The sequence below is a fragment of the Staurois parvus genome, unplaced genomic scaffold (assembly GCF_062004578.1).
Source record: "Staurois parvus isolate SC_StPar_1 unplaced genomic scaffold, SC_StPar_1.0 ptg000576l, whole genome shotgun sequence".
NCBI classification, from domain to species: domain Eukaryota; kingdom Metazoa; phylum Chordata; class Amphibia; order Anura; family Ranidae; genus Staurois; species Staurois parvus.
Window position 1 is genome coordinate 610487 of NW_028318372.1, and position 72089 is coordinate 682575.

The 72089-nt window shown below is 46.2% G+C and overlaps 1 long non-coding RNA gene across 1 annotated transcript; it reads left to right on the top strand.

The window, feature by feature from the left end:
- Window positions 1-1796: 1796 nt before the first annotated feature.
- LOC149450262 (uncharacterized) lies at window positions 1797-30534 on the top strand. The gene is made up of 3 exons (XR_016315279.1): window positions 1797-1951; window positions 5293-5460; window positions 30027-30534. It is a non-coding gene; the product is annotated as an uncharacterized LOC149450262 (long non-coding RNA).
- The last annotated feature ends 41555 nt before the right edge of the window (window positions 30535-72089 follow it).

A 72089-nucleotide genomic window follows, 5' to 3' on the forward strand; every position in this document is an offset into this window, starting at 1 on the left:
GTTGGTTGACATTCTGGCCCTGATTTACAAATGTGCCTAGGCGCATTTCCATGGGCTAACGTCTACTTTTCAATAGCGACCGTCTACTTTTAGACAGCAAAGACATTTACTAAAGAAAGCGTCAACAAGTAGATGCGAAAGCAAATTTACTAACCAGGCACAATCCAGGAATCAGTCTAAGAAAGCAGACGTGCTAAGAAGCACATCTAACACAATGAAAAATCACTGCAGAAACATGTTCACATTGAAATTTGCTTTCACAACTATCTGGACTTCACTTTAAACAATATCTTATATTTCAAAAAAAAATGTTAAATGTGTAAAAAATAGTTTTTTAAAGGAATTCATGACAGTCAAGAACTAGAAGCTTTTTCATGCAAGGATATAAATTCGCATGTGCAGAACACATTTTAGCCCTCTGACGTGGGCGCTTTCTTTGTAGACGCTGTTTAATAGTAAATCTCAGTGTGGAGTCCTCTGACAGACGGCACTCGATCACGTCTACTGTGTTTAACAAACAGTACTATTTGTAGCTAGGCATATCTTTTATGTATTCTAATTTGATTTCCTTAGTTCTATTGATTCTGTTTTTGTTTCTTATCGTTTAAATTTAATTCTGTAATGATTTTACTTATTTTGAAGGTCTAGATAATATATATTTTGACAGCTGAATCTAAAAATAAAGGTTGGCAATTGAAAAATATTTAAACGGTGTGGGGTCCCTCCTCCCATCCATACTAAGCCCTTAAGGGCTGGTATGGATCTTAAGGGGTAACTCCATGCCATAATTAAAAAAACAAAAACGGCGTGGGGTTCCCCCCAAATCCATTCCAGACCCTTATCCGAGCACGCAGCCCAGCAGGTCAGGAAAGGGGAAGGGACAATTTCAATTTCTCCAATTACCGCTAGCATTTCTGGCATGCACAATCAGCCTCTCTCACTGTTTGCCAAGCGTTGTGACGTTAAAGCCCCTCCCCTACGTGTTACACCACCAGGTCATTTTCCCTGATGAAGCCACATGACCCATGAAATTGATTCTTGTACAAAGCACATATTATTAATACACATGTGAGTGGAATACAGCATATTTTAAATACATTTTTTGTAAGGATAAAACACTATGTTTTGGTTATTTTTCTTGGCATCTGATTTGATGGACTAAGATAACTAGAAGAGTGAGACCCACACCCATTGAACAGTAATCCCATCTCATCATAGCCCAATTAAGGGGCACATGCTTTATATGATCTCACTTAGCGGTTTGGTCATATACACAAGGTGAGAGTCAAGCTGGTGGAGGTGCACAAGTATTGGTTTGATTATATCAGAAGAGGTGAACTGAGGAGCACTCTCTCGCTACAGTACAGTGACTATAGTGAATCACGGATTTTGTGTGGACACTGGAATAATTTGTTGGTTGACTTTATTTCGTTTATTTGTTTATTTATTTGCTTGTTCATTTTTGCATAAAGTGGAGCGCAGCACTGTTTTGGTATTTATAAGTTTTTAACGTTCATGCACAGAAAAAAAAAACCTTCAGCCTTTACAACCACTTTAAGGTCATATACTATTTTTTATTTTTTTGATAATGTAGGTTTCACAACACGCATTCACACATCTCAAAAACCTTTTATGACAGAAACTTAACAAGAACATCAAATTATTTGCTACTGTGAGACATTCATTACTACAACCCCTAAAGCAAGTTCTGATATGATCTCACCAAACAAGAAAATTGACGTTCCTCAATATCGGACAGGTCCTTCTGGGGGGGTGGTTTCTAACCATTTTATGATATATAATAACCAGGATGCTGTACATTATATTCAGCAACACTAACTCTCCATCTGCTGGGTGACCAAGGCACAAGACTGCACCATGAAAGCCTCCTATTACGTAGCTCTGGTTGCCATCAACGTCTTGCTGTTCCAGTTCACCTCTGCAGCTCCGGGTAAGTCTTCCTCTCTGTTCCAGGTGCTGAAATGTTTTTACTGGACAGCTGCCATTAGGCACGATTCACAGAGATGGATGAGCTATTTTAACTTTCAAAATGAGCATTTAACTGTTAAAATACTTATTTTCTCATAAAGGGTTCTATGCCAGAATGTTTTTTTTTTATCTCCACCTCAAACCTTCCTTTCCTGCTCTTCTCAGTTGTCCCCCCAGTGAAATCCAGTTATCGCCAGCCTGAAACTAGGGGTGGTTTAAGGTGTAATAACCAATGTGATTACCTTTGTGAGTTTTAAAGTGATTCCATCACTAAAATGAAAATTGGCAGTTGAATGTGTAGGCAGATGTAGTCCGTTTTCTTCACTGTAGGTAGTACTGGACCGCAGTGGCAAGGCAGGGGGGAGAGGAAGTGAAGGGAAACAGGGCCACACAGGGCAGCAATCCAGTTAAATGCACTGGCCCCATATGACCTTGGTGGCCCTCTTGGGTAAGGAAGACTCTATTTAGAACTCTGATCCTGGGTTTTGGTGCGCTTTATGTGAGAGGCTAGTGTAGGATCAGGTCACCCATCTGTCACAGACAGTATTAGCAGCTGGGAACCGTTCTGGTGGAGTAGGAAAAGTGTAGGGACTATGTCTACCTTCTCAGGTAGACATAGTCCCTATGCAAAGCCACACCCTGCTCTATGTGACAGATACTCAATACCTACATCCCACTGTCTTCACACCGAACTGTTGTGAGTGCCCCGTCAGGTGAACCTGCCTGCTGGCCTTGTCTGTATACTAGTTTTGCAATGCACCATTTCTGGCAAATCGGGGTCTGTGTTCTTTCCGCTTGCCACACCACACTGCACCTACCTAACAAATGCATAGAAAAACAGAGGCTTGATTTACTAAAATTGGAGAGTGTAAAATCTGGTGCAGCTCTGCATGGAAAAAGATCAGCTTTCAGGGTTTTTTGTCAAAGATTAATTGAACAAGCTGAACTTAGAAGCTGATTGGCTACCATGGACAGCTGCGCCAGATTTTGCACTTTCCACTTTTAGTAAATCAGCCCCAAAGTATTTTAAACTCTTATTTGCAGCTATTTTATTTTTCAAATATTATTTTCTGATTGCTGCCATCATGACTTTAAAATTGTTTGGTAATTCAACCACTCAATCCTCTAGAAATGTTTAAGATCCCTTCCTTCCATTTCATGGCTCTCTGCAGCCCTGACAGTGGAAGAAAGCTGCTGCCTCAGGATATCAGGACCACTGACATGCAGAAGTGAAGCCATAACTGGATCCTCCCTCGCCCAACACTTATGCGTGCCGTGAGTGACTTTGGGAGAGGAAGGATGTAGCGTAAGGCTTCACATCTGGGTATGGGCTCTGTTGTCAGCAGTTCTGATATTCTGAGGCAGCAGCTTTCTTCCATTGGACTGTGCTACATCTTATTTCCATCCCCATGCCGGTGGCCAGGGCTGAGTACATGGTCTTCACTCTGCTGTTCCCCATCCTTAATAGACCCATGATTGCTCGTCCTCGCCAAGTCACTTTTGTGAGTGCATTTTTATGTTAATAAATGTTCATAACTATTTTTATATCCTGCCCATATGCTGTGCCTTGTTTTTATGTTTTTCATCAACAGAGTTTGTGCCTAATATGAAGGAGACAGAAGGGTTGATTAACTAAATCTGGAGAGTGCAAAATCTGGTGCAGCTGTGCATGGTGGCCAATCAACTTCTAACTTCACATTGTTCAGTTCAAGTGTTCCTAACCCCCGGCCCCTGCAGTCACTATATCTGATCTCCCACAGTACACAGAACATGGGAATGCAATTATGTTACTAAATATAAACTGCCAAATACCTTTTTGCTTCAGAAGTATATAGCAGTCTTGTGACTTCTATCAGTGTTCAGCACTGGTTAAAGCTTGTAACAGGAGTTTTCTTTCTGCTCTAAGAAGATGCAGAACCCCTGACCTCGGTCTCCACAGTGCTGATTGGCCGTGCACTGATCACATTCACTCTCCCAAGGAAAAAAAAAACCTCTCTATCAATACACATCAAACTGAGCATGTGCAGAGTGTCTCCACACAACATGTCTTATCAGGAGATAAGAGGGGGGCACTGGAAGAAGGGGAAGATCAGACGTCAGGATAAAACAGCATTTTTACACAGTGCAGAGGATTTACCCCTTAGGTTCCACATTGAGTATAACAAGCATGCTTTACTGCAGTGTTTGTCAACCTTTTTTCAGTCAAAGCACCCTTTGAAATTATGGAAAGTCCCGAGGCACCCCTTAAAAATATGGACAGTCTTGAGGCACCCCATTCTAAAATTATAATAGTTTTATATAACGAAGCACCATCCACACATGTAGGACACCCAACATTAGAGGTGATTTATTCTTCTGAAGCAAATACACTTTTGCACGCTGGTATTGACTAGTATTCCAATGTTTCTCTTCTTCGTCAATTTTTCTCCATCACTGAGCTAATGTGACCCCAGCACTGATGGGGAGGGGCAGGAGAGGGTCAAACAAGGATGCTGTTCATGCATCTGACCTCCTCCTTATCAACTGATGATGTCATTGGTTGTCAGGACGCCAGCGGCTAGAAGGTCATAATGGTGCACAATGAAACCCTGTGGCTTTGTCTTTTCCACCTGCTGGATTGCATACAAGTTTTGGGCAATTTTTAGACAATTTGCCAAGGCACCCCTGAAGAAACCTCAAGGCATCCCAGGGTGCCAGGGCACCCTGGTTGAGAAAGGCTGCTTTACTGCATATACAGACTGATTTTACTGTTGTGGGTTTAGTAACACTTTGAGCTTTGGCAATAAAACCTGGAAGCCGATTGGTTTCTATGCAGAGCTGCACCAGATTTTGCACTCTCCAGTTTTGGTAGTAAATCAATCCTATTGTTTCTTTTTTTCTCAGATCTGATGAGGGCAGTTCTCCTGTTTGTAGACTGAAAATGCTAAAAAATATGAATTGGTTTTATTCTGGATAAGAATAGACTGTAGCAGAGCAATAACAATAATGTGCAAGGTTGGTATTGTTGTTATATGCTATAATAGTAACATTGTTCCCATCCAAAGTAAAATAAATAAAATAGCAATACAATAACGATGTTAAAATATTGTAATTGTTTTTAACAGAGTAGGACAGTGGTGTAATTCCTTTTCAATCTCCATCTTTGCCTTTTCTATTATCTTTATTTTTCTCTAATTCATTCTTTCTTTTCCTCCTCTCACAAATTAATTTGTTGTTTTGCAGTGTTTAACTTTTATATATGTGTCAATGAATAAATCCATTGTATGTTATCACTAATATACTATACATATGTAATTTTTTTAGGTAATTTCTGCTCCTTATCACCAGATAAGGGTTCATGCACTAAACACGAAATATACTTTGCTTATGATGCCAAGACAAATCTTTGCGGCCCATTTGCTTACTCTGGATGTGGTGGAAATGCTAACAGATTCCCTAGTCTTGAAGATTGTGAGGCTGCATGCAAAACAGGTATTACTGAATGTGCTTTTTTTTTTAAAACAAAACAACTCACTTTGGCAAATGTTCACTCACTCACCACTTTTGGGTTTCCACCCATAACCCTTTGCAGCCATCAAAGCATGGCAACAGTCATGTGAAAAAGTAAGTACACCCCCATGGCAATTGTGGATATTTTCAACATGTTTGAACAAGCAAACAATAAATCTTGATTTAACCACTTGCTCTCCAGAGGATTTACCCCCTTCCTGACCAGGCCATCTGCGTTATGGCGCTGTGACAATTGCACTGTCATGCAACGCTGCACCCAAATGAAATTTACATCCTTTTTTCCACACAAATAGAGCTTTCTTTTGGTGGTATTTGATTGCCTGTGCATTTATTATTTTTTGTGCAGACATAATTTTGAGAAAAAAAACAATATTTTTGACTTTTTTCTATTAAACATATCCATTGTAAAAATTTAAAAAATCTAATTTCATCATAAATTTAGGCCAAAATGTATTCTGCTACATGTCTTTGCTAAAAAAAAATCCCAATATGTGTAAATTAATTGGTTTACGTGACAGTTATAGTGCTTACAAGTGGCTGTATATATACTGTTTTGTTTTTTTTTCATTTTTACTAGTAATGGCAGCAATCAGCGACTTATAGCGGGACTGTGGCAGGCATTCTGACACTGGGGGGAACTGACTTGGTGTCACTGACATCCCCAGTGACACCAATACAGTGATCATTGCTAATAAAAAGCACTGACACTGTACTAATGGCACTGGGCAGGAAGGGGTTAACATGTGGGGCAATCAAAGGGGTTAGCTGTGTGCTGTTTTACTATGTGCTGTGTGTGTGCTTTACTGTAAGCACACTGCTTTGCATGGCTCTGCTCACACGCACCCCCCAACCGGAAGTGAAAAATCACATAGTTATTATTATTATACAGGATTTATATAGTGCCAACAGTTTGCGCAGTGCTTTACAATATAAGGGAGACAGTGCAATTACAACACATTTCAGTAGAGAAGGAATAGGAGGGCCCGGCTCTTGGAGCTTACAATCTAAAGGAAGGGGGAGGTGATACAAAAGGTGATAGCTGCGGAGGACGATCTGGCAGAGGTGATTCAAGTACAGTTCTTAGGGGGAGGTGGGGTAGGCTTCCCTGAAGAAGTGAGTTTTCAAAGATCGCCTAAAGGCAGACAGGGTGGGTGCTGACCGGACATGCTGTGGTAGGGAGTTCCAGAGGATGGGAGAGGCTCTGGAGAAGTCCTGGGGGCGAGTGTGGGAGGAGGTGATGACGGAGCTAGAGAGGAGGATATCCTGGGAGGAGCAGAGTGGGCAATTTGTACGGTATCTGTGGATGAGGTTGGTGATGTAGCTAGGGGCAGTGTTGTGGATGGCTTTGTAATCTGTGGTTAGTATTTTGAATTTTGCACGTTGGGTTAGTGGATGCCAGTGGAGGGATTGGCAGAGAGGGCAGCAGTTGCTGATCGGTTGGTAAGGTGTATGAGTCTAGCAGCAGCATTCATAAAAGACTGAAGGGGGGATAGCCTGTGTAACAGTAGACTAGTGAGGAGGGAGTTGCAGTAATCGAGGCAGGTTATAACCAAGGCATGAATAAGTTGTTTTGTGGTGTCATTGATCAGGAAGGGGCGGATTTTGGAAATGTTCCAGAGGTTGAGGCGGCAGGATTTAGCCTTGAGTGGATGTGGGGTCCAAAGGAGATGTCAGAGTCTAGGATTACGCCTAGCACCCTGGCATGAGGGGAAGGACCAATGGTTGTGCTGTTGATCTTAATGGTAAAGTCATGAGTGGGGGATCGGGGGGGAGATAATATTACAAGCTCAGTTTTTGAAAGATTGAGTTTAAGGTAGTGATGTGACATTCATGCTGATATGTCGCTTAGTAGATTTGTGATATGTGAGGAGATTGAGGGGGTGAACTGAGGAGTGGAGAGATAGATCTCGGTGCCATCAGCATAGAGGTGGTATTGGAAGCCATGGGAGGTTATCAGTTGGCCCAGGGAGGAGGTGTAAAGAGAGAAAAGGAGGGGCCCAAGAACAGAACCTTGGGGTACCCCAACAGAAAGAGGAAGCATAGCGGTGGAGGAGAAGTTGTATGTGACACTGAAAGTGTGCTGAGAAAGGTAAAAGGATAACCAGGACAGAGCAGAGTCACAGAGGCCGATGGAGTGAAGTTTACTGAGGAGGAGCGGGTGGTCGACTGTGTCAAAGGCAGCGGAAAGGTCAAGGAGTATGAGTATGGAGTAATGGCCGTTGGTTTTAGTAGTTAGTAGGTCATTAGTGAGTTTTAGTAGAGTAGTTTCTGTGAAATAAAAATATATATCCACCTGCGCTCCACAGACTCCTTAAATATAGCTAGCTGCTATCATCTACACCCTATACCATGGGACACATAAAATAAATATCAAGATATTGGATGAAGCGCTCTGCTATAATAATGCTAAAAAAAGAAAATTTTATACACAAATGTAAAAGTGACTAATACTTAAATAATATATGTGCTAAAATTATATAAAAAATTCATATAAGACCAGTCTGCCCCCAAATGGCTAAAACTGGTTATACATGTGCACACACAGCAAAATTAGAAAGTGACCAGGTGCTTGGGTACATAAATAGTGTCTTAATAAATACAAAAGGTTTTAAAATCACAGCATGTATTTGAAACTGGCTCCGGGAAAATGGAGGAGTAAGTCACTCCCCCTTAGCAGTCATATAAATAGGAAGCCTTGTAGACCAATGAGCTATCCTGAAGAAGCCACGTGACAGTGGTGTAACGCGTGGAGCTCATTGACGTCATTTCCGGGTGGAGCTCGGTGATGCACTTCCGGTGACGTATTTCCGGTTTTCGGCAAACACGATTTCCTATTACACCCATAGGATATGGGGAAACTGCTTGTACACTTCTAAGAACATGTGAGTTTTCTATCTGCTTTTTTCTTTATAATAAAACTACATATTGCGCTATGGAGATCTCTCTTTGTGCTTAAATCTTCCATGGTCCACGGACATATGGCTGAGGCATCGTGTATATTGAGATTTTGAATCGTGGGGCAAGTTATATCCTGATGTCGGTTTTTGGAACATCATTTAAATAAATGATTTGTGACCTCTAGGGGTCGAATGTTGGAGGTGAGGAGTAGAGATGAGCGAATCGAAGTAGCCGAAGTGGAATTCGAGTCGAATATCGGAAAAATTTCGATTCGCGCCGAATCCGAAAAATAGCCTAATTCGGACGCGCGAATCAAAATTTTTCCGAAAATGGCGGCTGACATGTGCGGCGACGGAGCGGGGATGTCTGGGAAGGCGCGCTGACCCATAATGCATTCCTCAACGACATGTGATCGCATCAGCCAATCAGCAGCCAGCCAGCTAGCACTGTGTAATGGTCGAGCTATAAATAGCGGCCATTTTGGAATTCTTCATTTGCCTGCAGTCATTGAACAGAGGCAGACCGCTCTGTATTAGGGACAGGGACAGAGTTAGGGCCACAGAAACGATACTTGGGGACAGAGAAACGATACTTAGGGACAGAGAACTATTACTCAGGGACACAGAATTGTTAATTAGGGCCACAGAATCGTTACTTAGGGACAAAGAAACGCTAGTTAGGGCTACAGAATTCATACTCAGGGACAGACAGAATTGTTACTGAGTGCCAGAGAATTGTTACTTAGGGCCACAGAATCGTTACTTAGGGCCACAGAATTGTTACTCAGGGACAGACAGAATTGTTACTGAGTGCCAGAGAATTGTTACTTAGGGCCACAGAAACGTTATTAGGGCCACAGAATTGTTACTCAGGGACAGACAGAATTGTTACTGAGTGCCAGATAATTGTTACTTAGGGCCACAGAAACGTTATTAGGGCCACAGAATTGTTACTCAGGGACAGACAGAATTGTTACTGAGTGCCAGAGAATTGTTACTTAGGGCCACAGAAACTTTAGTTAGGGCCACAGAATTGTTACTCAGGGAAAGACACAGAATTGTTACTGAGGGCCACAGAACTGTTACTTAGGGCCACAGAATTGTTACTCGCACAGACACAGAATTGTTACTCGCACAGATACAGAATTGTTACTGAGGGCCACAGAACTGTTACTTAGGGCCACAGAATTGTTACTCGCACAGACACAGAATTGTTACACAGGGACACAGAACTGTTACTGAGGGCCACAGAACCGTTACTTAGGGCCACAGAATTGTTACTCGCACAGACACAGAATTGTTACTCGCACAGACACAGAACTGTTACTCGCACAGACACAGAATTGTTACTGAGGGCCACAGAACTGTTACTTGGGGCCACAGAAACGTTAATCAGGGACACAGAATTGTTACTGAGGGCTACAGAACTGTTACTTAGGGCCACAGAATTGTTACTCGCACAGACACAGAATTGTTACACAGGGACACAGAACTGTTACTGAGGGCCACAGAACCGTTACTTAGGGCCACAGAACCGTTACTTAGGGCCACAGAATTGTTACTCGCACAGACACAGAATTGTTACTCGCACAGACACAGAATTGTTACTCGCACAGACACAGAATTGTTACTAGCACAGACACAGAATTGTTACTCAGGGACACAGAACTGTTACTGAGGGCCACAGAACTGTTACTTAGGGCCACAGAATTGTTGCTCGCACAGACACAGAATTCTTACTCGCACAGACACAGAATTGTTACTCAGGGACACAGAACTGTTACTTAGGGCCACAGAACTGTTAGTTAGGGCCACAGAATTGTTACTCGCACAGACACAGAATTGTTACTCGCACAGACACAGAATTGTTACTGAGGGCCACAGAACTGTTACTTGGGGCCACAGAAACGTTAATCAGGGACACAGAATTGTTACTGAGGGCCACAGAACTGTTAGGGCCACAGAATTGTTACTCGCACAGACACAGAATTGTTACTCGCACAGACACAGAATTGTTACTGAGGGCCACAGAACTGTTACTTGGGGCCACAGAAACGTTAATCAGGGACACAGAATTGTTACTGAGGGCCACAGAACTGTTACTTAGGGCCACAGAATTGTTACTCGCACAGACACAGAATTGTTACTCGCACAGACACAGAATTGTTACTGAGGGCCACAGAACTGTTACTTAGGGCCACAGAATTGTTACTCGCACAGACACAGAATTGTTACACAGGGACACAGAACTGTTACTGAGGGCCACAGAACCGTTACTTAGGGCCACAGAATTGTTACTCGCACAGACACAGAATTGTTACTCGCACAGACACAGAATTGTTACTGAGGGCCACAGAACTGTTAGTTAGGGCCACAGAATTGTTACTCGCACAGACACAGAATTGTTACTCGCACAGACACAGAATTGTTACTGAGGGCCACAGAACTGTTACTTGGGGCCACAGAAACGTTAATCAGGGACACAGAATTGTTACTGAGGGCCACAGAACTGTTACTTAGGGCCACAGAATTGTTACTCGCACAGACACAGAATTGTTACACAGGGACACAGAACTGTTACTGAGGGCCACAGAACCGTTACTTAGGGCCACAGAATTGTTACTCGCACAGACACAGAATTGTTACTCGCACAGACACAGAATTGTTACTGAGGGCCACAGAACTGTTACTTGGGGCCACAGAAACGTTAATCAGGGACACAGAATTGTTACTGAGGGCCACAGAACTGTTACTTAGGGCCACAGAATTGTTACTCGCACAGACACAATTGTTACTCAGGGACACAGAACTGTTACTGAGGGCCACAGAACTGTTACTTAGGGCCACAGAATTGTTACTCGCACAGACACAGAATTCTTACTCGCACAGACACAGAATTGTTACTGAGGGCCACAGAACTGTTACTTGGGGCCACAGAAACGTTAATCAGGGACACAGAATTGTTACTGAGGGCCACAGAACTGTTACTTAGGGCCACAGAATTGTTACTCGCACAGACACAGAATTGTTACTGAGGGCCACAGAACTGTTACTTGGGGCCACAGAAACGTTAATCAGGGACACAGAATTGTTACTGAGGGCCACAGAACTGTTACTTGGGGCCACAGAAACGTTAATCAGGGACACAGAATTGTTACTGAGGGCCACAGAACTGTTACTTAGGGCCACAGAATTGTTACTCGCACAGACACAGAATTGTTACTGAGGGCCACAGAACTGTTACTTGGGGCCACAGAAACGTTAATCAGGGCCACAGAACTGTTACTTAGGGCCACAGAATTGTTACTCGCACAGACACAGAATTGTTACACAGGGACACAGAATTGTTACACAGGGACACAGAACTGTTACTGAGGGCCACAGAACTGTTACTTAGGGCCACAGAATTGTTACTCGCACAGACACAGAATTGTTACTCGCACAGACACAGAATTGTTACTGAGGGCCACAGAACTGTTACTTGGGGCCACAGAAACGTTAATCAGGGACACAGAATTGTTACTGAGGGCCACAGAACTGTTACTTAGGGCCACAGAATTGTTACTCGCACAGACACAATTGTTACTCAGGGACACAGAACTGTTACTGAGGGCCACAGAACTGTTACTTAGGGCCACAGAATTGTTACTCGCACAGACACAGAATTCTTACTCGCACAGACACAGAATTGTTACTGAGGGCCACAGAACTGTTACTTGGGGCCACAGAAACGTTAATCAGGGACACAGAATTGTTACTGAGGGCCACAGAACTGTTACTTAGGGCCACAGAATTGTTACTCGCACAGACACAGAATTGTTACTCGCACAGACACAGAATTGTTACTGAGGGCCACAGAACTGTTACTTGGGGCCACAGAAACGTTAATCAGGGACACAGAATTGTTACTGAGGGCCACAGAACTGTTAGGGCCACAGAATTGTTACTCGCACAGACACAGAATTGTTACTCGCACAGACACAGAATTGTTACTGAGGGCCACAGAACTGTTACTTGGGGCCACAGAATTGTTACTCGCACAGACACAGAATTGTTACTCAGGGCCACAGAACTGTTACTGAGGGCCACAGAACTGTTACTTAGAGCCACAGAATTGTTACTCAGGGACACAGAATCGTTTAATTAAAGAGTATGTCAGACAACATGCAGAGGAGTGGCAGAGGAGGCAATGTTTTAGAAGCGAGCAGACGTGGCAGCAGAGGAAGGGGTCGAGGCAGCACTATTCGCAGCCAGAGGCTAGTGCTCCCGGTGTCATCCAGTACAGTGAGGAAGAGCTAACAGAGGGCGGTCAGGAACAGGGGGAGACATCCGCCTCTTCAGCAGCCAGGCGAAGAAGTAGTGGCGAGGAGAGTGGCTCGGTAGCCGGTGTAGAGACAGGTCTGTCTCCTGACCCACACGCAGCCGAGGGGGCTAGTAGTGAGGCGGAGACCCTAATTGATGATGATGAGTCTGATCGCACTTGGCAGCCTCGTCGTCATCAGGCTATTGCTTCCGCATCATCAGGAGAAGAGGGTGGCAGCTTGGCAGCGAGCAAAACAGTCGGTGGGTTGTCTCCATCGCCACACTCTGCCATGTGCCACTTTCAGGTCTCCTCACACACTACTGGTGTGTTGAATTTTTTGACATAGGGTGCTGACAGATTACGGGCCTCCCATAGCTGCTGCCAGGCCCCTAATCTGCCATGGGCCCCTATACCGCCTCCTCATGCTGCTGCCAGGTCCACAGTCTCTCATGCCATGTGCCACTTTCAGGTCTCCTCACACTGCTGGTGTGTTGAATTTTTTGACATAGGGTGCTGGCAGATTACGGGCCTCCCATAGCTGCTGCCAGGCCCCTAATCTGCCATGGGCCCCTATATACCGCCTCCTCATGCTGCTGCCAAGTCCAAAGTTTCTCATGGGTCCCTGTACGGCCTCCCATTGCTGCTGTCTCCATCGCCACACTCTGCCATGTGCCACTTTCAGGTCTCCTCACACACTGCTGGTGTGAAGAATTTTTTGACATAGGGTGCTGGCAGATTACGGGCCTCCTATAGCTGCTGCCAGGCCCCTAATCTGCCATAGGCCCCTATATACCGCCTCCTCATGCTGCTGCCAGGTCCAGAGCCTCTCATGGGTCCCTGTACGGCCTCCCATTGCTGCTGTCTCCATCGCCACACTCTGCCATGTGCCACTTTCAGGTCTCCTCACACACTGCTGGTGTGTAGAATTTTTTGACATAGGGTGCTGGCAGATTACGGGCCTCCCATTGCTGCTGCCAGGCCCCTAATCTGCCATGGGCCCCTATACCGCCTCCTCATGCTGCTGCCAAGTCCAGAGTCTCTCATGGGTCCCTGTACGGCCTCCCATTGCTGCTGTCTCCATCGCCACACTCTGCCATGTGCCACTTTCAGGTCTCCTCACACACTGCTGGTGTGTAGAATTTTTTGACATAGGGTGCTGGCAGATTACGGGCCTCCCATAGCTGCTGCCAGGCCCCTAATCTGCCATGGGCCCCTATATACCGCCTCCTCATGCTGCTGCCAGGTCCACAGTGTCTCATGCCATGTGCCACTTTCAGGTCTCCTCACACTGCTGGTGTGTAGAATTTTTTGACATAGGGTGCTGGCAGATTACGGGCCTCCTATAGCTGCTGCCAGGCCCCTAATCTGCCATAGGCCCCTATATACCGCCTCCTCATGCTGCTGCCAGGTCCAGAGTCTCTCATGGGTCCCTGTACGGCCTCCCATTGCTGCTGTCTCCATCGCCACACTCTGCCATGTGCCACTTTCAGGTCTCCTCACACACTGCTGGTGTGTAGAATTTTTTGACATAGGGTGCTGGCAGATTACGGGCCTCCTATAGCTGCTGCCAGGCCCCTAATCTGCCATAGGCCCCTATATACCGCCTCCTCATGCTGCTGCCAGGTCCAGAGTCTGTCATGGGTCCCTGTACGGCCTCCCATTGCTGCTGTCTCCATCGCCACACTCTGCCATGTGCCACTTTCAGGTCTCCTCACACACTGCTGGTGTGTTGAATTTTTTGACATAGGGTGCTGGCAGATTACGGGCCTCCCATAGCTGCTGCCAGGCCCCTAATCTGCCATGGGCCCCTATACCGCCTCCTCATGCTGCTGCCAGGTCCACAGTCTCTCATGCCATGTGCCACTTTCAGGTCTCCTCACACTGCTGGTGTGTTGAATTTTTTGACATAGGGTGCTGGCAGATTACGGGCCTCCTATAGCTGCTGCCAGGCCCCTAATCTGCCATGGGCCCCTATACCGCCTCCTCATGCTGCTGCCAGGTCCAGGCGAACGTAGTCACACAGGGGAGGAACTTCTGAGTGTAATGAACAGAGAAATCGACAGATGGCTGTCTCCGCGCAAACTGAAAATCGGAACCATGTTGACCGACAACGGAAAGAACATGGTGTCTGCTCTGCGTCAAGGAAGGTTGTGCCATGCGCCATGCATGGCTCACGTGTTCAATCTGGTTGTCAAGCGGTTCCTAAAATCCACCATCCCACTGCAAGACATCCTTAAAATGTCACGTAAACTTTGCATGCATTTCAGCCATTCCTACACCGCAAAGCACACCCTCCTTGAGCTGCAGCGGCAGAACGGAATTCCACATCATCGCCTGATCTGCGACGTTGCAACAAGGTGGAATTCAACCCTACACATGTTAGACCGCCTTTACGAGCAGCGAAAGGCCATCACCGATTTCCTGATGTTACAAGCGGATAAAGGTACTCCCCTGTGTAACTTCGATGTCAGCCATTGGCAGCTCATGCGTGACACCTGCCGCTTGCTCAGGCCCTTTGAGGAGGCCACGCTATTCGTGAGTCGGCAGGACTATGGGATGAACGACGTCATTCCTCTGTTGCACGTCCTTGAACAAATGCTGTTAACAATGGCTGGTCAGGGTGCGGTAGACGTGGCGCACAGATCTCAACGCCACATGACCCCTGTGGGGGCAGGACAGGAAGAAGAGGAGGAGGTAGAGGAGGACATTTGTGCTCAGGAATTATTGAGTGAAATGGGTGGTTTTTCCACTCAGCGGACAGGAGTGGAGGAGCAGGAGCATCTGGTAGAGGAGGAGGAGACAGAGGACCCAGACGCACCGTGGCAGTATGCTGTGGAGATGGAGGCAGGGAGTCCATCGCATTCCTTGGCACAAATGGCCCATAGCATGCTCGGTTGCTTGCGTAGCGACAGCCGAATAATAACCATCAGACAGAGGGATGACTTTTGGCTGTCCACCTTGTTGGACCCTCGCTACCGTTCAAAAATGGTGGCCTTTTTCACACCTGCTGAGAGGGAGGCCAAAATAACGTACTATAAAAACCACCTATGTAGTCAGTTGGTCTCTGCCTTTGTGCGCCAACGTCCATCCTCAGACACTGTGGGCCCTGTGCACTCGCGTTCCGCTGCCATGGCAGCAGGGGAGGGGTGGGGTGGTAGGAGCAGTGGCAGCTCCACCAGCAGCAGCTGCCTCAGTCTGCAGTCGATGATGAGTAGCTTTCTTCACCAGCGCAGTGAGGAAACTACTAACCAGCCGCAGCAGCAGCAGCAGCAGCATCAGGTGGACCTGGAGCAGGACCTCAAACAACAGGCTTGGGCCTACTTGGACAGCACCCTGCCAACCGAGGTAGACAATCCCCTTGACTACTGGTCAACGAAACTTGACCTTTGGCCCCAACTAGCTGAATTTGCCCTTGAAAGGCTGTCATGCCCGGCCAGTAGCGTGGCATCGGAGCGCGTGTTTAGTGCGGCAGGAGGTATTGTAACTCCGCGGAGGACACGACTGTCCACCCAAAGTGTGGAGAGACTCACGTTTGTGAAAATGAATCAGGTGTGGATTAGTCTGGATTTCAAACCACCAGTTCCTGACACAACTGACTAAATCCGCCATGAATCATGCCTCAAACATGTGCCACTTTGAGGTCTCCTCACACACTGCTGGTGTGTTGAATTTTTTGACATAGGGTGCTGGCAGATTACGGGCCTCCTATAGCTGCTGCCAGGCCCCTAATCTGCCATGGGCCCCTATATACCGCCTCCTCATGCTGCTGCCAAGTCCAGAGTCTCTCATGGGTCCCTGTACGGCCTCCCATTGCTGCTGTCTCCATCGCCACACTCTGCCATGTGCCACTTTCAGGTCTCCTCACACACTGCTGGTGTGTAGAATTTTTTGACATAGGGTGCTGGCAGATTACGGGCCTCCTATAGCTGCTGCCAGGCCCCTAATCTGCCATAGGCCCCTATATACCGCCTCCTCATGCTGCTGCCAGGTCCAGAGTCTCTCATGGGTCCCTGTACGGCCTCCCATTGCTGCTGTCTCCATCGCCACACTCTGCCATGTGCCACTTTCAGGTCTCCTCACACACTGCTGGTGTGTAGAATTTTTTGACATAGGGTGCTGGCAGATTACGGGCCTCCCATAGCTGCTGCCAGGCCCCTAATCTGCCATGGGCCCCTATACCGCCGCCTCATGCTGCTGCCAAGTCCAGAGTCTCTCATGGGTCCCTGTACGGCCTCCCATTGCTGCTGTCTCCATCGCCACACTCTGCCATGTGCCACTTTCAGGTCTCCTCACACACTGCTGGTGTGTAGAATTTTTTGACATAGGGTGCTGGCAGATTACGGGCCTCCCATAGCTGCTGCCAGGCCCCTAATCTGCCATGGGCCCCTATATACCGCCTCCTCATGCTGCTGCCAGGTCCACAGTGTCTCATGCCATGTGCCACTTTCAGGTCTCCTCACACTGCTGGTGTGTTGAATTTTTTGACATAGGGTGCTGGCAGATTATGGGCCTCCTATAGCTGCTGCCAGGCCCCTAATCTGCCATAGGCCCCTATATACCGCCTCCTCATGCTGCTGCCAGGTCCAGAGTCTCTCATGGTTCCCTGTACGGCCTCCCATTGCTGCTGTCTCCATCGCCACACTCTGCCATGTGCCACTTTCAGGTCTCCTCACACTGCTGGTGTGTAGAATTTTTTGACATTGGGTGCTGGCAGATTACGGGCCTCCTATAGCTGCTGCCAGGCCCCTAATCTGCCATAGGCCCCTATATACCGCCTCCTCATGCTGCTGCCAGGTCCAGAGTCTCTCATGGGTCCCTGTACGGCCTCCCATTGCTGCTGTCTCCATCGCCACACTCTGCCATGTGCCACTTTCAGGTCTCCTCACACACTGCTGGTGTGTAGAATTTTTTGACATAGGGTGCTGGCAGATTACGGGCCTCCCATAGCTGCTGCCAGGCCCCTAATCTGCCATAGGCCCCTATATACCGCCTCCTCATGCTGCTGCCAGGTCCAGAGTCTCTCATGGGTCCCTGTACGGCCTCCCATTGCTGCTGTCTCCATCGCCACACTCTGCCATGTGCCACTTTCAGGTCTCCTCACACACTGCTGGTGTGTAGAATTTTTTGACATAGGGTGCTGGCAGATTACGGGCCTCCCATAGCTGCTGCCAGGCCCCTAATCTGCCATAGGCCCCTATATACCGCCTCCTCATGCTGCTGCCAGGTCCAGAGTCTCTCATGGGTCCCTGTACGGCCTCCCATTGCTGCTGTCTCCATCGCCACACTCTGCCATGTGCCACTTTAAGGTCTCCTCACACACTGCTGGTGTGTAGAATTTTTTGACATAGGGTGCTGGCAGATTACGGGCCTCCCATAGCTGCTGCCAGGCCCCTAATCTGCCATAGGCCCCTATATACCGCCTCCTCATGCTGCTGCCAGGTCCAGAGTCTCTCATGGGTCCCTGTACGGCCTCCCATTGCTGCTGTCTCCATCGCCACACTCTGCCATGTGCCACTTTCAGGTCTCCTCACACACTGCTGGTGTGTAGAATTTTTTGACATAGGGTGCTGGCAGATTACGGGCCTCCCATTGCTGCTGCCAGGCCCCTAATCTGCCATGGGCCCCTATACCGCCTCCTCATGCTGCTGCCAAGTCCAGGGTCTCTCATGGGTCCCTGTACGGCCTCCCATTGCTGCTGTCTCCATCGCCACACTCTGCCATGTGCCACTTTCAGGTCTCCTCACACACTGCTGGTGTGTAGAATTTTTTGACATAGGGTGCTGGCAGATTACGGGCCTCCCATAGCTGCTGCCAGGCCCCTAATCTGCCATAGGCCCCTATATACCGCCTCCTCATGCTGCTGCCAGGTCCAGAGTCTCTCATGGGTCCCTGTACGGCCTCCCATTGCTGCTGTCTCCATCGCCACACTCTGCCATGTGCCACTTTCAGGTCTCCTCACACACTGCTGGTGTGTAGAATTTTTTGACATAGGGTGCTGGCAGATTACGGGCCTCCCATAGCTGCTGCCAGGCCCCTAATCTGCCATAGGCCCCTATATACCGCCTCCTCATGCTGCTGCCAGGTCCAGAGTCTCTCATGGGTCCCTGTACGGCCTCCCATTGCTGCTGTCTCCATCGCCACACTCTGCCATGTGCCACTTTCAGGTCTCCTCACACACTGCTGGTGTGTAGAATTTTTTGACATAGGGTGCTGGCAGATTACGGGCCTCCCATAGCTGCTGCCAGGCCCCTAATCTGCCATAGGCCCCTATATACCGCCTCCTCATGCTGCTGCCAGGTCCAGAGTCTCTCATGGGTCCCTGTACGGCCTCCCATTGCTGCTGTCTCCATCGCCACACTCTGCCATGTGCCACTTTCAGGTCTCCTCACACACTGCTGGTGTGTAGAATTTTTTGACATAGGGTGCTGGCAGATTACGGGCCTCCCATTGCTGCTGCCAGGCCCCTAATCTGCCATGGGCCCCTATACCGCCTCCTCATGCTGCTGCCAAGTCCAGAGTCTCTCATGGGTCCCTGTACGGCCTCCCATTGCTGCTGTCTCCATCGCCACACTCTGCCATGTGCCACTTTCAGGTCTCCTCACACACTGCTGGTGTGTAGAATTTTTTGACATAGGGTGCTGGCAGATTACGGGCCTCCCATAGCTGCTGCCAGGCCCCTAATCTGCCATGGGCCCCTATATACCGCCTCCTCATGCTGCTGCCAGGTCCACAGTGTCTCATGCCATGTGCCACTTTCAGGTCTCCTCACACTGCTGGTGCGTTGAATTTTTTGACATAGGGTGCTGGCAGATTATGGGCCTCCTATAGCTGCTGCCAGGCCCCTAATCTGCCATAGGCCCCTATATACCGCCTCCTCATGCTGCTGCCAGGTCCAGAGTCTCTCATGGGTCCCTGTACGGCCTCCCATTGCTGCTGTCTCCATCGCCACACTCTGCCATGTGCCACTTTCAGGTCTCCTCACACTGCTGGTGTGTAGAATTTTTTTGACATAGGGTGCTGGCAGATTACGGGCCTCCCATTGCTGCTGCCAGGCACGTAATCTGCCATGGGCCCCCGTACCGACTCCTCATGCTGTGACATTGCAACAAGGTGGAATTCAACCCTACATATGTTAGACCGCCTTTACGAACAGCAAAAGGCCATCACAGATTTCCTGATGTTAAAAGCGGATAAAGGTACTCCCTGTGTAACTTAGATGTCAGCCATTGGCAGCTCATGCGTGACACCTGCGCTTGCTCAGGCCCTTTGAGGAGGCCACGCTATTCGTGAGTCGGCAGGACTATGGGATGAACGACGTCATTCCTCTGTTGCATGTCCTGGAACAAATGCTGTTAACAATGGCTGGTCAGGGTGCGGTAGACGTGGCGCACAGATCTCAACGCCACATGACCCCTGTGGGGGCAGGACAGGAAGAGGAGGAGGAGGTAGAGGAGGACATTGGTGCTCAGGAATTATTGAGTGAAATGGGTGGTTTTTCCACTCAGCGGACAGGAGTGGAGGAGCAGGAGCATCTGGTAGAGGAGGAGGAGGAGGAGGAGACAGAGGACCCAGACGCACCGTGGCAGTATGCTGTGGAGATGGAGGCAGGGAGTCCCTCGCATTCCTTGGCACAAATGGCCCATAGCATGCTCGGTTGCTTGCGTAGCGACAGCCGAATAATAACCATCAGACAGAGGGATGACTTTTGGCTGTCCACCTTGTTGGACCCTCGCTACCGTTCAAAAATGGTGGCCTTTTTCACACCTGCTGAGAGGGAGGCCAAAATAACGTACTATAAAAACCACCTATGTAGTCAGCTGGTCTCTGCCTGTCTGCGCCAACGTCCATCCTCAGACACTGTGGGCCCTGTGCGCTCGCGTTCCGCTGCCATGGCAGCAGGGGAGGGGTGGGGTGGTAGGAGCAGTGGCAGCTCCACCAGCAGCGGCTGCCTCAGTCTGCAGTCGATGATGAGTAGCTTTCTTCACCAGCGCAGTGAGGAAACTACTAACCAGCCGCAGCAGCAGCAGCAGCAGCAGCATCAGGTGGACCTGGAGCAGGACCTCAAACAACAGGCTTAGGCCTACTTGGACAGCACCCTGCCAACCGAGGTAGACAATCCCCTTGACTACTGGTCAACGAAACTTGACCTTTGGCCCCAACTAGCTGAATTTGCCCTTGAAAGGCTGTCATGCCCGGCCAGTAGCGTGGCATCGGAGCGCGTGTTTAGTGCGGCAGGAGGTATTGCAACTCCGCGGAGGACACGACTGTCCACCCAAAGTGTGGAGAGACTGACGTTTGTGAAAATGAATCAGGCGTGGATTAGTCTGGATTTCAAACCACCAGTTCCTGACACAACTGACTAAATCCGCCATGAATCATACCCCAAACATGTGCCACTTTCAGGTCTCCTCACACTGCTGGTGTCTTACATTTTTTGTCATAGGGTGCTGGCAGATTACGGGCCTCCCATAGCTGCTGCCAGGCCCCTAATCTGCCATGGGCCCCTATACCGCCTCCTCATGCTGCTGCCAAGTCCAGAGTCTCTCATGGGTCCCTGTACGGCCTCCCATTGCTGCTGTCTCCATCGCCACACTCTGCCATGTGCCACTTTCAGGTCTCCTCACACTGCTGGTGTATTCCATTTTTTGTCATAGGGTGCTGGCAGATTACGGGCCTCCCATAGCTGCTGCCAGGCCCCTAATCTGCCATGGGCCCCTATACCGCCTCCTCATGCTGCTGCCAGGTCCAGAGTCTCTCATGGGTCCCTGTACGGCCTCCCATTGCTGCTGTCTCCATCGCCACACTCTGCCATGTGCCACTTTCAGGTCTCCTCACACTGCTGGTGGGTTCCATTTTTTGTCATAGGGTGCTGGCAGATTACGGGCCTCCCATAGCTGCTGCCAGGCCCCTAATCTGCCATGGGCCCCCGTACCGACTCCTCATGCTGCTGCCAGGCCCGTAATCTGTCATGGGCCCCTGTTGTCGCTTGTTGGCATATTCCGCTCGTTCAGATGCTCCTTCTCCTGCTACTCCTCTTCACGGATTCCGTCAGCAGTCTTTCTTGGAATCCGTTTCCAAGAGACAACAGTTTGCGAGCACGCACCAGACGGTGCAGAAGCTGAACGTCCTCCTGTCCAAGTTGCTGCTGCCAGGCTCGTAATCTGTCATGCGCCCCTGTACCACCTCCTCATGCTGCTGCCAGGTCCAGAGTGTGTCATGGGCCCCCGTACCGACTCCTCATGCTGCTGCCAGGCCCGTAATCTGTCATGGGCCCCTGTACCGCCTCCCCATGCTGCTGCCAGGTCCAGAGTGTGTCATGGGTCCCTGTACGGCCTCCCATTGCTACTGCCAGGCCCGTAATCTGCCATGGGCCCCCGTACCGACTCTTCATGCTGCTGCCAGGCCCGTAATCTGCCATGGGCCCCTGTACCGCCTCCTCATGCTGCTGCCAGGTCCAGAGTGTGTCATGGGTCCCTGTACGGCCTCCCATTGCTGCTGTTTCTATCGCCACACTCTGCCATGTGCCACTTTCAGGTCTCCTCACACTGCTGGTGGTTTCCATTTTTGTCATAGGGTGCTGTATGGCCTCCCATTGCTGCTGCCTCCACCGCCACACTGTGGCTCCACACTCTGGTTTTGGCCCCGTGACTGCCCAAATGAGTGAAGTGTGCGGTGATTCTAAGATCGACGGCACTCATCTGCATGTCATACTGACTGACAGTATTATTTCTCTTCCCCAGCAGACTCCAAGGGCATTTAAATTAAAGGTACAGTGTTCAGCACTAATATTAAGTCTCTCTGAAGCCTAGAAACACCCTTTTTTAAGTTAAATTCACAGCGAATATATTCGACTCGAATCGAAATTTTTCCACGAATTCGCCGAATCAGTCGAATCAAATTTTTGAATACTTCGCTCATCTCTAGTGAGGAGGCACTCTGGATATTTAGGATTGATTCAATGGAGTGACACTTTGGTCTGAGCACTATTTGAATGAAAAAGCACTTCTATATATATATATTTTCTTCACAGAAGAGTGATAGCATGTTTTTTGCACATGATTATATTATATGTATATTGATTGTTATTTAAACACTTGGCACTTTTTATGAGTATTTCACTGTGATTTTAAAACCTTTTGTATTTATTAAGACACTATTTATGTACCCAAGCACCTGGTCACTTTCTAATTTTGCTGTGTGTGCACATGTATAACCAGTTTTAGCCATTTGGGGCAGACTGGTCTTATATGAATTTTTTATATAATTTTAGCACATATATTATTTAAGTATTAGTCACTTTTACATTTGTGTATAAAATTTTGTTTTTTTAGCATTATTATAGCAGAGCGCTTCATCCAATATCTTGATATTTAGTTTCTGTGAAATGTTGTGGGCGGAAGCCAGACTGTCAGAGATATACGTGATTTTGTGCACCCCTGCCATCCTGTAGCAGTATATCTCTATAGGTTGGCAGGAAAACAGTTAAACAGTGCCTAGAGTACTTACAATGTAACAAAAGGCAATATCTTTTTTTAGTTTTGGATGGAGTGGAGAGGGATTAGAACACCTCTCAGCTCTTTTTTTTTCTTTAGTTAGCAGTCTGTCCCCATTAGGGAGATTCACCCTCTCTATTTGTCCTGTTTACTGCTATCAACAAAACTGAAAATAAAAGAAATTTTCAAATTGTGGGGTGACACCAGCATAGTAATAGAGAAGAAATCTTCCAATGGGGTCACTAGTTCTGGTAACACATTGGGATTCCCTCAATTTGGAAGGATTTTCTCTTACTTCCTGCTTTAGCTATGGGATAGGAAGTAAAGGGAATCTCTCTTATTGGACACAAATGGCAAAAAAAAAATGACAGGGGTTATAGTCTTCTTCTAATGTAAAATGAAAAAAACGTTTTGCCTTTAGTTACACTTTAACCGCTTGCCGCCCTGCCACTGTGTATATACGTGTGCAGGGCGGCAGTGGAGCGCAAAACCACGTTTTAAAACGGGTTCCGCGCTCCTGACACTTTCGCCGGCAGGGGGCGCGCGCGCGCGCTCCCGCAGACCCGCGGGTGACACTATTTGATCCAGGAGGGATCAATCATTAGATTTCAGCCAGTGATTTCTGGCTGAAATCACATGATCGGTCCCTGTCCTATCCTGTCCTGTGTTGACATACACAGGGCAGGATATGATGTCATTCTTCTCTGCCTGGACACATTCCGTTCCAGACAGAGAAGAAGACATCCAAAAAGTGAGTACACAAGCACTACACTACAGTTAGAACACTCTAGGACACATTTAACCCCCTGATCGCCCCCCCCCCCTCCAGTTAACCCTTCACTGCCCTGTCACCAGTGTTACTGATCAGTGAAGCGATTTTTACTGATCAGTGTCGCTGGCGACTTCCGATAGAGTTAGCGCCCCTCCCAGATAGCGCCAGATTGCCCGCCAGTACACCAGTAATCCCGTTTAACCCCTTGATCGCCCCTCCCCCTCCAGTTAACCCCTTCACTGCCCTGTCACCCAGTGTCACTGATCAGTGAACCAATTTTTACTGATCACTGTATCAGTGTCGCTGGCGACTTCCGATAGAGTTAGCGCCCCTCCCAGATAGCGCCAGTTTGCCCGCCAGTACACCAGTAATCCCGTTTAACCCCTTGATCGCCCCCCCCCCAGTTAACCCCTGCACTGCCCTGTCACCAGTGTCACTGATCAGTGAACCAATTTTTACTGATCACTGTATCAGTGTCGCTGGCGACTTCCGATAGAGTTAGCGCCCCTCCCAGATAGCGCCAGATTGTCCGCCAGTACACCAGTAATCCCGTTTAACCCCTTGATCACCCCCCCCCTCCAGTTAACCCCTTCACTGCCCTGTCACCAGTGTCACTGATCAGTGAACCAATTTTTACTGATCACTGTATCAGTGTCGCTGGCGACTTCCGATAGAGTTAGCGCCCCTCCCAGATAGTGCCAGTTTGCCCGCCAGTACACCAGTAATCCCGTTTAACCCCTTGATCGCCCCCCCCCCCCAGTTAACCCCTGCACTGCCCTGTCACCAGTGTCACTGATCAGTGAACCAATTTTTACTGATCACTGTATCAGTGTCGCTGGCGACTTCCGATAGAGTTAGCGCCCCTCCCAGATAGCGCCAGCTTGCCCGCCAGTACACCAGTAATCCCGTTTAACCCCTTGATCGCCCCCCCAGTTAACCCCTTCACTGCCCTGTCACCAGTGTCACTGATCAGTGAACCAATTTTTACTGATCACTGTATCAGTGTCGCTGGCGACTTCCGATAGTGTTAGCGCCCCTCCCAGGTAGCGCCAGTTTGCCCGCCAGTACACCAGTAATCCCGTTTAACCCCTTGATCACCCCCCCCCAGTTAACCCCTTCACTGCCCTGTCACCAGTGTCACTGATCAGTGAACCGATTTTTACTGATCACTGTATCAGTGTCGCTGGCGACTTCCGATAGTGTTAGCGCCCATCCCAGATAGCGCCAGATTGCCCGCTAGTACACCAGTAATCCCATTTAACCCCTTAATCTCCCCCCCAGTTAACCCATTCACTGCCCTGTCACCAGTGTCACTGATCAGTGAACCGATTTTTACTGATCACTGTATCAGTGTCGCTGGCGACTTCCGATAGTGTTAGCGCCCCTCCCAGATAGCGTCAGATTGCCCGGCAGTACACCAGTAATCCCGTTTAACCCCTTGATCACCCCCCCCTCCAGTTAACCCCTTCACTGCCCTGTCACCAGTGTCACTGATCAGTGAACCAATTTTTACTGATCACTGTATCAGTGTCGCTTGCGACTTCTGATAGTGTTAGCGCCCCTCCCAGATAGTGCCAGTTTGCCCGCTAGTGCACCAGAAATCCCATTTAACCCCTTGATTGCCCCCCTCCCCCCCCCAGTTAACCCCTTCACTGCCCTGTCACCAGTGTCATTGATTACAGTGAACAGATTTTTACTGATCACTGTATTAGTGTCACTGGTGACTTCCGATAGTGTTAGCGCCCCTCCTAGATAGCGCCAGTTTGCCCGCTAATGCATGGGATTTTTTTACCAAAAACATGTAGCAGAATACATTTTGGCTTAAATTTATGACTAACTTTGAGTTTACGATATATTTTTTATAGCTGAAAGTAGAAAATATTGTTTTTTTTCAATATTTTTGTGGTTTTTTTGTTTATAGCGCAAAAAATAAAAAGCGCACAGGTGATCAAATACCACCAAAAGAAAGCTCTATTTGTGTGAAAAAAAGGACGTAAATTTCGTTTGGGTACAGCATTGCATGACTGTGCAATTATCATTTGAATTAGTGCAGCGCTGTATAGCAAAAAAAGGCATAAATTACAGCATCTATACGATAGTTTGTAGACGCTATAACTTTCACACAAAGCAATCAATATACACTTATTGGGATTTTTTTTACCAAAAACATGTAGCAGAATACATTTTGGCTTAAATTTATGACTAACTTTGAGTTTACGATATATTTTTTATAGCTGAAAGTAGAAAATATTGTTTTTTTTCAAAATTTTCGTGGTTTTTTTGTTTATAGCGCAAAAAATAAAAAGCGCACAGGTTATCAAATACCACCAAAAGAAAGCTCTATTTGTGTGAAAAAAAGGACGTAAATTTCGTTTGGGTACAGCATTGCATGACCGCGCAATTATCATTTGAATTAGTGCAGCGCCAAACAGCAAAAAAAGGCCTGGTCATTAAGGGGGGTAAATCCTCTGGGGCTCAAGTGGTTAAACTAATAAGGCATATAAATGGCATAGTGAGGTTTATTTACTAAAACCAGAGAGTGCAAAATCTGGTACAGTTCTGCACAGAAACCAATCAGCTTCCAGGTTTTATTGTCAAAGCTTAACTGAACAAGCTGAAGTTAGAAGCTGATTGGCTCCCATGCGCAGCTGAACCAGATTTTGCACTCTCCAGTTTTAGTAACCCCAATGTGTTCATTTTCATGATCTAAATTGTTGAAAACGACTCCTATTTATCACCACTTCAGATCCATCGAAACAGGTGCCAAAAATTAGAACTCTTTTAGGTCTAGTTTATACTTGGGGTTAGTGGGAAAAAAACAGCAGTTGAACATATAGGCAAAGACCAGGCTTTCTGAAACAATGTATTGAAAGCTGATTAATCAAAGATAAAGTTGTTTGATCAAAGTACCTAAAGAACAAAGGTATACCGCTCAGGTAAACAATCCAGATCAATCCACGACAGGTGCAGGCTCTGGCTCACCATCACACACTATGTAACAGGAAGAAGAGTCAGCAGCACACCGGAGGATAGATGAATATAGTGTGTATTTATTGATCCATAGGACACACAAAACACCAGGACATGAATACAGGACCTCACGCTTAATCATAACCATTGTTATCATAACGATTTTTCCTTCAAAATGAAGACAGCATTACAGGAGAAGAACTTTATCACAACTGTGAAGCATGGTGGTGGATATGTTATAGTTTGGGGATGCTTCAGAGCCTAGGTAGTGCACCTTCATTGAGTGGACTACTGTATACATTTAATTTTTATACCAAAGTGTGCATGAAGATAATACAAGGCCATCTGTCCACAAGTTAAGGTGGAGCCAGAAATCCACTAGTAAGTCCACCAAGGAATGTCTAAACAAAAAGAAATGTAGGGTTTTAGACTTCCCTAGTCAAACACTGATTTGATTCCTATTGAAATTATATGGGGAGGTTGAAAGGTACATTCCCCACAAGAAAATCTACAAACATTGCAACTGAAGGAATTTTGCAGGGAGAAGTGGTCAATGTCAAAGATTGGTGGGTGGTTAAAATGCCTACAGAATGGACTTTCTGCTGATGGAACAAACACCAGGTTTCATGTTAAGAGTAAAATTAGTTTTTCCACACTATACACATAATAATATTGATATTATGTTATATAAATAATAGGAAAGACCCATTTTCTTCAGTTCTCATTCATGTATATCACCTTTACCTGTAGACACAGTTTGAATAAAGATCTAAAGTTTGTTAAAATATGTTGAAAGAGTCAACACTTTCTATGAGGTGTACCTAATTTTTCACATGACTGTCTTTCGTTTACCTGCTTCCCACCCAGCCTATAATCAAATGACAGCTGGGAGAACCTCTTGTCCCTCCGGGAAGGCATCATATGATGTCTTTCCCAGATTGCACTGTGAGCCTGCCCGCAGGGCCGCTCTGTAATGAGATCTGTCACAGGCCGTGTACCTCAGACACGGCCAGTGACAGATCTGTGTACTGGCCCCATTGCCAGTACCATGTGACCTGCTGTGACCAATCATAGCAAGCCACAGGACAGTTGTATACAATGGATGGCTTCCTTTCATGCCATCCTTTGTATACACCTGAGTCTAGCTGTGAATGGTCACAGTGATCACATTACAGCCCATCTGTGTCATGTGATTAGCCATGGCCAATCACAGCTAACCCCAACACAATAACCTGAATTAATTGATTTCATTCAGTGAAATGCTTGCTTATAGCAAAGCAATCCTCCAAGGTAAGTATTTCTCCTTCACAGAAAGGCTAGTATGTGGTCCTTCAATGATTTGTCCTGAAAAGAAGAGCTCAGCAAATGGGAGGAGACGGCTGGGAGCAAGTCGGTACTGTTCGTGTGTCTAGGTCACATTTGCCGGTCTCCAATAGCTGAAGCAGTGTTCCAGAAGTTGGTATCTGATCCGGGTGTATCACATGACCTCTCCTTTTTGAGGATATGTCATTGAAGGATCACATACTAGTTTTTCTGTGAAGTTGTGGAGGATTTCACGGATGTCTTCTTTTTCACATTGGGATGTCACTTCACTCTATGACTGCCATTCATACTAATTGTGGGCGCAGTTTCAATATTATAGAGCACTTTTTGTGCTGAAGGACATTTGATTGAAGGCTTTTCTATACATTTACTTTTACCTTTAACCACTTGCCTACCGAGCACTTATACCCCCTTCCTGCCCAGGCCAATTTTCATCTTTCAACACTGTCACACTTTGAATGACAATTGCGCAGTCATGCAACACTGTACCCATATGAAATTGTTATCTTTTTTTTTAGACAGATAGAGCTTTCTTTTGATGATATTTACTCACCTCTGGGTTTTTTATTTTTTGCTAAACAAACCAAAAACCACTGATTTTTTTTTGAAAAAAAGTTTTTTCTTAGTTTTTGTTAGAAAATGTTGTAAATATGTGATTTTTCTCCTTCACTGATGTGCGCTAATGAAGCTGCAGTGATGGGCACTGATAGGCTGCACTGATGAACACTGATAGGTGGCACTGATGGGCACTGATGAGGAGGCACTGGATTGGTGGCACTAATGGGTATTGACAGGCATCACTGATGGGCACTGAAAGGCGGCACTCATATATGGCACTGATAGGTGGCAATGATAGGTGGCACTGATAGGCGGCACTGACTGGCACTGATAGGCGGCACTGACTGGCACTGATAGGCGGCACTGACTGGCACTGATAGGCGGCACTGACTGACACTTTTAGGTGGCGATGACTGACACTTTTAGGTGGCACTGACTGGCACTGTTAGGTGGCACTGACTGGCACTGTTAGGTGGCACTGATAGGCAGCACTGATGTGCACGGATAGGCTGCACTGACTGGCACTGATAGGCGGCACTGACTGGCACTGATTGGCAGCACTGACAGGTAGCACTGACTGGCATTGGTAGGTGGCACTGACTGGCACTAATAGGTGACACTGAAAGCAGCTCAGATGGGCACTGATATGTGGCATTGATGTGCACTGGTAGGCACTGATATGTGCCCTGATGATCAGTGAAGATGTCCCCTCTGAGTAAAGCCGATTATCGGCTCTCCTCTCCTCTGTCAGCGTGACAGCTCATGAGGAGAGAAATGCCCATAACCGGCATTTCCCTATTTACATGTGATCAGCTGTGATTGGACACAGCTGATCACATGACCGAGCCAAGAGCTTCAGCTCTTTCCGTTGATCGGTGATCTGCTGTGTCCGATGTTTAATCGGATGTTTAACATTAGATGTTTAATTATCTATTCAAGTTTTTATGATTGCACATTTATATTGTTTTTGGTGTGTAACAACACTCATTGGTTGCAAAGTATATCAGATTGCATACGAATTGTATGATTTTTAGTCACATAGCCCAGCACTTTTATTTTTGTTTATTGTGTTATGGAGTGGGTTCACCATTTGTGCTAGCTGCTTTTTGCATTTTGTTTTTCTCTTAGCGCTCACTTGATTTTGCTTTTTGAGTACTTAACAAAAAAATTAAGTAAAATGCATCAAAAACTATTTTATGTTTTCTTTAAAGGAGACCTTGGTGGAGATGAAGTACCACAAATCAGCCTTGCCAGATGTCAACCGGTTTTCTTTTTTTTACGGTGTTAGTGAGAAAGCAGTGAAGCCATCAGATCATCAGACCAGTGTTTTCAGATGAGTGGTCAGCAATGGCAGTCTCCATAATTGTGCATTACTTTTTTTCCTTTAAAGTGTATGTAAGGGCTCTTTTTTTAGTTTTGTATTGGGCAAGGAGGGGTTAGTACTCCTGTCAGGTTTTCATTGCTGTCTGTGTCCCACTGGAGAGATTGTGTATAGTATGCATGATCATTTGGATATTGAGCTGGAAAGAACTAAAAGAAATCATTTTATATACCAGTGTTAGTGGCCGGTCAATAAATGTGTACTTATAACTTGTATTATGTGGTGGGGATTATATTGTTCTGTTATGCCTCAATGATCTATGGTTCTGCTGTTAAGTGAACAATGCTGGTTAATGACCTATTGAAATAAAAAATAAATACATGCAATACTCAAAAGGATACTAAGAATATCTCCACTTTACTGTCTCCTACTTTCTGTATTTCTACATACAGAAAAGATGTTTGATTCATTAAAGTGTTACTAAACCCAGGACCCTGCATTCACTATATCTGGTCTCCCCGGACCCTGCATTCACTATATCTGGTCTCCCACAATACACACAATGCAATTATTTTAATAAATATAAACTGCTAAATATCTTTTCTCATCAGGATTTAGAACAGACTTGTGACTTCTATCAGTGTCCAGCACAGCACTGGTTAATATTGTAGGAGGAGTTTTCATTCTCTTCTGACTGCCCTATGAGGCTGCATGACCCCTGACCTTCTTTCTGGACAGTGCTGATTGGCCCTGTGCTAATCACATGCAAAAAAAAAACCTCTCTAGTGATACACACCAAACTGAGCATGTGCAGAGTGTATCCTAGGGCTCTGTACTATCAGCAGATGGACTGGGGACAGAAAAAGAAGAGAATCAGAGAAGACAGGTTCAAACAGCCTTTTTATATAATGCAGAGGATTAACAGCTTAGGTTCCACAGGGAGTATAACAAAAATGCTTTACTACAGGGGTCTCCAAACTATGGCCCATTAGCTGTTGAAGTACTACAAGTCCCATCATGCCTTTGCCTCTGGGAGTCTTGCCTGTGGCTGTCCGAGTCTTGCAAGGCCTCATGGAACTTGCAGTTCCTCAACACCTGGAGGGCCATAGTTTGGAGACCCCTGCTTTATTACATATACAGACTGTAACACTTTAAAGATGTTCTGTGCTAGAGCTACAGCTTTATTGATGGTATAAATTATTGGGTACAATCTTGTGCCAAAACAGAAATATTTATCAGATATATAGCTTTGGTTGCTTAGGGGGCACCATTATCCCTTCTTATTAAATACATACACACCATTTACCAAAAATGGGATGTTTTAAATACCTAGTCATACAAAATTTTCACAGGATTTCACCTCAAGCACAGGATTGTTAAAATTTTAATGTTTGAGGCCATAAAAATATTAAAAAGTGTATACAAAATCTACTTATAAAAGCATGTGTCACAGTGTATTGTAGTTGTTCCCCCTTCACAAAATATATATACTGATTGACACTCTCCTTGAACAGTTGTATGAACTTGATATTTTGGAAGCTTCAGGGAGAGTTCCAAGATATCTCACGCAATGCATTTTGTGGGTACCAAGACAACACTTCTTCAGGTGCTGAGAAACTCTAAATCACAAGTCGGTGAACACCTATTAGTATTTAGACAATAAAACTCTTCTGACTGTGAAAACAATTTTTAATTTTTAATGGGCATTGCATGAACTGCCATATTTAGGTATTCATATAACTCCAGCACTCCACACATTATATGAAAAAAATACCCTCCACTATATAAAAAAACTGACAGAGGATATGGAAAAATGGAGAATTATCCCTCCCTCTTGGTTTGGTAGCAATTATACCGTTAAAATTTCCTTTCAAGATTGGTGTATTTATTTAAGACATTACCTATTAAATTTCTAAACAGGATCTCAAAAGATTAAGACAAAACACTAAAATTTATATGGGGAGATAAGAGACCCAGGGGCCATTCACTAAAGGTTACCCCATGTGATAACATGATCACGTGACTTATTTGCATAAATTATTGAATGAGATAATAAAAGAGTCAATTCATCAAAGTGAAATATCGAATGTGAGGAAAATACTGCACATTTGTTAAATTAGTGAGATAAATACCACAAAAAAAATGAGATAAATCATTAAAGTCAATTAATTAAAAAATGATATAACATTCGTTATTTATCATCAGGTGTTTGCTGGCAATATTTTAGAAATGTAGGAAATAACAGAGGAGCTCTGCACTGGCCAGAAAGTGAAAAGTATACAATGTGTCAGTGTGAAAATTTTCTCCTCTGAGCTCAGGAAGGGAAATAAAATGTTACATTTGATCAAAGGGAGATCATTGTTGTGAATGAAAGCGCACAACAATGTTTTCATAGTTTCACAGAATTGCTGTGTGCATTCTGGTGCAATGTTAGCCTGAAAAAAAACCCACCAAACATAATGCCAAATTTAAGCTAAATATCAGAATACTGTAGATATTTAACATATTCAGTAAATAACACGTCTTTTAGTGAATTAACTACTTTTGAAACAAATACCACATGAGTTATTTTAACTCAACAATTCATGCAGTATTTATCTCTTAGTGAATTGATCACCCAGAGTGAATAAACTTACCTGAAAAACAATAAAATAAAAAAGGGGGTCTAGGAAGTCCAAATTTACTTAAATATTTTCAGGCTACACAACTAGCAAAAAAAAAAAAACATTAAAAAAACCCCATCAAAAATAATGCCGAATTTAAGCTAAATATGGCAAAACATAGATATTTAACGTATTCGGTAAATGACATGTCTTTTAGTGAATTGACTACTTTTAAAATAAATATTGCTTGGGTTATTTTAACTCAAAAATGTATGCAGTATTTAGCTTAGTGAATTGACCCCCCGAAGTGAATAAACTTACCTTAAATACTGTAAAATAAAATGGGGATCTAGGAGATCCAAATTTACTTAAATATTTTCAGGCTACACAACTAGCACAGCTAGTTGAATTTCATTCAAATAATCCTCTCCATACATGGATGCAAATAGAATCGTCCTCTTGTAGCCCTAAATTGAATAATCACCTTATGTGGTTTCCTAAAAGATAGAAATCACCCCAAAAAAATATTGTGTTTCTCACGAGCAATACCGTGTATACTTAAGCCCCCCTAAACTAGTGAAAGCTGCTCACACTACTCGCATACTCATAACATGTGCGTAAAAATATACAATAAAAATACAATGCAGCGCTTCTCTATTCACATAAACCAATTCTATGTGCAAAATATATTCAACATAAATCAACTATTGTGAACATGTGTCAATGCAAAGTCTCTCAACATTTCTTCAACTTAAATCAGCAATCTCTCCAACTGGGATAAGCCTTCAGTCTTCATATAAATTAATTCCTCCACCAAACAACCACCAGATGTGCCCTCACGTGGGGTTTTTGTCCTCACATCACGCTAGGTCAAAAAACTAATGCGTCCCAAGAAATGGACATATAAAGGTGTACGTCTACACACTGCAGAATCTTCCTCCATAAACCACCACTTTCTAAAAAAGCTCCTCCTCCACTCCACATATATGATATAAAAGATAGGGAACACAATAGTGCTTTATCCTAAAGCAACTCAATTTTATCAAAAGCTTTAACAGCGGCCACTCACATTTTTTCTTTGATAACCTGATTCTTGATAACCTTGGATTATGGAGCAAATTGGGAGACCATTGAGAAGATATACACCGATGTTCCAAACCCTTAAAAAACAGAGAACGCATTAGACCTTCTTTTAATTAAGAGGTCATGGATGGTTGGTGAGTGCAATGTATTCGCTTATGGTGTTGGAGCACAAAGGATCTGTATGAAGCAATATATATATACCAGAAGATTATGCACTGTTTTTGATCCACAATTTGGTGTGGGACTTTCGTTTATGGACTTGCTGATTTATATAATTTTAGGTTTTGTATGTTTTACCACAGTCTGAATATTGTTTATATATCATGTATGTGAAGTGCCATACCTTACTTCAATATTTGATCACAAGTGATTTTGCAATTTACCCCTTGACACTGACGTAACACAAATATGCGGCCTCACAGAACTGGTCTTTTTCCTGTGGGCCACATATTTACGTACCTGTCTTTGTATTGGGAGCTCCCAGCACAAAGACCGTGGTGTCACTGAGAGCACCGGGTCTAACGATCAGGAACAGGGACTCCCGATTCCAGGTCACATGATCATTGTGATAGCCTTTGATTGGCTATCACAGTGATCAGTCATTGTGCAGCCCAGCCCCCTTGTTTTTTTCTCTCTATGAATGGAGGAGAGAGATACATTGTATCTCTCTAACTCCTGGCATAGAGAGAAAAAAAAAGTTTGTAAAAAAGAAAAAAAAGATAAATAAATAAATATTAAATAATAAAATAAAAAATAAAGAAAATATAACTAGATCAAGGTTTGATCTAGTTCAGTGCCAGGGTTAGTGTTTGGGTCAACGTCAGGGTCAAAGGTCAAGGTCAAAAGGTCAGGATTTAAAAAAAAATCGTATCAGCGTCAGTTAGTGTCAATGTCAGTGTCAGTGTGTTATAGGTTAAAAAAAAAAAAAAAAAAGACAAAAACAAATGTGCACTATTGTTTCTGGGCTGTACTACAGGTACACACAAACAATAATATATATGTTATCGCTGCGATCATCAAGAGATGGAGAATTTATTTTGGGTTGTTCTTTAGTGGTAGGTTATGGAAGTAACAAGAAACACACAGCTAAATAAAAAAAAAATATTTTTTTTTTACTATTTTGGGCCAGTTTTCCTTTGAGATATCCAACACCATTTACCACCAAATGAAAGTCCAATTTGTCCTGAAGAAAACATGTATAATTCACCTGCACCACAGCGTACTTGTGGTGATATGTACGGTTTTACTAATACATGTCAACGTTGCAAAATTGTGCTTAGGCACAATTAGCCCCTTAGGGGTGAAGGGGTTAAGGGGCAGCTAACATTTTTTTCTTTTCATGTTGGTACACTTTATGGTCGATTAGAAATGTATATTTTATAGGGGACACGTAATTTTGTAAAGATAGTATATTGTTCTTGTATGCTAAGAGAAGGCGCTTAGTCTATTTACCAGATTGACTCTGCATGTGTATAATTTTGTGAACATAATTAAATGATGTGACAATAAGACAAGAAGTAGAGGGATTTTATAGGTGCCAAAGATCACACAAATAATATATTACATTTTCTAATTTCATTGCAAAAGATATAGTATAAAAAACAACTTTTAGATAGTTGTTGATAATATCTAAAAACCATTAACAGATATCCACGTGGCTGAGAATTAACATGCAATAGCTTCAGCTCAACATATTTTGCCAATCTCTGGCTTCCTCAGGAGATTTCTGCATAATCATGCCACTAAAAGCAAAAAAAGAATAAATTACAAACAATGTTTACACAATGCAGACATGCATCAAAATACATATACTTCAATATATATTTTTAGTATAAACATGCATAAAATATATAACATTACACAAAAAAAAGGGGGCAAATGGATCACCTGGAGGTCATCTTACTAGAAGCCATATAAAGAGATAATCATAGAATGAAATCCATGCACCTATATGACGAGAATAAAAGGTGAAAGATTTATACGATCTGAAGAGAAACTGAGAATCTGAGAGTATTCTAGAGTATATGAATTGTTAATACCTAAATTGAAGATATACATGAATGCCTTGGGGGGGGGAGATGGAAATGAGGCGAGAATCTCTACAGGCCCATGTGGTGCTTATCCATAAGGAAGGAAAAGATGCTTCTCAGTGTTCTAGCTATAGACCAATTTCATTATTGAACACAGATACTAAGTTATATGCAAGGGGCTTATAAATAGGCTGAAAGATTTAATGCCCGAAAGGATACATGGGAATCAGGTGGGATTTGTTCCGGGGAGGGAGGGCAGAGACAATGGGTTGAGATCTTTGTTGCTCATTCAGAAAAGTAGAAAGGGAAAAACTCCGGTGGTGGTGCCAATCGATGCCGAAAAGGCATTTGATAGAGTTGACTGGGGCTTCATGATGGACACTCTGGAAGCCCTGGGGATGGGAGTTAGAATGAGAGAGCGGATAGGAAAGTTGTATAGGTGACCCTCTGCAGTTATCATGGTAAATGGGGAGACATCGGAGCCAATTGGGATGTCAAATGGAACAAGATAGGGTTGCCCATTGTCCCCACTGTTGTATGTTCTGTCACTGGAATATTTATTGTCATCAATTAGGAAGAATATAGATATAAAGGGAATACAGATAGGAGGTATAGAACATAAAGTGGCTGCCTTTGCGGATGATCTGTTGTTTTATGTGGGAAACCCCAGGATAACACTCCCAAATTTAATGAAGATATTGATGGAATACAGGGAGCTATCAAACCTAAAAATCAACCCAACAAAAACTGAGATCTTAAATATAAATCTTTCAAATAGTGAAAAAGAAAAGATACAAAAAGAATTCCCCTTTATGTGGAAAGATAGAGAAATAAAATATTTAGGGGTAAAACTCACTTCTCCTTATAAGAATCTGTATAAATCAAATTACATCTCATTGTTAAATGAGATTAAGGAGGAATTAAAGAAACTAGGAAAAGTTGGATAGGATGCATAAATCTGATAAAAATGGTAATTGTACCCAAAATCCTATATAGATTTCAAATGATCCCAATTAAACTCCCAGCGGTTTTCTTTAAGGCAATTTAAAAAATGATAACAAGACATATATGGAAGAATAAAAAACCTAGAACATCAAAGGGGGCGTGTCCAAGATGGCGCCGGGAGCAGACGTCTCTCCCTGAGCTCCAGCACCCTGATCCTCCATCCGCTGCCATCCGGGGAACGGAGGCCACCCACAACAGATCCCCGGCTGCCAGGACCTTGCCTGACATCCGAGGAGGGGTGTCGAGCTTCTCTGCCCCTTCTCTGAGCATCTGGGGCGCGGGGCGGTTTGAGGCCTACCACGGCTTGTGAAGCCGCGGTGTTTCCTAAATCCGCGGCTGGAACGGATCGCCGCCGCTGCCGGATCGCCGCACCACCGCCCTGCCCATCCGACTCTGGACACAGGTCAGCTATTGGGACAGGCTGGGTGGGTCCCCCTGATCCTCCTGGTGGCCCTGTGGATTACACCATATCCCTGCAGGATCCCAGCAAGATACTGGGGATCTGATTTGCTGCAGGAGTAGTGCTGGATGGGGGAAGGAATTCTTCCTAATAACCCCCTTCCCCAGTGCATAAATCAGGGGTGTCTGGGATATATTTTGGCAGCCTCTACAAAGCCTGCATACCCGGCCTAGGTACCGTAACCATCTACATTTCATTGGCTGCAGCATTATGTTGAACCTTCTGTGAACACCTCCCCGGTGGGGGACACGTACACGAGCCAGGGGGGAAACGCCAGAGTGACCTCCCTGTGCCGTGCCACCGAGACATTTCTCTCGGCCATTGGGCTTTTACACCCTAACGTATCACTTCAATAGTCTGAGGGTGCCTTGGAAACCTGTGGACCACTCCCGACAATGCACCACACTCCCCGCACTAAACTTAAACATCAGGCCAGACAGCTATCCCCTCCGCAGGGCCACATCGCTAAGCTGATACCTAGCCCGCCTGAGCCTGATGACAACACCCAGCTTCCAGGTGACCCTGAGTCTGACGGCGATAGTCAGCGGCAATTCCCATCGGGGATGGCTGATTCTCTTGAACACAATCCTGAAGCCTTGCTACACAAATTCCGTACTATAGTGCAAGAGGAGATTACAGCTGCCTCACGTAAATTATCTTCTGATCTGGCGAGAGGCCTAAAGGAGTTGGACCTTAGCGCCCACCAATTGGAGCAACGTATGGATCTGGCGACTACAGTCTTGGAGGGTCATGAACAAGAAGTGGAGGATCTACATGCTGAGCTGGACACTTTGAAAGATAAGTTGGAGGATGCTGAGAATAGAGCTCGCAGGGATAATCTCCGCATCCGCGGAATCCCCGAGGCAACCACCGATTTGCAGGGCACTGCTACTGCTCTTTTCCAGGAGTTGGCCCCTGAGATTCCCATGGAACGTCTGGAGTTTGACCGTATCCATAGAGCTCTAGCACCTAAGCCCACGGAGGGTCCTCCCAGAGACATTATTATTAAATTCCACTTTTATCGTACTAAAGAACGTCTACTGCATGCGGCTCAGAACCGTTCGGCTCTGGAATTTAAAGGTCACTCTGTTCATCTATTAACAAACAATTATAAGTGAAATGCTGCTGTGCATAGGTATATAAACCAAAACAAATATTCCAATATAAACCAGCGCAAAACACAATTAGTAAATAACACTGTTCAACAAATTTTTATTTTTTGCCAGTTTTGGAAACAAAAGGATCCATTTCTTAATGAATTTCACATTCTGAGTTCAAATATAACAATGAAATTTGTCAATTGGCTCTAGTTTTTCTGTAAACGGAAAGTTTTCTACTAATGCACAATAATTATATAGATAGATGTCTTTCCACAAATATAAAGCAAGTGATATTGACTATATAACAAAGCCTAAATGGCATAATATATTGCATAGGATTACCAAGAAAAATTATAGCCATAAGCTAAGTTGAATCATTTTAATACTTAGGATTCTCACTAGTTTTGTCTTCAGTTTGTGTCGGTTTTGCTTCTCTTGGCTTTTCTCTTGTATTCGAGGAAAGGGCTATCTCTTACAACTGCACGTGACTACACGCTTTAGGTTCTTCCTCACTTGACTCAACCACGAAGGATTCTGGTGCTTTAGGAATTGGTAGCCCCTCTCCATGAGGAACTGGACGTATTGCCGATGGAATATTTGGATAGTGCACAGATAACTTTTTCTTCTTATTTAGCCCTTTTACCATTGGAGGCACCATACAAAAGTAACAATTACTAACATGATCTGTTGGCTCTCTCCAAATCATTGGCACAGCGAAAGGCATAGATGCCTTTTTTCCATTCAACCATTGCTCCAGTGCCATCCCATAAGAATTGCAGCATATATGTGGTGCCCAGCTCTTGTCCTGGTCTCCTATCTTGCAGCCAAAATACAAGTTGTAGGCTTTCTTAATCATTCCTGTTATCCTCCTTTTTTGTGAGATAAAAGTTATTTCACCGCAGATATAGCAGAAATTATCTGCTTTATTCACACAAGTTCGAGGCATTACTGAGTAGCCTATATAAGCATAACACGAAATGTAAAGACGCTGTCGAACTACAATCAGCTACAGATACTGCAGCTTTTATGCAGTGAAGTGATGCAATTAAAGGCTAATATTGCATCATCTCAGTATACATGCAATTTTCTATTGGTCACCAGTATCAATTGCGCAATATGCAGCTGAAGTTGCATCATAATTTTGAATGGCTTACGTCATTAGATGGGTGAATATATCATGGAAACTAGAGCCAATCAACATTTGTTAGGGTCATTTTCGTTTTCAGCACCCCAAAATTATGTAAGATTAGCTAATTTTTTGCCCAAAACTTTTTACCTGTTGAACAGTGTAATAAATAAATCTAAAATAATTTTCAAAGTCCAGTGATGAAAATAAGTGACCACAATACCGTGACACAAAAATCTAAAAAAATATATATATAAAAGTCCAGTGATCTAAAAAAACTTTCTTAAAAAGTAAACTTCAGTGCTTCAAATAATTCTTCCACCATCCACCAGTGCCAAAAACCAACATAAACCGCACTCACCAGATATTGGTGAGTAAAACACCTTTCAGGATTATTTAGGGCTCCTGGACCCCCTTTGAGGACTCCTCTATTTTCCACTTCAGACCTATGGGTGATTCTTCAATCGTCTCCTCGCCACACCACCAAGTTCCAAAAGGGAGAAAAAAAACTAATAGTGTAATACTGTTACACCCCTTTTATAATTAATTCATGCCAAACCACTCACACTTCAAAGGATAAAAACCAGCATTTATTTAAGGACATCATACGAATTTTCGAGTAACAAATACGAATTTCCACAGCTCCTAGGAACTCACAGCCTTGTATACAGCAGGATGACAGCCTCCATAACAAACAAACTTTCTTACGAACTTTCCTACGAACTTTCTTTGCTCGTCAAAAAATGACCGCCTGGAACACATCCCTCGGCGTGCGTTCCACTCACCGGAAATGACATCGGACGTTCGGGGAACCGACCGGAAATACGTCAACGCGTTTCGCCCCACCCACAGGGCGTTCTCAAGACGCCTACTTCCATTACCACAACCCTTTTATAGCTACTACAGACCCCTCCCCTTCATCACCTTGGAGATAATCAACATCCAACTATTTATAACGCTGTCATCCCTTTGTACACCGATCGTGAGTCCCCTTCACATTGGTACTTATACAAAACAAATAATGATTCACCATATCCTAACCAAAAAACCATCTTAATTAACCCTTCTGACCTTTTACATTCCCACATTATTTAAATATATACTTTAATAACCCAACATTTTTAATTTTTAACAACTTAAATTAAATAAAATTAAAATAAAAAACAAAAAATATATATAAAATAAAGCACAAAATTAAAACTCTATATGTATAACTATATATATATCTATTGCTCCATTCACTTTTGATTATATCCATTAAATATATCCATTGAAAAATACAAATTTTAAAATATAAATTTTATTTTCCTAACAAACTTAAGTAAATCAATATAAGTCTCCAATTTATTTAGTTTTTTATCCGGCGCATATTTTAATCCTAATGATAAAACCTTCAACTCTTCTGAATAAAACACAGTCACTTAAGTTAAAGATACCTTGAGTTACATCGACCTTTTTCTTTTTCCTTTTCCCCCCTCTCCACCCTCTCCTTTTACCTCTTGCCAGTAATAATCCTGTTGATTCATAGGAGGTCTCCACCCCCCCCTCCTCCCCTCCTGGGAGAATAAAAAGATCCCCCTCTTCCCCTCATATGAAATGACCCCCTTCCTCCCCCCCTTCTCCAAGGGGGCCCCCCATATCCTCCTCTTGGGAAATCCTCCCTTGCATTAGGGTAACCATATTCCCGAGGACCAGGAGTGACTCAATTATTTAAAGGTTCAAATCTATTATATACTGGTACTTTATATTATTGATCCCTATTTACTATAGGAGATTTTTTCTTTCTCTGGGGAGAATTATTTTTAGTCTGTTTAGCCAAAGGTGAATTCCCCGTTGCCCTTTCATTTCCTAAACCTGGTGAGGAACTTCTAGATTCACTCTTCTCATTGGTGACATCTTCCTGCCATTTGTAAACATTACTAGATTTATAATCCTGAATGTCTCTCCAATATTTTTTAATTTTCTTTTTCTGAGTATCTTCATCCACTTTTTTGATATATTCCTGGATCTGTTTAACCCTTTCTCCAAACTCACTAGAATCGCTAAAGGGTGCCATTTTATCCCTCAACTGCTGGATTTTCTCCTCCAACAATTTTAGTGTATTTTTCCTCCTCCGAACAATAACCATTCCTCATCTAATTCTTTACTTGTTAAGCCATCATTAGGGCCCACATCCCATCTTATCCATGGCTGCTATGTTAAAAGTTATACAACCTCAAAATTTAAATAAAAAAAAAACATAGCAGCCATGGATATATTTTTTGATTTTGTATCTTAGAAAAGGATAAATATAGAAGATTTTTTCTCATTGGAAAATGAACACACGGATTTAACTAAATATTTTAGGCACTTAAGAAATTTTTTGGATAAACAAATTAGAGCATGGTGGGATGTGGTTACACTTGAAAAATAATAAATAAATAGGCCCTAATGATGGCTTAACAAGTAATGAATTAGATGAGGAATGGTTCTCCTTTTTCAATCATGTTGAAATGAAATTAATGGAACTTATTGTTCGGAGGAGGAAAAATACACTAAAATTGTTGGAGGAGAAAATCCAGCAGTTGAGGGATAAAATGGCACCCTTTAGCGATTCTAGTGAGTTTGGAGAAAGGGTTAAACAGATCCAGGAATATATCAAAAAAGTGGATGAAGATACTCAGAAAAAGAAAATTAAAAAATATTGGAGAGACATTCAGGATTATAAATCTAGTAATGTTTACAAATGGCAGGAAGATGTCACCAATGAGAAGAGTGAATCTAGAAGTTCCTCACCAGGTTTAGGAAATGAAAGGGCAACGGGGAATTCACCTTTGACTAAACAGACTAAAAATAATTCTCCCCAGAATAAGAAAAAATCTCCCATAGTAAATAGGGATCAATAATATAAAGTACCAGTATATAATAGATTTGAACCTTTAAATAATTGGGTCACTCCTGGTCCTCGGGAATATGGTTACCCTAATGCAAGGGAGGATTTCCCAAGAGGAGGATATGGGGGCCCCCTTGGAGAAGGGGGGGAGGAAGGGGGTCATTTCATATGAGGGGAAGAGGGGGATCTTTTTATCCTCCCAGGAGGGGAGGAGGGGGGGGGGTGGAGACCTCCTATGAATCAACAGGATTATTACTGGCAAGAGGTAAAAGGAGAGGGTGGAGAGGGGGGAAAAGGAAAAAGAAAAAGGTCGATGTAACTCAAGGTATCTTTAATTTAAGTGACTGTGTTTTATTCAGAAGAGTTGAAGGTTTTATCATTAGGATTAAAATATGCGCCGGATAAAAAACTAAATAAATTGGAGACTTATATTGATTTACATAAGTTTGTTAGGAAAATAAAATTTATATTTTAAAATTTGTATTTTTCAATGGATATATTTAATGGATATAATCAAAAGTGAATGGAGCAATAGATATATATATATAGTTATACATATAGAGTTTTAATTTTGTGATTTATTTTATATATAATTTTTGTTTTTTATTTTAATTTTATTTTTATTTTTATCTAATTTTAATTTTATTTAATTTAAGTTGTTAAAAATTAAGTGTTGGGTTATTAAAGTAAATATTTAAATAATGTGGGAATGTAAAAGGTCAGAAGGGTTAATTAAGATGGTTTTTTGGTTAGGATATGGTGAATCATTATTTGTTTTGTATAAGTACCAATGTGAAGGGGACTTACGATCGGTGTACAAAGGGATGACAGCGTTATAAATAGTTGGATGTTGATTATCTCCAAGGTGATGAAGGGGAGGGGTCTGTAGTAGCTATAAAAGGGTTGTGGTAATGGAAGTAGGCGTCTTGAGAACGCCCTGTGGGTGGGGCGAAACGCGTTGACGTATTTCCGGTCGGTTCCCCGAACGTCCGATGTCATTTCCGGTGAGTGGAACGCACGCCGAGGGATGTGTTCCAGGCGGTCATTTTTTGACGAGCAAAGAAAGTTCGTAGGAAAGTTCGTAAGAAAGTTTGTTTGTTATGGAGGCTGTCATCCTGCTGTATACAAGGCTGTGAGTTCCTAGGAGCTGTGGAAATTCGTATTTGTTACTCGAAAATTCGTATGATGTCCTTAAATAAATGCTGGTTTTTATCCTTTGAAAGGTGAGTGGTTTGGCATGAATTATAAAAGGGGTGTAACAGTATTACACTATTAGTTTTTTTTCTCCCTTTTGGAACTTGGTGGTGTGGCGAGGAGACGATTGAAGAATCACCCATAGGTCTGAGGTGGAAAATAGAGGAGTCCTCAAAGGGGGTCCAGGAGCCCTAAATAATCCTGAAAGGTGTTTTACTCACCAATATCTGGTGAGTGCGGTTTATGTTGGTTTTTGGCACTGGTGGATGGTGGAAGAATTATTTGAAGCACTGAAGTTTACTTTTTAAGAAAGATTTTTTAGATCACTGGACTTTTATATATATATATTTTTTTAGATTTTTGTGTCACGGTATTGTGGTCACTTATTTTCATCACTGGACTTTGAAAATTATTTTAGATTTATTTATTATTTACTAATTGTGTTTTGCGCTGGTTTATATTGGAACACTCTGTTCATCTGTTCGTGGATTTGTCCCCAGTCATGATTGCCAAATGTCGTACCCTAAGACCCTATCTTCAAATTCTTCAATCGGCTGCTATCAAGTACAGATGGGGCTTCCCTTTCAAGCTTTCATTCTCCTTTCAAGGTCGTCAATTCCAGGCCTCTTCACCAGCGGATCTTCGGCGTCACTTTCGGGAGCTTAACCTGGTACTGCCACAATCCCAGAGTGAGGAGACTCCAATCCCTACGCATCTTCGAAATTCCCAGTCTTCGCGTAAATCTCCTCCTAGTCAAAGTGGTTCACAGGCCCTCCGATCCCTACAGGCCCAGCGTTTTCAGGAAGTCTCCGCGACTTGATGTTTAGAGGCTGGCCACCAGTATGTAGCTTAGTCCCATGTGGATTTTTGCTGCCACTTTCTAGACTTGACTCTAGATCTGTTCAGGGATTTCATATCTCCGTGTGTTTTATCTCTTCCAATCCAGAGTGGATGTTTCTTTTCTCTGCACTGATTGGTTGAGATCTCTATTGTCCTGCGAGTTTTGGATTGCTTATTCACAGGTGTATTAGCCTTAGTTGTTTGTATAATATTTTTATATTTTATATTAATGCCGAGTTGTTCCAGTGGATGGTCATGTCCCCCATCGAGCTGGCTAGCGGTCTCGTCTTCTGTCCCGCCCGCTACCTAGCCTTTATGTGGGTGTTTTACCCACAGTTGATTACTATATTGTTTGCATCAACCTCCATGCTTCACAGATCTCTTGCTTGTATATTAGATGTCTTCTTTCTTTTTCGTCTCTTTCTCCTTGTCCTTTGTCATGTGTGTCTTGTGTTTTTGCAAATTTTTTTCCAGGGCTCCCGGGGATCGTGGTGAATCTAATCTTCCTTTTTTTAGATCACCATGTCGTTGAACTGGTTATCACTGAATGTCCAGGGGATGAACTCTCCACAGAAACGGGTAAAGATATTTAAGTTTCTCCGGGCTCGCCAAGTTGACATTGCTTGTTTGCAAGAAACTCACTTCTCCACCACTTCTGCCCCAAAATATTTTGATGCACGTTACCCTCAGATAGTTCAAGCTACTGGCCCCACTAAACAGAGAGGCGTATTGGTCGCCTTCCATAGTAAAACTCCATTCGTCTGTGTGAGGCGTATTGCTGATCCCAATGGCAGATACCTTCTGCTCCAGGGCACGATCCATGGAATAGATGTTACCATAATGTCCTACTACACTCCCAACGTTAACCCTGGACCTTTTCTGTCACACCTATGTTCTCTTCTGGCTACACATCAAAGGGGTACGCTTTTGATGGCAGGGGATCAAACTTAGTGCTAAATCCTGCACTAGATAAATATCCAGCGGAGCGCTCTGACCCTTCCGCATCAGCGAAGTCCTTTGTACGTGTGTTAAATACCCATGATCTGGTAGATTTATGGTGTGAATTTCATCCTCGGGGGAAAGACTACACTTATTATTCACACCCTCATCATTCTCATTCCAGAATTGATCATGCCTTCGTTTCACGTAAACACCTCCCTTTGGTTCGCTCTATTTCTATCCTAACGGTCCCATGGTCAGATCATGAGCCTATTTTGGTAGTCTGTCGATCTCTCCTATGTAGGCCGGCCTTCTCTTCGTGGATAATGAATGACTCCTTGCTTTCGCTGAAGGAGATTCAGACGGAGCTACATCGTAAGTCTCAGGAATATTTCCAATTAAACTCGGGTTCTGTCTCTTCTTCAGTAACATTATGGGAAGCGTACAAGGCAGTTCTTTGGGGACATATTATCCACATAGCTTCAAGGCGAAAGAAGGAAAGACAGCTTAAACAGCGTCAGTTGGAATCGAAGTTAGCTCCCGTGTCGGCCCAATTTAAACAGTCACCTTCCCCGTCGAATCGTAGACTGTTGGATCAGGCTCGTTCCTATCATCAGCGTTGGCAGTCTGAATTAGGGGGGACCTTGGATCAACAGGACTGGCAGAACATTACCCAAACATTATCTAAATGTTCTAGGAATGTCATTATCCTTGAGAATGCCTACAAAATTCTATACCGATGGTATTATACGCCTGCTCGTCTAGCTAGTTTTATCCCTACATATTCCCCGGTCTGTTTTCCGGGATGCCAACAATTGGGCACCATGGCTCACATCTGGTGGACTTGCCCTAAAGTAAGCAGATTATGGATTAGGGTGTATGCCCTCCTCCGCACTATCCTTCACACAGACATTAAGCGTAACCCGTATGAAGCGCTTCTATTTAAACCACTGGAGGGCCTTCTCCGTTCTGAACGGCAGCTGGCATCACACTTATTTATGGCAACTAAATTGACAATTGCGAGGGCTTGGAAGACTCCTGTCCTTAGTTTTGAGGCTGTGAAAAACCGGATGAACTTCATAATGGTTAATGAAAAACTGACAGCCATATTGTTGGATACCCATACAAACTTTCTGCAGATATGGCGTCCCTGGCTGGATATAGCGCAACCCTCGAGATTCGACCAGTCCCTTCTGTCGATATGAGGATGGATTTTGCTGTGATCCCCTCGGAGCCCCTCCTCTTTTTTTTTTTCTTCTGTTGTTGTTTGTGTTGTCCGTGTCTCTCTACTATTTGTCTTTTCCTACTCTCCTGTTCAATCTGTCCTTAAACATATTTTACGGATTGTGCTTGCTGTTTTATGCGCTACATCCGCAATACTATTTATGCAATCTAGATTTCTTTATAAACTCTAGGTTATGAACATGTACTATTTTTTGGTGAGGCCTCTTCTTGTGCCTCTTCTGTTTTCTATAATGTTGATGTAGCAAAACTTCCCTTTAGAGTTTACATTATCATTGACCCACAAAGGTTTGTTAACCATTCCCTTCCAACCCCTTCCCCCATCCTTTCCTACAGGGCACCTATATAAACTTTTCAGCCTATGGCTTTATCGATGCATGCCTTGAACCAGCTTCCCTTCATTTAATACAATTTATAATTGTTGGTCATTGAATTTATGCTCCGAATGTCTGTTTATCTTTGCTTAATATTCAAAAAAGCTCTTTGTAAAAGAAAAAACCTAGAACATCTTATGAATTGTTAAGTAGAAAGAAAGGGAAGGGTGGCTTGGGTGTGCCAGATATTAAGAGATACTACAGAGCAGTTGTTTTAGCGAGAATTTTTGACTGGACGCATAATCCAAAAGGGAAAAGTTGGGTTAAAATTGAAAATGAACTTAGTGGAACTAATTTAAGCAAAATCATACGGGTGCCAACAGAATATAGTGGATTAAAAGATAGCACAAGTTTATATACTTTAAATGTTTTAAGGGTGTGGGATATATTGCACAAACATATGAAGTGAGATTTTAATTTGTTATTAATGCCACTGAGGAACACAGAGTTTTTTTCTCCAGGTAGGGAGGAGATTACAGGAAAATGGTTTAAGAAGGAGGATGCCCAGTTGAGAGACATAATGGTGGGGGGGGGGATTGAGAACACTTAAGGATTTGGAAAAGGAAAAGGGAGAAATTTTTACTAAGATAGACGAGTGGTCAGGGATCGCGGCGACAAGCGGGTCTGCGCATGCACCAGAACACCAATCCATTCTAGCCGGTGGGCACTAGGACCTGGGCAGCGGCGGCTGCGCATGCGCACTCGCAATCGCGGATGCTCGCCTGGCACCAATGACAGGGCAGGGCGCACTATTTAAACCTGCCCTGCACAGACTCTCATTGCCGTATGGTCTATTCATCCTGTGTTCCTGTTCCTGTATACCTGCTGTTGTGACTTGTTGCTGACCCTGCCTGATCCTGACCTCTGCTGACTTCTCCTGCTCTGACCCCTGGCTCATTTGACTTCTCTCTTGGATATCCTTATTTGATCTGAACTCCTGTTACCAAACCCGGCGAGTGATCTGACTACTCTTTGCCGGCTGCTTTGTACTACGCTGACCCACTGTTACCGACCCGGCCCGTCTGACCATGCTCACTACTCTGCCATCCATCCATCCTGCAGGGATCCAGTCATCCCTGCTCCAGCCTTCCGCCTCTTCACGTCAGGCTCTCTACCTGCATACACCTCTGGCGGATCCCTCTACCACAGGCAGGTGTACTCAGGGACCGCGACCTGGTCACTGTCTGCTCCAAGTCCATCCCCACCATCAGGGGCCCTGGTGAACAAGAAGACTGGGACTTAGACTCCGCGCTCTGGGGAATTCTGTCCTGTGGACTGCTAGAGGTACCGCCAGGCGGTTACTGACATGGCCATACGGCCATGATGGAGCCTGGAAGAGGGCCATCCCCACTGGAAGACATATGTCAACATCTGGCGGCACTAACGCAAGCCATCAAAATGCTGCAGGAGGGTTACACACACCTCGAGAACCGGATTCAGACGTTAGCCGCGCCAGCTGCTCCATCCCAGAGCTCGGTTTCTCCTGCTGCATCTGGAGAGCCTTCAGAACCTCCCGCCCGAGCAGTAGTCGTGTTGCCTTCACCGGAACCCCGTGTACCATTGCCGGAACACTTCAGCGGGGACCGATCTAAATTCAGGGCCTTCCGGAATGCCTGCCAGCTGTATTTCAGCTTGCAACCATGGACATTTTCTTCTGAATTGGTAAAAGTGGGGTTCATCGTCTCTTTACTCCAGGATGATCGCCAGAGCTTGGCTCACCGACCAATGGAGACCCACAATCCCAATCTGGAGACCATGACAGACTTCTTCAATGCGATGGCAGTCCTATACGACGATCCGCAGCATTTGCAGAGGCGGCCCTGTACTCCCTCCGGCAGGGCCACTGGGCAATGGAAGAGTATGCATCTGAGTTCAGACGCTGGATGGGGGACACCCAGTGGAATGATGCCGCACTACGCCACCAGTTTCGCATGGGTCTGTCTGATTCCCTTAAGGATGAGTTAGCCAGGGTGGGCCTACCTGACTCTTTGGAGGATCTCATCACCCTGACCTTACAGATTGACCGCAGAGACCCACATAGGTACTTCCCCGTGCTCCAGTCCAATCCCTGCCAGGAGGAAGCCAGAACTTGGAGTCTGAGGAGATGCCAGAACCTATGCAACTTGGGTTGGCACGACCATCATTGTCAGTGGAGGAACTCCAGAGGGGATGGGTGAATAACCTCAGTCTCTACTGCAGGGAAGCAGGTCATGTGGTGCGTTCTTGCCCAGCGAAACTGGGTAAGTGCGCTTCCGTTTTTTCCACCGTATCCTCTAAATGTGGTAACCATTCCAATTACTTAGCCATACCCATTTCTTTTCAGCTTCCAGGAAGAACCGCGTTGGCAACAGAAATTATTGACTCCGGGGCATGTAGTTGCTTTGTTGATTTAGATTTTGCCAACCAACAGAGGATCCCCCTCCAGATCAGGGAATGTGGGCTTAATATCTTTTTGGCTGATGGGCCATGCATTAAGTCAGGGCTAGTGGACTGGGAGACCCCACCTATCTGTACTACGGTGGCTAACCATCATCGGGAGTTCCTCCATTTGGATGCCATTGCATCCCTTCTGGTCCCAGTTATCCTGGGACTCCCTTGGTTGCGGGCACACAATCCCCAGATTGATTGGAAAACTGGGTCTATGCAGTTCCTATCATCTTATTGCCAGGAACATTGTCACGCCCCAACCTCCTTGGCTCCCCAGTCTCTCCTATGTATAGATGGGGATGCTGAGCTCATCCAAGTCATTCCCCCGGCCTACCACGACTATTTAGACATTTTTAGTAAACGGGGGGCTGACATTCTTCCTCCACACTGAACCTATGACTGTCCCATCGACCTCCTACCCGGATCTGAGATTCCTTTCGGACAGATATTCCTCCTATTGGGGGTACTCAAGGAATACATTGACGATAACCTCCAGAAAGGGTTTATCCGCCCCTCCACATCACCAGCCGGTGCTGGAATCTTTTTTGTCGAAAGTCCCTAAGTCCCTGTATCGATTATTGTGATTTGAATAAGATTACGATAAAAAATTGTTACCCCCTTCCCTTGGTTTCCGGAACTATTCCAAAGGTTAAAGACAGCAGCCATGTTTACTAAATTAGATTTGAGAGGCGCATATAACCTGGTCCGCTTAAGGGAGGGGGACGAGTGGAAGACCGCATTTCACACTAGATTTGGGCACTTTGAGTACCTTGTCATGCCCTTCGGACTTTGCAATTCCCCAGCCACATTCCACATTTTTGTGGTCATTTACTTGGATGATATTTTGATCTTCTCCTTTTTTCTGGAAACCCATAGAGGTCATGTCAAAAGTGTGTTGGAACGTTTACGCCAACACGGATTGTATGCTAAAGCTGACAAATGCAGCTTCGAGCAGCACAGCATTGCATTCTTGGGGCTGATCATCTCCACCAATGGGGTTGCGATGGATCCCCAAAAGGTCTCGGCAATTTTAGAATGACCAGTACCCACGGACTCTGGGGAATCCTGTCCTGTGGACTGCTAGAGGTACCGCCAGGCGGTTACTGACAGGAGTCTTCCGAAACCCCTGAGACCTAGAAAGGATTGGAATTGGTTTCAGAGGTTGTTGGAATCACGGGGAGATGGGAAACATGGCACTGCTAAAATATATAAGATTCTCACTGAATTAGACACAAACACAAAGCCAATGTATATAGAGAAATGGGAGAGATTTGGGGGTTGGGATAGAAGAGGATAAACAGAAGAAAATTTATAGATTAACTCACGAGAACATAAGTATGCGAGAGGTGGAAATAAATTATAAGTATTTGATAAGATGGCGCATTACACGGAATGTTGAACATAATATGAGTGGGGAGAATTCACCGTGGTGTTGGCGGGGGTGTGGAGAGATAGGCACAGTATATCACATATGGTGGGAGTGTCCAAAAATTCTAGTATTTTGGAAGATAATAGTTCATTTAATTGGGATGATTACTAGGATGAATATGGGATTGGATCCAGAGACTTGCCTATTACATAGTACAGAGTTATCAATGAATAAATACAAGGAATCGGGTATATGGTACTATTTAAATGCAGCAAAGGGTTTGATACCCAAGTTTTGGTGTAAGATAGAGGTGCCAAAGGAAGAAGATTGGGTAGATAGAGTGAACCAGATTTGTAGGATGGAGAAACGTTATCATATGCAGGAAGACAAGATGGAGTTATATTATGTAAAGTGGAAAAAATGGGAAGAATTTGTACTGAAGGCGAAAGATACAAAGCTTTAGGATGTGATATGTGAAAGAGCCTCTTACTTTTATAGGGAAGACGTTGAGAAATGCAGGGTGGGAAGTATAGAAGGGGGGTGGGGGGAGTGAGGGATGGAATGGAATTTAGTTGGGCGGGGGTGGGAAATAGATATAGGATTTGAAAAAGAAAGAAAAATATTGGTTTTGTATGTTTTATGAGAATATGATGGAACTATGTAATTTTTTGTATCTGAAAACTAATAAATATTTAAATTAAAAAAAATTGGGGGGAGCATGCGCGGCCGGCTCACGGATGGACGCTCTGCAGTGAGAGCTCCGTCCAACCGCCAGCATTAGAGCGGAACACACCGACCCAGGGAGTAATCAACCCCACAGTGACATTGCCAGAGGGTGCCCGCACCTCTCTGATCATGCCCCGCAGGAGAAAAACTGACACAATTCTTCCCGGCGCTCGTGCCGGGAATCCAAGATGGCGCCGGCTGTAGCATCCAGGGAGAAGGCAGGAGACACCAGGGGGACTACACGGCCCAGCAAGCAGACGCCAGGCTGCGGCATCCACTTTATCCAGGGGACCCTGGTGAGTTGTCACCTCCATTATCCCCCACGACCAGCAGCCCAGCCAAATCTCGGCCACGACTTGACCACGACTTTGACCCCGCATCTCAGGCCCAAAACTTCCCGCCTCAGTCAACTAACACAATATTGCCTGACATAGATTCCTTTCCTGCGTCAGACCAGCCGCTGACGGAAATCTCCATGAAAAACATGCTGACCCTATTGCGACAAACCCTACACAACGACATCTCCGTATCGCTAAACCAAATTACTACTGCGGTACAAAAACAAGAACGCAGAATACGCCACATTGAACTTAAGATGGGAGATGTAATATCAGCACCATTCATCTGACATCTAACAAATTAACTTAAAATTAGCTGACTTGGAGGATCGATCGCGCCGCAATAACATTAAGTTCAGAGGGATCCCTGAATCAGTTACCGGCGAGATGCTATTGCCTTACTTACAGCAATATATCAAAATCCTTATCCCATCACTTCCTGATCTGGAGATGGCGATAGATCGAGCCCACCGGCTACCAAAACCCTCATTTCTGTCAGCATCTATTCCAAGAGATGTATTGGCCCGTATCCACTTCTACCATATTAAAGAAAAAATCATGACGGCTGCTAGGAACCCACCTCCGCTCCCGCCATCACACGCAAACCTCCGACTGTACGCAGATTTATTCAAAGCCACACTTCTCAACAGGAAGAAAATGGTCCCCATTACCAAAGCTTTGAGAAATCATGGCATAGCGTACCAGTGGGGTTTCCCCACAAAGCTAACAATAAGATATCAGGGAAGGATCTATACGGTTAAATCCCTAAAGGCTGGCCTGGACCTGCTCAAAGTTTGGAACATCTTACCCGCGTATGCGCAGGACATGGCATCCGCCTCCATTATTCATATGGAGGCTACATACCCGCCATAGTGTCACACTTCATGCTTTGGCACACCCACTCTTCTCCCTAGAGGCCATCTTTCTGCATACTAACGTCTGGCGATCGGCCATACCTGATGACTTTTGTTCTATGCTTCTACAGTCGGCATGACCCCTTCGGAGGTCAAAGCCTGTTCAAAACCCCCAGCTATCGAGTAGCAGTTGAAGCTACTTGGCCTACTTGCATTGTCCGCAAGTGTATTTTTATCCTTTTTTGTGTTCCTACCCCCCCTTACCTTAGCACCGTCCACAACCTACTTACACCCTAAACTTTGGAAATCCTACACATTCTTGGAAAATTCACTCCAAATTCTTCATTGAGCCTAACCCGCACTACAACAATGTCATATCTTTCCACCTCAAGAAGATACCTACTGAACCACGATCCCCCCAAAAAACAATGCTACTAAGTATACATCTGGAAAAAATGTATACAAATGATTAATATCACATCCCAAAATGTACGAGGCCTAAACTCCCCGTTTAAGAGATCGATGCTCGCCAAAGAAACCCGGAAATCCCAAGCTGATATCATCTTTATACAGGAATTGCATTTTGCCACAGACATAATTCCCAAATTATACCTCCACCGCTTCACCCAAATATTTATGGCAACGAACACTAAGAAAAAGAACGGAGTTATCACTGCCATACATGACTCTATGCCATTCCACATTATTTCGAAAACGGCAGATCCGCAAGGACGTTACCATATCCTGGTATGTCAAATAAACGACATAACTAGAGATGAGCGAATCGAAGTAGGCGAAGTGGAATTCGTTTCGAATATTGGAAAAATTTCCTAAATTTTTCCTAAAATGGCGGCGACATGTGCGGCGACGGAGCGGGGATGTCTGGGAAGGCGCGCAGACAAGGCGCGCTGACCCATAATGCATTCATTAATGACATGTGATCGCATTAGCCAATCAGCAGCCAGCCAGCCAGCACTGTGTAATGGTCGAGCTATAAATGGCGGCCATTTTAGAATTCTCCATTTGCCTCCAGTCATTCAAGAGAGGCAGACCGCTCTGTATTAGGGACAGAGTTAGGGCCACAGAAACGTTACTTAGGGACAGAGAAACGTTACTTAGGGACAGAGAAACGTTACTCAGGGACACAGAATTGTTACTGAGGGCCACAGAATCGTTACTTAGGGCCACAGAAACGTTAGTTAGGGCCACAGAATTGTTACTCAGGGACAGACACAGAATTGTTACTGAGGGCCACAGAATTGTTACTGAGGGCCACAGAAACGTTACTCAGGGACACAGAATTGTTACTGAGGGCCACAGAACTGTTACTTAGGGCCACAGAAACGTTAGTTAGGGCCACAGAATTGTTACTCAGGGACAGACACAGAATTGTTACTGAGGGCCACAGAACCGTTACTGAGGGCCACAGAAACTTTACTCAGGGACATAGAATTGTTACTGAGGGCCACAGAATCGTTACTTAGGGCCACAGAAACGTTACTTAGGGCCACAGAATTGTTACTCAGGGACAGACACAGAATTGTTACTGAGGGCCACAGAATTGTTACTGAGGGCCACAGAACCGTTACTTAGGGCCACAGAAACGTTACTCAGGGACACAGAATTGTTACTGAGGGCCACAGAACCGTTACTTAGGGCCACAGAAACGTTAGTTAGGGCCACAGAATTTTTACTCAGGGACAGACACAGAATTGTTACTGAGGGACACAGAATTGTTACTGAGGGCCACAGAACCGTTACTTAGGGCCACAGAAACGTTACTCAGGGACACAGAATTGTTACTGAGGGCCACAGAACCGTTACTTAGGGCCACAGAAACGTTAGTTAGGGCCACAGAATTGTTACTCAGGGACAGACACAGAATTGTTACTGAGGGCCACAGAATTGTTACTGAGGGCCACAGAACCGTTACTTAGGGCCACAGAAACGTTACTCAGGGACACAGAATTGTTACTGAGGGCCACAGAACCGTTACTTAGGGCCACAGAAACGTTACTTAGGGCCACAGAATTGTTACTCAGGGACAGACACAGAATTGTTACTGAGGGACACAGAATTGTTACTGAGGGCCACAGAACCGTTACTTAGGGCCACAGAAACGTTACTCAGGGACACAGAATTGTTACTGAGGGCCACAGAACCGTTACTTAGGGCCACAGAACCGTTACTTAGGGCCACAGAATTGTTACTCAGGGACAGACACAGAATTGTTACTGAGGGACACAGAATTGTTACTGAGGGCCACAGAACCGTTACTTAGGGCCACAGAAACGTTACTCAGGGACACAGAATTGTTACTGAGGGCCACAGAACCATTACTTAGGGCCACAGAAAGATTAGTTAGGGCCACAGAATTGTTACTCAGGGACAGACACAGAATTGTTACTGAGGGCCACAGAATTGTTACTGAGGGCCACAGAACCGTTACTTAGGGCCACAGAAACGTTACTCAGGGACACAGAATTGTTACTGAGGGCCACAGAACCATTACTTAGGGCCACAGAAACGTTACTTAGGGCCACAGAATTGTTACTCAGGGACAGACACAGAATTGTTACTGAGGGACACAGAATTGTTACTGAGGGCCACAGAACCGTTACTTAGGGCCACAGAAACGTTACTCAGGGACACAGAATTGTTACTGAGGGCCACAGAACCGTTACTTAGGGCCACAGAAACGTTAGTTAGGGCCACAGAATTGTTACTCAGGGACAGACACAGAATTGTTACTGAGGGCCACAGAATTGTTACTGAGGGCCACAGAACCGTTACTTAGGGCCACAGAAACGTTACTCAGGGACACAGAATTGTTACTGAGGGCCACAGAACTGTTACTTAGGGCCACAGAAACGTTAGTTAGGGCCACAGAATTGTTACTCAGGGACAGACACAGAATTGTTACTGAGGGACACAGAATTGTTACTGAGGGCCACAGAACCGTTACTTAGGGCCACAGAAACGTTACTCAGGGACACAGAATTGTTACTGAGGGCCACAGAACCGTTACTTAGGGCCACGGAAACGTTAGTTAGGGCCACAGAATTGTTACTCAGGGACAGACACAGAATTGTTACTGAGGGACACAGAATTGTTACTGAGGGCCACAGAACCGTTACTTAGGGCCACAGAAACGTTACTCAGGGACACAGAATTGTTACTGAGGGCCACAGAACCGTTACTTAGGGCCACAGAAACGTTACTTAGGGCCACAGAATTGTTACTCAGGGACAGACACAGAATTGTTACTGAGGGACACAGAATTGTTACTGAGGGCCACAGAACCGTTACTTAGGGCCACAGAAACGTTACTCAGGGACACAGAATTGTTACTGAGGGCCACAGAACCGTTACTTAGGGCCACAGAAACGTTAGTTAGGGCCACAGAATTGTTACTCAGGGACAGACACAGAATTGTTACTGAGGGCCACAGAATTGTTACTGAGGGCCACAGAACCGTTACTTAGGGCCACAGAAACGTTACTCAGGGACACAGAATTGTTACTGAGGGCCACAGAACCGTTACTTAGGGCCACAGAAACGTTACTCGGACACAGAATTGTTACTGAGGGACACAGAATTGTTACTCAGAGCCACAGAATTGTTACTCAGGGACAGACACAGAATTGTTACTCAGGGACACAGAATTGTTACTCAGGGACACAGAATCGTTGAATTAAAGAGTATGTCAGACAACATGCAGAGGAGTGGCAGAGGAGGCAATGTTTTAGGAGCGAGCAGACGTGGCAGCAGAGGAAGGGGTCAAGGCAGCACTATTCGCAGCCAGAGGCCAGTGCTCCCGGTGTCATCCAGCGGTCGTGTCTCCACCGACAACCCTGCCGTCATCGATTGGTTGGCTCAGTCGTCTTCCTCTTCCCAGGTCACCTCTGACACCTACAACCAACGGTCGGTGGGTACGTCAGACACAACCGTTAGTTGGCATGGCCCGGGAGCAAGCCCACTGAAATCACGTGTCCTCTACCTGCCCCTGTCCTTTGGTGTTCCCTCACCAAGCGAAGTATCACATGCTGTGGGCTCAGCCCCACTGTACAGTGAGGAAGAGCTAACAGAGGGAGGTCAGGAACGGGGGGAGACATCCGCCTCTTCAGCAGCCAGGCGAAGAAGTACTGGCGAGGAGAGTGGCTCGGTAGCCGGTCTAGAGACAGGTCTGTCTCCTGACCCAGACGCAGCCGAGGGGGCTAGTAGTGAGGCGGAGACCCTACTTGATGATGAGGAGGTTGATCGCACTTGGCAGCCTCGTCGTCATCAGGCAATTTCTTCCGCATCATCAGGAGAAGAGGGTGCCAGCTTGGCAGCGAGCGAAACAGTCGGTGGGTTGCCCAGGAGGAAGCAGGGTCGCAGCAGTGTCAGTGGAGCCAAACGGCCACGGAGTAGAGCACCAGCTCCACTGCAGCCTACTACCACGGCCAGTAGTGGTGCCGGTGTGCACGGAGGAAGTAGCAGTCAGCCAGTGAGGAGTAGCGGGGGCAAAGTTTCCTACTCGGCGGTGTGGCAATTTTTCGTCAAGCCGCCCGAGGAAGTAAACGTAGCCGTATGTCGACTATGTGGCCAGAAAGTCAAGCGTGGCCAGGGGGCCCATGTTGGGACTACAGCGTTGCGTCAGCATATGCAGCGTCGCCATTTGGTGGCCTGGGAAAACCGTGATAAAGATACGGCGGTTCTCCCTGACCCAGCCCCCGCTCCATCACCCGCTCCGTTACTTGCTCCGTCACCCAACGTCAATCGCCCTCTATCAGCCAGTCAAGGCTCCAACACCTCTGCTGAGGGGAGTTGTCGCTCGTTGGCATCTTCCGCTCGTTCAGATGCTCCTTCTCCTGCTACTCCTCTTCACGGATTCCGTCAGCAGTCTTTCTTGGAATCCGTTTCCAAGAGACAACAGTTTGCGAGCACGCACCCGACGGTGCAAAAGCTGAATGTCCTCCTGTCCAAGTTGCTGGTGCTGCAGTCCCTCCCTTTCCAAGTGGTGGACTCAGCACCTTTCCGAGAAATGATGGCTTGTGCTGCGCCGCGGTGGAGAGTGCCAAGCCGTCATTTCTTCGCCAAAAAGGCAGTGCCAGCCCTGCATTCACATGTAGAAGAGATGGTGGGCCAGTCTTTGAGCATGTCGGTCTCTGCCAAAGTGCACGGCAGCGCCGACGTGTGGAGCTGTAACTACGGTCAGGGACAGTACATGTCATTTACGGCCCACTGGGTGAACGTGGTGCCGGCACAGCCGCACCAGCAACTTGGACAGGTCACGACGCTTTTGCCTCCACGTTTGCACGTCCTTGGTCCAGCAAACATGTCCGCCTCTACCACCTCTTCTTCCGCTGTGTCCTCAGCCGCCACCCCCGTGCCAAGTCCCATTACCCGACCGGCATATCACATGTGCAGGGCGCAACGGTGTCACGCTGTGCTGCACCTGGTATGCCTTGGCGAACGTAGTCACACAGGGGAGGAACTTCTCAGTGTAATGAACAGAGAAATCGACAGATGGCTGTCTCCGCGCAAACTGAAAATCGGAACCATGTTGACCGACAACGGAAAGAACATGGTGTCTGCTCTGCGTCAAGGAAGGTTGTGCCATGTGCCATGCATGGCTCACGTGTTCAATCTGGTTGTCAAGCGGTTCCTAAAATCCACCATCCCACTGCAAGACATCCTTAAAATGTCACGTAAACTTTGCATGCATTTCAGCCATTCCTACAGCGCAAAGCACACCCTCCTTGAGCTGCAGCGGCAGAACGGAATTCCACAGCATCGCCTGATCTGCGACGTTGCAACAAGGTGGAATTCAACCCTACACATGTTAGACCGCCTTTACGAACAGCGAAAGGCCATCACCGATTTCCTGATGTTACAAGCGGATAAAGGTAGTCCCCTGTGTAACTTCGATGTCAGCCATTGGCAGCTCATGCGTGACACCTGCCGCTTGCTCAGGCCCTTTGAGGAGGCCACGCTATTCGTGAGTCGGCAGGACTATGGGATGAACGACGTCATTCCTCTGTTGCACGTCCTGGAACAAATGCTGTTAACAATGGCTGGTCAGGGTGCGGTAGACGTGGCGCACAGATCTCAACGCCACATGACCCCTGTGGGGGCAGGACAGGAAGAAGAGGAGGAGGTAGAGGAGGACATTTGTGCTCAGGAATTATTGAGTGAAATGGGTGGTTTTTCCACTCAGCGGACAGGAGTGGAGGAGCAGGAGCATCTGGTAGAGGAGGAGGAGGAGGAGACAGAGGACCCAGACGCACCGTGGCAGTATGCTGTGGAGATGGAGGCAGGGAGTCCCTTGCATTCCTTGGCAAAAATGGCCCATAGCATGCTCGGTTGCTTGCGTAGCGACAGCCGAATAATAACCATCAGACAGAGGGATGACTTTTGGCTGTCCACCTTGTTGGACCCTCGCTACCGTTCCAAAATGGTGGCCTTTTTCACACCTGCTGAGAGGGAGGCCATAATTACGTACTATAAAAACCACCTATGTAGTCAGTTGGTCTCTGCCTTTCTGCGCCAACGTCCATCCTCAGACACTGTGGACCCTGTGCGCTCGCGTTCCGCTGCCATGGCAGCAGGGGAGGGGTGGGGTGGTAGGAGCAGTGGCAGCTCCACCAGCAGCGGCTGCCTCAGTCTGCAGTCGATGATGAGTAGCTTTCACCAGCGCAGTGAGGAAACTACTAACCAGCCGCAGCAGCAGCAGCAGCATCAGGTGGACCTGGAGCAGGAGCTCAAACAACAGGCTTGGGCCTACTTGGACAGCACCCTGCCAACCGAGGTAGCCAATCCCCTTGACTACTGGGCAACGAAACTTGACCTTTGGCCCCAACTAGCTGAATTTGCCCTTGAAAGGCTGTCATGCCCGGCCAGTAGCGTGGCATCGGAGCGCGTGTTTAGAGCGGCAGGGGGTATTGTAACTCCGCGGAGGACACGACTGTCCACCCAAAGTGTGGAGAGACTGACGTTTGTGAAAATGAATCAGGCGTGGATTAGTCTGGATTTCAAACCACCAGTTCCTGACACAACTGACTAAATCCGCCATGAATCATGCCCCAAACATGTGCCACTTTCAGGTCTCCGCACACTGCTGCTGGGTTCCATTTTGTCATAGGGTGCTGGCAGATTACGGGCCTCCCATAGCTGCTGCCAGGCCCCTAATCTGCCATGGGCCCCTGTACCGCCTCCTCACGCTGCTGCAAGGTCCACAGTGTCTCATGGGTCCCTGTACCGCCTCCCATTGCTGCTGCCAGGCCCCTAATCTGCCATGGGCCCCCGTACCGCCTCCTCATGCTGCTGCCAGGTCCACAGTGTGTCATGCCATGTGCCACTTTCAGGTCTCCTCACACTGCTGGTGTGTTTCATTTTGTCATAGGATGCTGGCAGATTACGTGCCTCACATTGCTGCGGCCAGGCCCCTAATCTGCCATGGGTCCCTGTACCGCCTCCTCACGCTGCTGCCAGGTCCACAGTGTCTCATGGGTCCCTGTACCGCCTCCCGTTGCTGCTGTCTCCAACGCCACACTCTGCCATGTGCCACTATCAGGTCTCCTCACACTGCTGCTGGGTTCCATTTTGTCATAGGATGCTGGCAGATTACGGGCCTCACATTGCTGCGGCCAGGCCCCTAATCTGCCATGGGCCCCTGTACCGCCTCCTCACGCTGCTGCAAGGTCCACAGTGTGTCATGCCATGTGCCACTTTCAGGTCTCCTCACACTGCTGGTGTGTTTCATTTTGTCATAGGATGCTGGCAGATTACGGGCCTCACATTGCTGCTGCCAGGCCCCAAATCTGCCATGGGCCCCCGTACCGCCTCGTCACGCTGCTGCTAGGTCCACAGTGTGTCATGGGTCCCTGTACGGCCTCCCATTGATGCTGTTTCCATCGCCACACTCTGCCATGTGCCACTTTGAGGTCTCCTCACACTCCTGCTGGTTTCCATTTTGTCATAGGTTGCTGGCAGATTACAGGCCTCCCATAGGTGCTGCCAGGCCCCAAATCTGCCATGGGCCCCCGTACCGCCTGGTCACGCTGCTGCTGGGTCCACAGTGTGTCATGGGTCCCTGTACCGCCTCCCATTGCTCCCACTCTGCCATGTGCCACTTTCAGGTCTCCTCACACTCCTGCTGGTTTCCATTTTGTCATAGGTTGCTGGCAGATTACAGGCCTCCCATAGGTGCTGCCAGGCCCCAAATCTGCCATGGGCCCCCGTACCGCCTGGTCACGTTGCTGCTGGGTCCACAGTGTGTCATGGGTCCCTGTACCGCCTCCCATTGCTCCCACTCTGCCATGTGCCACTTTCAGGTCTCCTCACACTCCTGCTGGTTTCCATTTTGTCATAGGTTGCTGGCAGATTACAGGCCTCCCATAGGTGCTGTCAGGCCCCAAATCTGCCATGGGCCCCCGTACCGCCTGGTCACGTTGCTGCTGGGTCCACAGTGTGTCATGGGTCCCTGTACCGCCTCCCATTGCTCCCACTCTGCCATGTGCCACTTTCAGGTCTCCTCACACTCCTGCTGGTTTCCATTTTGTCATAGGTTGCTGGCAGATTACAGGCCTCCCATAGGTGCTGCCAGGCCCCAAATCTGCCATGGGCCCCCCTACCGCCTGGTCACGCTGCTGCTGGGTCCACAGTGTGTCATGGCTCCCTGTACCGCCTCCCATTGCTCCCACTCTGCCATGTGCCACTTTCAGGTCTCCTCACACTCCTGCTGGTTTCCATTTTGTCATAGGTTGCTGGCAGATTACAGGCCTCCCATAGGTGCTGCCAGGCCCCAAATCTGCCATGGGCCCCCGTACCGCCTGGTCACGCTGCTGCTGCTGGGTCCACAGTGTGTCATGGGTCCCTGTACCGCCTCCCATTGCTCCCACTCTGCCATGTGCCACTTTCAGGTCTCCTCACACTCCTGCTGGTTTCCATTTTGTCATAGGTTGCTGGCAGATTACAGGCCTCCCATAGGTGCTGCCAGGCCCCAAATCTGCCATGGGCCCCCGTACCGCCTGGTCACGCTGCTGCTGGGTCCACAGTGTGTCATGGGTCCCTGTACCGCCTCCCATTGCTCCCACTCTGCCATGTGCCACTTTCAGGTCTCCTCACACTCCTGCTGGTTTCCATTTTGTCATAGGTTGCTGGCAGATTACAGGCCTCCCATAGGTGCTGCCAGGCCCCAAATCTGCCATGGGCCCCCGTACCGCCTGGTCACGCTGCTGCTGGGTCCACAGTGTGTCATGGGTCCCTGTACCGCCTCCCATTGCTCCCACTCTGCCATGTGCCACTTTCAGGTCTCCTCACACTCCTGCTGGTTTCCATTTTGTCATAGGTTGCTGGCAGATTACAGGCCTCCCATAGGTGCTGCCAGGCCCCAAATCTGCCATGGGCCCCCGTACCGCCTGGTCACGCTGCTGCTGGGTCCACAGTGTGTCATGGGTCCCTGTACCGCCTCCCATTGCTCCCACTCTGCCATGTGCCACTTTCAGGTCTCCTCACACTCCTGCTGGTTTCCATTTTGTCATAGTTTGCTGGCAGATTACAGGCCTCCCATAGGTGCTGCCAGGCCCCAAATCTGCCATGGGCCCCCGTACCGCCTGGTCACGCTGCTGCTGGGTCCACAGTGTGTCATGGGTCCCTGTACCGCCTCCCATTGCTCCCACTCTGCCATGTGCCACTTTCAGGTCTCCTCACACTCCTGCTGGTTTCCATTTTGTCATAGGTTGCTGGCAGATTACAGGCCTCCTATAGGTGCTGCCAGGCCCCAAATCTGCCATGGGCCCCCGTACCGCCTGGTCACGCTGCTGCTGGGTCCACAGTGTGTCATGGGTCGCTGTACCGCCTCCCATTGCTCCCACTCTGCCATGTGCCACTTTCAGGTCTCCTCACACTCCTGCTGGTTTCCATTTTGTCATAGGGTGCTGTATGGCCTCCCATTGCTGCTGCCTCCACCGCCACACTGTGGCTCCAAACACTGGTTTTGGCCCCGTGACTGGCCAAATGAGTGAAGTGTGCGGTGATTCTAAGATCGACGGCACTCATCTGCATGTCATACTGACTGACAGTATTATTTCTTTTCCTCAGCAGACTCCAAGGGCATTTAAATTAAAGGTACAGTGTTCTGCACTAATATAAAGTCTCTCTGAAGCCTAGAAACACCCTTTTTTAAGTTAAATTCACAGCGAATATATTCGACTCGAATCAAATTTTTTCCACGAATTCGCCGAATCAGTCGAATCGAATTTTTGAATACTTCGCTCATCTCTAGACATAACCTACACCTTAGTGAATATCTATGGGCCAAACAGCAAACAGTTGCGCTTCTACCATAAGCTATACAAGATCGTTGAACGTTGCAAAGAAGGTAGACTTATTATTGATGGCGACTTTAATGTCCTAAATAACCCATCTTTAGACTCCTCCTCCAGCCAAAGACCCTCCAAATTAAATTTTAATCACTTTCTGCATGAGCATGATCTGTACGATATCTGGAGATGTCAGCATGAGAAATACTATACATACTTCTCCCCCTCTCATCTTTCGTACTCGAGAATCGATTTTTTCATTACTGAGAAATGGACCCTTTATCATGTAACGTCGTCAAAAATTGGTACTATATCCTGGTCTGACCACGCCCCAATCAACATATCCTTAGACAGCAAACGACGATCGGCAATCCCGCTAAAATGGAGACTGAACTCTGCACTCCTGAAAGATCCAGAGAACCAGAAACACATACTAGAAGCCCATAATCTTTTCTTTGAAACTAATTCTACCTCTGATATCTCTATTACTACGCTTTGGTTAACTTACAAAGCCTACATGAGAGGTATCCTTATACAACTTAACTCACGCATTAACAGGAAACGCACACAACAAATTGACCACCTACTCAGTTCCATTCAATTAAATGAAGAGATCAACAAAAAAACCCCAAACCCTTCCACATCTGCGGCTCTAAACATAGATAGAAACAAACTATGCACCATCTTACTCCACGATTATGACGTTAATCTCCAAAAAACAAAAGCCACATTTTATGCACTTGGGAACAAAACAAACGCTTCCTGGTGCTATTAGGCCGGTAGTCACTCCGGTGGTCGCTCCCGCTGCGACTCCGCTTGTTGCGCCCACCACCTCGGCTGCTGCGTCATCGGCGGCACCCAGAGGTATGACTGGTTCTGCCCCTGTTCCACAGCGCTTTGGGGGTGAGCCGAGTCAGTGTCGCGGATTCCTCAATCAGGTGGGTATTTATTTTGAGCTAATACCCTACGCCTTTCCGTCTGAGAGGTCAAAGGTAGGGTTCCTAATATTGCTGCTCTCAGACAAGGCCTTGGCCTGGGCAAATCCCTTATGGGAAAGGAACGACCCGGTAATTCAAAATTTTTCCGGTTTTGTTGATGCCTTCCGCAGGGTATTCGACATACCAGCTCGTTCCGCCTCGGCGGCCAAGCTGCTCATGACCATGCATCAGGGTTCACGGACCGTGGCCGAGTACGCCATAGAGTTTCGTACCCTGGCGGCAGAGGTGGGTTGGAACAATGAGGCTCTGGTGGCTGCGTTTTCCCATGGTCTTTCTGACGCATTGAAGGACGAGATTGCAGCTAAGGAACTGCCTGCGGAGTTGGAGGAGCTCATCTCTTTCCTGATCCTGATTGACACCAGGCTCAGGGAGAGGCCTTCACTCAAGGAACGCCTGCGGAGGCCTTCCAATCGACTGGCACCTGCGTTTTCTGTCCCACCCGTTCCTTCCTCTCCTCCCACGCCTCCTGAGGATAGCTTGTCTGGTGGGGAGCCCTTGCAGCTGGGTTTTGCTCGCCTTTCCGAGGGAGAGCGGGTCGGGAGGCGTTGGGAGGGTCGCTGCCTGTACTGTGGCCTCGATGGGCACTTTCGTCGGTCTTGTCCAGTCCGTCCGGGAAACGCTCGCACCTGAGATCCTGTCGGGGACAGATCTTGGGTGGAGTTTCGTCGTCCCCGGCGTGCCGCAAGGATAAACCACTTTTTGGCACACTCAACAATAACAGTCAGAACATTAAACTCACATACGAATATAGCTCTGAATGTGTGAATTTTTTGGATATTACCATCATTAACATAGGAGGTAAATGTAGTACTGAAGCATATTTCAAGCCGTCAGATAGAAACGGGTACATCCCTATGGACAGCTGTCATCATCCGAAATGGCTAGCTGGCATTCCCAAAAGCCAATTTATGAGGCTAAGACGTAATTGTACTGAAAGTGGGACTTATTATGAGAAGGCACAAATTCTCAAACAGAGATTTTTGGATAAAGGCTATTTGGCTGACTCCTTAGATCGAGACATCAACATAGTAGCTAATTTGGATAGGCATGATATACTCTCTGGACCACCTAAACAGAAAAAGGAAATGTTCTGCCCGTTCATTACCCCCTATTCAATACAGCATAAAACTATACGTCATATTGTGAAGAAGCATTGGGAAATACTTAGAGCGGATCCGATTCTTTCAAAAGTTCTCCCTCAAAAACCAGAAGTTGTTTTCAGGAAAGCCTTAACATTACGTAATACCATAGCCCCAAACATTATGGATCCCCCCGTACGCCCAGTCTTTTTCGGGAATTTTAAGGGTTTCTTCCCTTGTAAGAAATGTCAATTATGTAGACATAGTAAAATGTCGAAGAGGAAAATTGAGTCCTTCTCCTCTACTGTAACCGGTAAAGATTATGAGATAACTTCTTTTATTTCTTGTAATACACGACACGTGGTGTATCTTCTAGAATGCCCGTGCCAAAAACAGTATATAGGTAGAACAACAAGGAGACTCCGTGACAGGCTTAGAGATCATGTGTACAATATTAAAAGGGGCTTCCGGGAACATTCCTTATCTAAACACTATAGGGATTTTCATCATAGGGATCCATCTTCTCTTAAATTTACAGGAATTGACGTGGCACAACATCATTGGCGTGGTTCTAATAATACCAGACAGGTTTCACGTCTGGAAACAAAGTGGATTTTTGAAATGAAATCCCTGACCCCGCGCGGCTTGAATGTGGAAGTGGACCTTAATTGTTTCATTGACAATAGTTGACCACACATATCATTGAAACATTTGTACTACCCATCTGACAGGGACATTACTTTATTTTTAATTTTAATTTTGTTTTCATTTTAATTTTTATTATTGGATGCTTTGGGATGTGTAATGTAATTTTCTTGTACTTCTGACTGTTATACTAATTTTGTAGCTATAATAGAGTATTTTAAATATACATTACCGCTTTAAATGTGCCAGGTTTTGGAGCAGATTACTGAACTAGAATCTGTACCGAAACCAGTAAGGTATTTCAGTAAATTAGAGGCCGCATTTTTTATCTATGCACAGTATTATATTCAGAACGGATATTACTGTCATATCCTTTTAATGGCTTATTATAATTATAATTTTAATTTAAAGTTTGACCTATGACTATTCCCAGATAGAACACTAGGTGGTGCCTCTACATCTTATTAGTTGTATAAGAGATGTATGGAGTACAAGAGTTTTTGTTGTATTGATTTTTTGCTTTTTGGCCGGTTTTGTTAGGACACTGGAATGGGTTCTCATATTTTGGGTGTCACCCCCAGTAAGATCGGCGACCGTACGGCCGTGTTTGAGGGTTTAAAGTTCTCTGGCAACTCTGGGGTTAGGACACTGGAGCTTCTAACCAAGAAAATGGCGCCGGCACATGTGCAGTGGGACATACGGCGGCCATTTTTAGCAACCCGGAAATCACCGGCAAAATGGCACCCGCACATGCTCAATATGCCGGTCTACGGCAAAATGGCGCCGGCTGGATTATGCATTTTTCTATCCTATATATAGAGCTAATATGGCGTCCGGCGTGCATGGCATCACCCCTACTGCAGATGTGTGTTTACACAAAACACGTCTAGGAGGAGCCCCTGCACGCTTTGACGCTACGCCGCCGGATCAGGAGGTCCGGCGGCCCACATTAGATGTATACTGGTCAGTGTTTTTGGGTGCTTTTACTGCTCATAGCAGTTTCATACTATATGCAGTCATTCATGTATGTATTTCTGCTCAGATTTTATTTTTGCACCTTTATTCTCCATATCTGGCACTGAGCCTCCATGTCTCAGCCCCAGTGATTTAGGTATTGCTGCAGACTTGATGAAGTAAATACTTGGAGAACAGATCGGTATCCTTTCTTTCACCACTGAGGGTCCATCAGAGGATTTCATTTCCGGGATGTCTTTATTCAAGATCCTAGGATGCATGTGATACAGATATGCGTTTATTACTGGGTTTCTGGTGAGTAGGCAATCTATTCATATTATCACAACGGGAGACCAGATTGCACCTACAACGTCTGATATTTCACTGTGGACTGAGGAATCCATATATTTATATTACAGTGGACTTATTTTAATATTTGACTATATTGATATTATTTTACTGTATTTAATTTTTTTTTTTTTTTGCCATTTAATTTGATGTAGCGCTGCACTCCTTGTACTTTTGAGTTTATTAGAAAGGTTTTGTGGTTCCTTTTAGTGCATTGGTCGCTTGTCGGATTGCGCTCACTAACTTATATATTTTAAGGATAAACCACTGATCACCGTTGTCCTCTCTTGGAAGGAGGGCTCGGCGACGGCCCAGGCGTTGGTAGATTCTGGGGCCGGTGGGTTGTTCTTGGACAGCTCGTTTGCTGCGCAGCACTCCATTCCCCTGCAGGCTCGTGCTACCCCATTGGTTCTCGAAGCAATAGATGGCAGGCCCCTGCAACCGCCGCAGGTTACCCACGAGACTCTGCCAATTGAGGTAGCTATAGGGGCTGTTCACAGGGAGTTGGCCTGTTTTCAGGTGATTTCTTCCCCACACTATTCGGTGGTTTTGGGGTATCCTTGGCTCCAGAGGCACAATCCAACCTTCAATTGGCGAACAGCCGAGATCCTCTCATGGTCTCCACAGTGTGGGGCCGGCTGCATCCGGGGGCCGGTTAAGGTGTTGTGTGCCTCCTCGGACTCTGCGTTGCCCACCAACTATGGGGAGTACCTGGACGTCTTTGATAAGGTACGCGCTGGTGCCTTACCTCCGCATCGTCCTTACGACTGCGCCATATCCTTGCAACCCGTTGCCACTCCTCCGCGTGGCAGGGTGTATCCTCTCTCGGTTGCGGAGAATAAGGCCATGGAGGAGTACGTTACGGATGCGCTTTCTCGGGGGCACATTCGTAAGTCTACCTCTCCAGCAGGAGCAGGTTTTTTTTTTGTAAAGAAGAAGGGTGGGGAATTGAGGCCTTGCATCGATTATAGGGGTCTCAATCTGATCACCTTCAAGAATGCCTACCCAATTCCTTTGATTTCTGAGTTCGACCGCCTTAAAGGAGCAACAGTCTTTACCAAACTCGACCTCAGGGAGGCGTACAACCTCGTACGGATCAAACAGGGGGATGAGTGGAAGACCGTGTTTAACACCAGAACCGGGCACTATGAATACCTGGTGATGCCCTTCGGGTTGTGTAACGCGCCTGCGGTTTTTCAGGAATTCATAAATGATGTCCTTCATGACTTGTTGCAGCAGTGCGTGGTGGTTTACCTGGATGACATCCTGGTTTACTCTACCTCCGTGGAGTCCCATATCCAGGATGTTAAGCGGGTGCTGCAACGATTACGGGAGAACGAACTCTTTTGTAAGCTCGAGAAGTGCGAGTTCCATCGATCCCAAGTTGCCTTTTTGGGCTACATCATCTCCGTGGAGGGATTCTCCATTGACCCTCAGAAGGTTGCGGCGGTTCTGCAGTGGCCTCGTCTCAATGGTCTTCTGCCCATTCAGCGCTTTCTGGGTTTTGCCAACTACTATCGGAAGTTCATCAGGAACTTCTCCACGTTGGCGAAACCTCTCTCTGATTTAATCAAAAAGGGGAGTAACCTTCACGAGTGGCCACCTGAGGCCATCTCAGCCTTCGAGGCCCTGAAGTACACCTTCGTTTCGGCCCCGATTCTGTCTCATCCTAATCCTGGGTTGCCTTTTGTCCTCGAGGTTGATGCATCTGAGACGGGAGTGGGAGCCCTCTTGTCTCAGCGTCGGTCACCCGAGGGATCCCTACTTCCTTGTGGGTTCTACTCCAAGAAGCTTTCCTCCGCAGAGTGCAACTACCAGATTGGAGACAGGGAGTTGTTGGCCATTATTCTGGCTCTCAAGGAATGGAGGCATCTGCTTGAGGGTTCTGTGGTTCCTGTCCTAGTTCTCACTGACCACAAGAACCTCACATATCTCTGAGGCTAAGAGGTTGACGCCTCGTCAGGCCAGATGGGCCTTGTTCTTGTCACGCTTCAACTATGTGGTGTCCTATTTGCCTGGTTCCAAGAATGTCAGGGCTGATGCGTTATCACGGCAATACTCGGAGTTGTCCAGGGAGGACTCTGAGCCAACCTCATTTATACCTCCGGATCGGATCCTGGCTGCCATTCACACCAGTCTGACCTCCTCTTGGGGAGCAGATCTTGGCGGCTCAAACTGACGCTCCTCCCGAGAGACCGGAGGGTAGATGCTTCGTACCTGAGGAATTGCGCACCCGCCTGCTGCATACATACCATAACTCCAAAATGGCCGGGCATCCGGGGAGGAACCAGTTGTTCTGGGTCGTCTCTCGCTTATTCTGGTGGCCAACTCTCCGTGCCGACATTGCTTCGTATGTAGCGGCATGTCCGATCTGAGCCCAGAATAAATCTCCACGGCATCTCCCATTGGGTCTTCTGCAACCCATTCCCAATGGGGAGCGTCCTTGGTCACACCTGGGTATGGACTTTATTGTAGAGCTCCCGGTGTCTCGGGGTCATACAGTCATTCTCATGGTCGTCGATCGTTTTTCCAAAATGTGCCATTGCATTCCACTCAAGAAATTGCCAACAGCGCAAGAACTGGCCACAGTCTTTTCCAGGGAGATTTTTCGCCTGCATGGGTTGCCCAAGGTGATTGTCTCGGACCGCGGGAGTCAGTTTGTGTCCAGATTCTGGCGCGCCTTCTATTCCCAGTTGGGTATTAGGCTCTCCTTTTCTTCAGCCTACCACCCGCAGTCCAATGGGGCTGCGGAGCGTTCCAATCAGGCCCTAGAGCAATTCCTTTGTTGTTACATCTTGGACCATCAGGAAGATTGGGCCGATCTCCTGCCTTGGGCAGAGTTTGCCAGGAACTCGGCGGTCAACTCCTCCTCCGGGATGTCTCCCTTCATGGCCAACTATGGGTTCCAACCCGCAGTATTACCTGAGAGGTTCTCACCCCAGGACATTCCGGCTGTAGAGAACCATCTTTCTTGAGGGACTCAGCTCAGCGCCAGAAGTTCCAGGCTGATCGCAGACGGTTGCCCGCCCCTTCATATCAGGTCAGCGATCGGGTGTGGTTGTCTACTCGCAACCTCAATCTTCGGGTGCCCACACCCAAACTAGCCCCCCGTTTTGTTGGTCCTTTTCGCATTCTCCGCAAGGTGAATCCGGTGGCCTATGCCCTAGCCCTTCCTCCTGGGATGCGGATCTCCAATACCTTCCATGTATGCCTGTTGAAACCTCTGGTCTGCAATCGCTTCACTACCTCTCTGCCTCGGCCCCGTCCCATCCGGGTTGACGGTCATGAGGAGTATGAGGTGAGCCGGATCCTGGACTCTCGATTGGTGCACGGTCGGTTGCAGTTCCTGGTCCATTGGCGTGGTTATGGTCCCGAGGAACGTTCTTGGGTTCCTTCCGTGGATGTCCATGCTCCTGCCCTCCTCCGCGCTTTTCATACCCGCTTTCCTCAGAAACTTTTTGTTGAGCCGCGGAGGGGGAGGGGCCCTTGAGGAGGAGGTACTGTCAAGGTCCTACCTTTTTACCAGAGGTTATGTTACTCCATGTGCTGGCATCCATCTTGGATTTCTGCAGAGCATGGTGGGAATCTTTTATGCCTTCAGGTCCATCCCCCAGAGGGGTGTGGCTGATGACATATAAGCCTGTGTTCCGCACATGCTCTTTGCACTTGTGTCTTGTGTCTTTGTGTTGCTGTTACTCTGTTCTGACTCTCGTGACTCTCCTGGAATCTGACTCGGCTTGTGACCTGACCATTCTTTGTGTTCTCCTTTGATCTGACCCTCCGTTGCTGAACCCGGCTCGTGACCTGTGATTTTCGTCTGCTGTCCTGTACCGTTTTGTCTCGTTGTTGTTGACCCGGCCTGCCTGACTACTCTATTGTCCTTACCACTAGCTACACGCCATTGGCGGTGGCCGTTACCGCAGCTGGGGTGCCTCAGGGGCCACGACCTGGTTCCTGGCTGCGTCAAGTCCATCCCCACCATCAGGGGCCCTGGTGAAGGGCAACCTGGGACTTAGACTCCGCGCCCTGAGGGACTTCGGTCTGTGGGTGGTGGTTGTCGTCAGCCTGTGCGTTACATTGTTATGAGGCCTGCCTGTCCATTTCCCAGCTCCTGCCCTGACACTCCACCAGACGAATTATATCCCTTCTACACCATTTCAAAACTAATAAGACTCCCTCCCTCCTATTGTCGTTAGACGCGGAAAAAGCATTCAACAGAATTCATTGGCAATTTATGACACTTACACTCCAAAAATTTGGAATAAAAGACTGGATGCTATCGGCAATTCTATCACTTTACTCTCATCCCTCGGCTAAAGTTTTAACCAATGGCACGCTCTCACAATCTTTTTCCATATCCAACGAGACCAGACAGGGCTGCCCATTATCCCCTATTATTTTCGCATTACTCATTGAACGTCTAGCTTCCAACTTTAGAAACGACTCAAATTTCACAGGAATCAATCTCCTCCAGAAAGAACATAAAATTAGTCTCTTCGCAGATGACATTATTTTAATGGTTACTAATCCCTACAAGTCGCTTCAGTCAATCCGCACACAGATTCGCAGATACGCGGCAGTCTCCTATTACAAGCTCAATGAACCCAAATCGTCTATATTGAACCTCTATACACCCACCCTAACACAAAATGTTCTCTCCCAACGCTTCCCGTTCATTTGGGAAACGCACAGTGTCCCCTACCTAGGGATTAAACTCTCTGCTTCTACTAATCAGCTTTACACCAATAACTTTAAGCCTCTACTTGAAACTATCCCACAGGAGCTCAAATACCTCTACACAACTACGTTATCGACCCTAGGCAGAATAGCTACTTTAAAAATGTGCATACTACCCAAAATACTTTACATCTTTCGTACACTCCCTATCCCAGTCCCCTCCTCCTTTTTCTCTAAATTACAAGCAATATTCAACAAGTTTATGTGGAATTCAAAAAAACCCAGATGTACTACGAACCTACTCATACGTCCACCTCCTCGGGGAGGTGCTGGACTCCCACACCTGAAATCATACTATCAAGC